We start from the raw sequence: 72,089 nt of genomic DNA on the forward strand, positions 1-72,089 counted from the left end.
AAGCAATAGAATTAAGAATGAGGCATGGAATGTATCATTGTTTTTGTTCATTTTACTAAGATTTTATCTCAAACTCAAAAATGTTTGGAACATTTTTATCTCCCAATCCAATAGACACTATAATCTGATAACTAAAAATAGAAAGTGAAATTAGCGAAAACTCATTTGTTCTGGTCTTTTTTTTCAGCATTTCATGTATTGGAAAATAATTATAAAAAGGAATATTAAGTCTGGTGCAAGCATCAATAATTGTTCTGGAACTAATTCTACCTAACATGATTTAATAGGTTTTACAGAATTCTATGAACAACCAATTTAAATTAGACACACCAAGATTTAAATCCATGAACTAACCATGTGGTTCGTTTAAAGCGTTGGTGTCAGCCCTCTCTCTCCGTCATGTGTCTGCTCTCACAGTGAGGAAACATAAACATCAGAACTATGACTCTCAGTCCACAAATTTACATGGGTGTGTAAGAAATATCCACTTACTGTCTTTAAATCTAGCTAAAACCACATCCGATCCCTCACCCCACTCAACCGGAGGCGGGGGGGGGGGGGGGGGGCGGGCAGCTGTGCTCACCAGGTTCCTTGGCTGCCAACTTCTTTACTTGGGAAATCTCTCCTGCGCCCCTCCCCGCTTCACTTAAAAAGCATTCCCCCACTATCCTCTTCTGTCAAGGTAATCACTTCAGTGATGTCAGACTTTCTAGAAAACAAAGCCAGAAATTATAGTAAAGGTGACTTCAGTTTTTGCTCCTAAAATTAATTTCTCCCTAAGGGCTGGACTTAAAGGCTTCCTTTTAACAAACAGAATATAGCAAAAGTATCAGGGTGTAAATTTTATGATTAAGTTACAAAAGATTGCAGCTTATTGCTGGCACTCCCTGGCCCTCTTGCTTGCTCGCTCTGATAGAAACTGGCTGCCATGTTCTGAGCTGCAATATGGACAGGCCTAGGTGAAAAGAAACTGAGAGTGACCTCCAGCCAACAGCCAGTGAGGAACTAAGGCCCTCAGCCCAGCAGCCCTTCAGGAACTGAATCAGGCCAACAAGCACATGAGGGGGCTGAGAGAGGCTCCTTCCCCACTCAAGCCTTGAGGTGTGACTATAGCCATGGCCAGTGTGGACTGCAGTCTCTGAGACTCTGCAGCACAGGACCCAGACTCGTGAGCCATACATGCACGAAACTTCAGGTGGATGCTGAGGAGGGAATAGTATGATCTGGCTTGGTTTTTAAGATCACTCTCCTGCTGGGTAGAGATGTGTTTGAGGGGCAGGAGTGGCCATGGGGGGAGCTGTTGGGAGGCTCTGGTGGGAATCCAGCAGAAACAGGTGGCTCCAACCGGGATGGAGGCAGGAAGGGAGAGATAGTTATGAGGTTCAGGGCAGAAGGGAAAAAAAAGGTAATACTAAATATTTGAATCATTTTTACAGAAACTGTGAGATATGAATGCTATTGTTTCAAACCACCAAGACTTGGATTAATTTGGTTATATAGAGGTAACTAATATAAGCCACTGCGCATTTGTGGTGCCCTTGTCCAAGTATGAAGTTGAGAGCCAGTGAGGGGGTCTTACCCTGTTTGCACACTGTGCCTATCAGATGTCACTTTCATTATATGTATTAAAAATATTTGTTAGTGAATGAAGAGTAAATGGAAACATAACAGAGACAGATACACCATAGACAAAGACCTTGAGTAAGGATATTTGGAGTATTTTTATAAATTCAGTCAAAAACTGAATAACTAGTAGTGTTTTAATAAGGTCTTTGAGGTAAATGATGATAGATGAAAATTTACACCAGGGTATAAGCAATATGTCAAATTAATTTAAAATGATGTGATTAAATAATCATTTATTATTAATCATCAGTAAATAATATTGACAGTAAACTTGAGACTGAAAATTATGCAAATCATAACAAAATTTCCCCTTTACTTACTTTTTTTTAAAGATCCATTTATTTATTTGAGGGGGGGAGGGGCAGCCGGAGAGAATCTTCAAGCAGACTTCTCACTGGGCACGGAGCCTGAAGCATGAGATCATGACCTGAGCTGAAACCAAGAGTTCGACACCCAACCAACTGAGCCACCCAGGTGCCCCACCTCTTTACTCTCTATTATTGCTCATAATCTGGATCTTATAGAAAAAAATAAAATTACATTCCAACTGTGAATGGTGGGCGCCTGGGTGGCTCAGTCGGTTAAGGATCTGCTGTCAGCTCAGGTGATGATCCCAGGGTCCTGGGATCGAGCCCTGCATCGCATCGGGCTCCCTGCTCACCAGGGAGTCCGCTTCTCCCTCTCCCTCAACTTGTGCACATGCGCTGTCTCTCGAATTAATTAATTAATTAATTAATAATTTTTTTAAAACAAGTACAGATGGTAATATTTGTTCTTTTCGCGTCCCGGGAAGGGTATAGCTGCACTTGAAGCAAACATACCACAGCACTGACGAATAGAAGTTTCCTCAAGTGACAAACAAGCATGGGAAGGAATATGGTTTTTAGGCCAAATCAGACCTGCCCTGTAGAAATGTGACCCTGAATCAACCGCATCGCTCTCATGTTTTTGACCCCATTGTTCTACAATGTTTGCGCTGCTAATACAGCTAACGGTCCGAGGAGTAGTGGCCAGATTAAGCATATAAAAGTACAGGATGACCAACTGCATTTTAAACTTCAGATAAACAATGAACAATTTGTCATATAAGTACGTCCCTCCCCCCCCCCCAAATTATGATGATTTACTTGGTGGGGAAGAGTGGAGTTCCCCAAGGGAGGGCAGACTACTCCATAAGGGGACTTGAAAGAGGCTGAAGAGAAAAACAGAATAAAGAAGTGCTCACAGGTGACACCCCGAATAACTAAGTGAAGAGGCTTTGGGGTTCTTTTCTGAGGCAAAGATGGCTCGATAGGTACATTAAATCATCAACGTTGTGCCTCTGACTTTGCTGTCCTCTGAGTTGTTTACTTCAACCCACATCCAAACGGCGGCAGCCTTCCCCTTGGAGACCTAATGAATGTATTTTGCTTACCACCAGGTTCCAGCAGAGGGCAGTCAAGTGTCACTGAGGGAAACGCAGGTGTTAGGCAGGCACCTAACAGGAAACTGAGTCCAACTCAGTTCAAAAGACTAATGAAGAGACTACCTCCCCACCCTTCCCGCGTGTGGACAAGGCTAAGGAGACCAGTGAGGGTTATTGCACCTGGAGACTGGCAAGAGGAGGAAGCCATCACCATTCCTAGACCCGAGAGCACAGAAGGAAACGGTACTCACCGAATCCTGTGACCGCGGGAGCCCAGCCTCCCTCCCAACGGTGTGGACAGCGGCCGCCCCGGCCAGAGGTGCAGCCCCGAGCCGGGAGGGAGCAGGAATACATGTCCCATCTCTCCCTCTGCCCATTCACTCTCCTTCTCGGGTTTCCCAGCGGCAGAAGCCAGGTCGGTTGGCAGGGGAGCGCACGTGATAGTCAGGAGCAGTCAGCCTCCCGAGGCACCGACCAGGGCAGATTGGTCCCAGAAAACAAAACAAAACAGAGCTAAACCAGCACAGAGGCACAGTTTGGACTAAGGGCAGTCTGCCTTTTGTTAAAGAAGTGCTTACACGCTCATCGGAGTTCAATAAATCTGGCCTGGGAAGTCAAGTCTCGTAGTATTTTTATTTCTTAAGTCCTTACCAGGTACGAATCAGTATGCCAGATCCTGGGGCGCGAGAGGGACTAGTACTAACAGTAGCTCACGTTCCTGCCTCCCTCATTATGTTACAGGCACTGAACGAAATGCTTCACAGGCAATATTTTATTACATCTTCATGTCAGCCCTCTCAGGCACTATTATTATTGACATTTTACAGATAAATAAGTAGGATGCATAGAAGTTAAGTCACTTGCCTGTATCATGAGCTGCTGAGATGTGAAATCGCTTTAATCTGACTGCCAACCTTGGTCCCTGACCTGAGGGAACATAGATAGTCCAGCAGCAAAAACACTGGTTATAGACGAATGGAAAAAAAAAAAAAAAAGGTTAGTGATAAATGTTATGTCTGCAGTAACTGTAGGGATTTATGAAACAACTAAGCCAGAACAGAGTGGGGGAGAGGGCCAGGAGCTTGTGAGGACGCCCTGACGAGTGGAGACCTCCTCTAAGCCATGGTGTCTGTCTTATAAGCGTTACATTATCTTCTGCTTTGTAGCACAGCTATTTTGCGCATAGCCCACGAGCCTGCCTTAGTGGTCCTCAGCTCCGGCTGCACATGCGGATCACCTTACCAAAATGTCCTTGGGGCGGCTGAGGGGCTCAGATGGCTTCTGACTCTTGGTTTTGGCTCAAGTCATGATCTCAGGGTCTGGGTCTCCGCTCAGAGTCTGCTTGTCCCTCTCCCTCCCCCTGTGCCCCTTCCCCCACTTACCCTCTCTTTCTCTCTGTCTCTAAAATAAATTAATTAATTTCATGAAGTCTTTAAAAAAAATGTCCTAGATGCCACACCAAACCATTTGTTCCTGCAAAGGAATTGTTTATTGACAGAGTTCCTGCAAACAGACTGCTGACATCAGTGTTTTGAAGTCCTCCCCAAGGGAATCTTCTATGCAGAGAGAAAAAAATGTATTGCTCTAAAATCTCACATTAGTAGGAGTGGTGTCTTATTTATTTTATAGCTTATAACTCTGCCTTACATATAGTTCAATATTTAATTGAACGCATTTGAATCAAATAGCTAGAGGGAATAATTAATGAATGGGAAGAAATATAACTTGGAAGGACTCAAATTTAAGAAGGGGAATAATTTCCTTTATTGATGCTCTTTTCTTTGAATCCATAAAGGGTAGAGGACCCTCGTACTTGTCCCAATGAATTATCAGCACACACTATTTTCTCAAGAAGCACATATTCATCCAAATGTCCAGAAATTAATTGAGCTATTTCCAACGATATCCAATAGTAGGTAAGTCAGGGGTTTAAAAAAAAAAATCACAGAGGGCAAGGCTCTGTGAGAGGTCATCACCAGGATGCGTGCATCCTGGCAGGGACACTGTGACCTGATAATGGTAGAAGACAGAGAGCAGTGGGGGTCTGGACTACCTGGAATGGGATACAGCCGGGGGGGCTGAAGAGACACAAACCACAGAGGAAGAAAACAGAGCAAGTCGGGTCATTCTCCTGTGCTCTGTGTACATTTCTTGGTTTCCCAGGTTGGATAAACTTGTAGTGTGGATCGGGGATGAGCTAAAGGATTTCAGGAATTTTAATGAAGTAGTGCATTTGCAAGCCTGTGATATCTATTTGCATGAGTTGCTTGGAACGGGAGAGAGAGGGGGTGGAGAACTGGTGCTTAGAGAAGCTTGTGCTCAGGTGCACAGGAGAGGAGAGCAGGAGGGAGACGGCACGAAGCCTGTGCACAGGTGTCAGAGCCCAGTGGAGAGAAGTCAAGGGCAAGAGCCAGCGAGACTTGGGCTATCCCTGCAGGTGGGAATAGTTCCTCAAGTTCCTGAAGCCTGGGTAACACCCTCACCCCATCTCCAATACTCTTGGATTTAGTGTAGGCAGAGTTAGACCCACTTTTTTAGCACAACCTATATGTGGCAGGTTAAACTTTTCAAAAACTAAAATAAGCAAATGAGAAAATTGGGCTGTGTGAAAAATAAAGCCAAAAATTATAATATGAAGGCAGAGTTAGTAATAATACTCAATAAAAGTGGAACACCCCTTTTGATGCTGAGCATCCTAGTAGCTAATGCATAGGAAGAAACAGGATCTATTGCATGAAGATGTACAGTGTTGATAGGAGAAATATTAACTAGTAACTCAGAAGTACAACAAATTCTTTCCAGAAGCCCCGTAACTGAATGTTCTCAGGAGACACCGAAAGAATCTTTTCTCTCCAATGAAATATATATATATATATATATATATATATATATAATATGTAATATATATAAAGCTAATTCCAATACTCTAATGGGAGAATTCATTCCTTCCTATTTCATGTAGCATACATAATAGAAATGTGATTTCTCCAAGTAAATTTCCCTTAAATCATCTGTCTTGCCATGGAAACAAAAGAAGAAAATAAACACAATGGATATGACTATACCCCTAATGAAATGAATGGACATTAAGGTGGCCTCAGAATTTTGTTTCAATTGACTGATTTTGTCAAAAGCTATTTGATACTGTAACACTGGGAAAATAAAGGATGTGTTAATATTCACTGCACAAAGACTAACACACTCAAGATTTGCTGGTTTCAGTCTGATAAAGATCATCAGGAAATAAATCTGCCTTCATCAGAGCCAACATACTTAATAACTAATTTGTCAAAATTTGCTGATGTGGCAACTCTTTTCGAGAAATGGGATTTCCAACAATAAGCCACGGATAGCAACAAGATTACTGCAGCAAAAAAATGGCCCTTGTTTTGCCTTGTTTTAAAATAGTTTGGAGTGACATCAGCAAAATGGTAAGATAGGAGTTTCCAGTGTCCCTGCCCATAAAGACAGTATCTTAAATCACTGGACAAAAAATGGACCTGTTAAAAATGTCACAACTGGTTAGCCATTTGGAAAAAGAGGTGAGGAGGGAGGGTGAGATACAGAGACTATAGAATACACTCCGGGGGTGTATATGAGGGTATGGGTTGAAGTATTTCTCCTTTTTTGTATTCAAGGGCTGGGTCCAAGTCCCATGTGGCAAGCTAATAGCAAGATTTACCTGTCTCTCTCCTGATATAACCAGGACACAGGGGTCCAAGATTTGGGGTTGACTGGGAATGATTGCCTTAAGTACAAGGCATAGCCAGTGTCTATGGAATTTTTCATGTTCCAGTTCCCTCTCTGGGAGCAGGTGTCTAGGAAATAAATACTAGAAAAACTAACAAAGACCATTACGTTATCATTTAATATTTATTTCACTATATACCTATATATGGCCATTTATATTGCACTATGTATCTCTATATGGCCATTGCGCCTACAAGCAGCTGGAGAAGATTACTTTTTGAACAACTAGTTACAAGCCCCGCCGGTCTCATGTTGCTGTGTCTAGCGGTTCAAAGGTGTAGGGGATAGTCAGCATTTCTCCGGCTCTGCACCTTCCAAACTTCCGCTCCTGTTTGGGATAACCCACCACTGGCCTCGAGGGAACACAGGGTCCTCCCTCCCATTATAGTAAACAAAATGGCGCGATTCTTGTCTTTTCCCAGGAGCCAGGATGCGGTCATATTACCCGGGCTTAGTTAATCAAACAGTCCCACCCAGGACTCGGACTCTTTAGTGACTGACATATACACAGGGACACGGAGGCATGATTCAGGGCCGCAGGGGCAGCTATCTCTGCCCAAAGCTTCCTGTTTCTGCCCTCCATCACGGCATTAGTGTTTGTCCATATTCCAAGCTGCGTCTTCGAGAATCCCACTAACGACGTGAACTCCTCCGATAAATTCCCTTTTTACTCGAGAGAACTGGCGTCAGTTCTGTTACTTCCAGTTTGGAGGTTTCTAACAGATACAATGGTCTTAGTTTTTTCGTATCTGTCTTCAGACCTCAGTATTTTCTTAGGAGTTCAGGCTTCATTCATCCAATAGGATTTCTCACTCAGAGATAGTGAAAGTACAGCCTTAAAATTATTAATGTTGATTATCTTTTCAAGACATACCAAAATGAATAAGGTAATTGAAACATCTACACAGGTCTTTGTGACAAGCTAGCAAGTGTTTTTGCGTCCTTATTATCCCTCAGGATAATTAGAATTCTACTTGATACTTAATCTGTATAAGATAAAGGTGATAAGGTACTTCTGTTGATTAACAAAACAATATAATAGATTAAATTTATTATCAAGTAATCCGTACTTCATACCAGTTGTCTGAAGTATTATAAACATATTATCTTATTTAATCCTCACAGTAATCTTATGAGGCAGGTACCATTAGAATTCCTATTCTCCAGGGATATGGAGACACTGGGAAAAGATAAAATGGGCGGGGGGGCGGTGAGGAGGGCAGTCAACAGTTCTGTTATTCCCAGGGCTCGCTTTAACCAGTCCGTTTAGTAAGTCAGTTCTGTAAGACTTTCTGACTTCTCAGGTGCAATCAGGTCTAGACAATTCAGTCACTGCAAGACTTTCCGTGTCCTTTATCTGCTTCTTAAGTGCTCTCAAAACGGCACCACACGGAGATGGTGCCACTGGTCTGGCAGGTGTAGACTGAAGCCATCTGCAGAACTTCAAAAATGAATCTGTAGCTTAACTTGCTACAGATACAACGATTATTTAGAAGTAATAGTGGTGTGCTACCTTAATGTATCATTTTTTAAAGAAACACCTTCCTCTAGGAAATCATTTGTGATTGCTTAAGGCAATCTCCATTTTGTAGCGCAGCTGAAAACCACATGGAGAATCTTGATATAGAGGTGCAGACTAAAAATAATTTTTAAAGAAGTCACTGTGGCTTCGGTTTCATGGTCAAACTGGTAGCCATAGCTGGCTTTTAAGGCTCTTCTGTCCTTGTCTTCAACCCAATTACAGTTCACCTCTTCAGTGTGGGGGGCTAAAGGCCTATCACATCGGTGGAGTGGATTGTCTGAAACACAAGGCATCCTCCTGCTTCCTCAGGATCATCCAACTGCCTCAATTTCCTCTGATCTTTCACTAGTTGTTCACTCTCAAATTGTCTCCCGCCTCCTTCTCCTCCTGGCCCCAACTTTCCCTCTGGAGCTTATCCCATGAGGTGTGGTGCAGTTGTTTACCGCCGCATAATGAAGCACCCCGAAATTTATTGGTGGAAAACAGGAACTGTTTGATTATTTCTCACCATTCTGTGGAGCAGGAGTTCAGACAGGGACGAGCAGAGATGACTTGTCTCTGCTCCATATCCTGTCTCCTGGAGCTACAGTGTCCAGGTGGTTTCCTGACTTGCATGTCTCACACCTCCTCCTGGAAGGCATTAATGGTGAGGGCTTGAATGACTCTCTTGCGGTCATGTTTAGTGCCTTGTTCTTTTGGTTGGCTGGGCTCCCCAATTCTTCTCCATGTAATCTCAAGACCTTTCTTCTCCAAACAGTGTCTCCATATGGTCTCTCGATGTGGTTTCTCCAGCAGAGCAGCCAGACTTCTTACATGGCACCTCAGGGCTCCCAAGAGTAGGAAAGCAACGGCTACCGGGGGTTCTGACTTACTTTTGGTTAACATAGGTCACTGGGTTGGCTCAGATTCAAGGGAAGGAGATTACACAAGGACTCCTTTGGGAGTCACCAGAGAAGACACACCAAAGAGTAACAGTGGTGCGATGGGATCATTTCAGCTGCCTTTGTGTCCGACCATGATGTGCATGTACCTCTGAACGTTTGAAAAAAGCTTCTTACCCGTATTTAATTGTCTCTGCACAGATGCAAAAATAATTACTTTATATACCATTTGTCTCATGCCATTATTGTTTCTTGGGTGAGGTCAGATTTGTCATAACTTTGGTCAGAGGTCAATGCAGAATTTAGGACAATGAGTTGTGGCTTTATCTTCAAAATAAAAGAATAAATTTCTAAGGAAAGCAATAGTTAAATCCTATGGGTCGACTTTATTAAACCAATGTTCTTAAAGTATAATTTATGTAATATAATTTAAGCTGTAATTAACATAAACAAAATACATAGATCCTGAGTTTTGATAATTTCATCCACATATGTAAACACTACCCAAAACAAGACATAAATCATTTCTGTCACCACAGAATGTGCTCTCATGCCCCTTTCCAGTGAGTTCCCTCTCACCTCCAAAAGTAGCAATTTTTTTTTTCAGATTTTATTTATTTATTTGACAGAGAGAGACACAGCGAGAGAGGGAACACAAGCAGGGGGAGTGGGAGAGGGAGAAGCAGGCTCTCCGCGGAGCAGGGGAGCCCGATGTGGGGCTCGATCCCGGGACCCTGGGATCATGACCTGAGCGGAAGGCAGACGCTTAAGGACTGAGCCACCCAGGTGCCCCTGTTCTCAGTTTTATTACCAGAAGTTAGTTTTGCTGGTTCTTGAATTTCATGTAAATGGCATTGATTTTGCAACCTTTTGTGATTAGGTTTGTTTACTTACCGGTTTTGAAATGCATCTGTTTAGTTGGTGTAGTAGTAATTAGTTCCTTTATTATTTGTTCCTTTCTTAATGAGTAATTTTCCCTTTATGGATAAAAGCTAAAAGCATAGAGTATCTACCAAAAAACTTGGAAAAATACCTTTTGTGACCTTAGATTATAAAATATTTTTAGACACTACAGAAAAGCACTAATGATAAAATTTAAAAATTTATAACTTGGATTTAACCAAAACAACCATAAAATTAAAAATGTATAACTTGGATTTAACCAAATTAAACATTTTTGCTCATCAAAAGATATCATTAAGAAAAAGAACAGGCATGCCACAGACTGGGGATAAAAATAATTTTAACACACAGGGCCCGTATCAGAATATACAAAGAGCTATAAAAATGGGAAAACGCCTTAAAGATACTTGACAGAAGAAAGCATACAAATGACTGATAGCTACATAAAAAGGTGTCTGACATATTTAGTCATAAGAGAAATGCAAAAATAAAACTACAATGAGACATCATTTCATCATATCCATTAGAATGCTAAAAAGACTGGCAACACCGAATGTTGGTGATAATATAAAGTAACTAAAAACACTTCTCCTCATTACTGTCGGGATTATACCATCACTTTGCAGAACTCTGGCAATTTATTGTAAATTAAATACACATTTACTCTTTGACTCAGCAAGTATGTGTATGTGTGTAAGAGAAAGGGAGCGGAGGGGGAGAGTTACAAGAATGTGTATAGCATCCTTATTTATAGTAGTCAAAAACTGGAAACAACCAACGTGTCCATGAGTAAGAAGACATATGATTTAGCAAGTCTTGAGCATGGAAACTGAAAAGCCAGAAGTTTGGGGAATGAAGAATCGATCAAAATTAAGTGAATTTGGGGGCAAAGAAATAGCTATTACAGGGGCTCCCGGGTGGCTCAGTCGGTTAAGCATCTGCCTTCAGCTCAGGTCATGATCTCAGGGTCCTGGGATTGAGCACTGCATTGGGCTCCCTGCTTAGCGGGGAGTCTGATTCTCTCTCTCCTTCTCCCCACTCATTCTCTCTTTCTCTTTCCCAGATAAATAAATAAAAATCTTTTAAAAAGGAAATAGTTATTACAAATTTGAATCTGAGATGCTGAAGAGAGGATGACTGGGTGGATTTAAGATGAACTAGGGGAGACAGCCATCAGAAAGCGTGTGGGGGCAAAGGGTATAAGTGAAGACTGCGTGAGACGGGTAAGGTGTCCAGAAAACCTCAAGTGAAGATGTTCAACATGTGGTAGAATTAGGCACCAGGGACTCAGTAGAGACTGTGGGTAAAAATACAGACTGAGTCATTTATTTAAAGTGGTAGTGGAAGCCATGAGAACGGGTGAGATTGTCCAAAGAACACACATAGACACGAGAAGGGCTTGAAGACTGGTTCGCTAGCCCCAGAGTGCTGTCTCTCCATATCGTCCCTCCCAGGCCTCTTCCCACAGCTGCCTCAGTGATCTGGGGTGCAATTCTGACCATTTCACTCCCTACCCTACCACCTGCGAAAGGTGAGGTTCAAGCTTTGAAACTCAGCATTCAAGACTGAGGCCCTCTGGAGCCTCCCTATTATTACTTTCTGCCTCACACTTTATATTCTAGGATCAACTGTTGGCTCCCATGCTCGCTTCTTTTTGTTCTTCCTGAGATGTTGCACGTGCCCCAGCTGCCTTCACTGTCAATAGCAGCTCAGACACCACCTCTTGGAATTCCTTCCTGTCCTTGCAACCACTGCACTGGAGTAGGTAGTCTTACTCCAAAATGGGACAGTGACCATGCTTTTGCTCATCACACTGCAGCCTGATGACCCGTCTAGGTATCCAGTTCCCACAATCTCAGCATATCTTGACCTGTGTCTGGGGCAAAAGTGCTCCTCCCTGTCAAGACTAATCTCACACTGTATGTGTTAAGGTGGGGCCTTTTGTCCTTCGTCCTCACGTCCCGTTATCGAGCAGAGTGCCTGGCATAGAAGAGATGGCCACAGTGGTTTGCAGATTTTTTAATTAAACAACAAAAACAGGTTGAGGAAGTAATACTATGTCTTTCTAGGATTCATTTTTTTAGGAAAACAAATGAAAAGTTTTCAATTAATAATCGCGCCACAGATAAACCTCATTGGCTACGACACTGCCACTGCACAAAACTTAAAACAACTGAATCATAAACCCCAAGTAAGTGGGAGAGTAGAGAATTACAGAAACTAGAAATGTTAAAAAAAAAAAAAAGGTGCAACTGTAAGAACTGTAAAATACAACAGTAAGTTATGAGATTTGACATTAGTTAACTTTCAGGATGATTGTTTTAACAGAGCAGGTTGGCAAAAGTTAGATTTAAAAAATAAGTAGAGAGGTGCCCGGCTGGCTCAGTCAGTAGAGCATGTGACTCTTGATCTCAGGGTCATGCATTCAAGCCCCACGTTGGGCGGGGAGCCTACTTAAAACAAACAAACAAAAAATTTTAAAGTAGATATTCATTCATTCATTCAACAAATATTTATTGAGCACTTGGGATGTGAATAAAAATCTAACAAAAATTCCTGCCCCGATTGAGCTTACACTCTACAGGGAGGCAGGCTACAAAAAATAAACGTAAGTAAATCACATAGTTAGATGCTGATAAGTGGAATGGGAGCGGGGTAAAGGGATGAGGAATTCCAAGGAAATAAGGAGATGGGCAGTTACAGGCTCTCAAGAGGGTGAGCAGTGGAGGGAAGAGAGAGGCCATAACTTGAGGGACTGGAAAAGCTGAGCGCATTTGTAACTCAGGGCAAGAGGGCGAGAGGGTGAGAATCCCCCGTATTTAGCAGAGACTGGAAATGGGAAGGAAAAAGTGAAAGTCCTGAAGGGAGGAAGAGACGGTATCAGAGGTACGGCATGGGCATTAGTGGTGATGAGGAGAAGAAATGTCTTTTCCTCACACGGGGTGAAGACAGAGATTCTGAGGCGCAAAAAATGACGTTGACCCCTAGACTGGCGAAGCCCTCCCCATGCCAGGCCTAACTATGAAATTTTATGTCCATCTTTTTGGACAACATGCTAGATCAAAAAAATATGGAGAATTCTTGGATGTAATCACCAGTTCAGAAATGAAGTAGTAGTACTAGTTCATGTTTGCTATTTCTTCTCTTACAGTGACAAAAACTCACATGCCAAAGCACACGTACTCCTTTAGTTAACTTCGCTTTCCCTTTCCTGGGCCCACAAGAGTAGGCAGCAGGGAAGCGAGGATTTTCTTTTAAATTAATTAAAAGCACCACCAATTGATATAGTGTGAGCACTGTGGCTGGCCTTACCCATCTGATAAGCTGAGGACCTCAGAGTACAGTTGATAGGGTCTGATTTTGCAAGTAATTTGATATTCTGCATATTTATGTATCGATGAGTTTCTGCTTCCAAGGAACTCATAAATTAATATTTAATGAAATCATTTGCCGGGAGATGTTTTGTGCATTCCTGTTAATCTCCTGAATGCTTTATATTTAGTGCTGCATCTCAAACTCCAAAGTCAGTCACAGTCTTGTCAGGACTATTTTTCACATACACATACATATCCCACGTAAGCAGGTTTCTTTCTCTGTAATTATCCCTCAGAAAAGACGTCTTTCTCCAGGCCAAGCAAAATCTCTTCATGAGAAGCACTCTAATTAAATATTTGAATCACAGGTAATATTTAGGAAAATCACATTGATTGAAGCCACTTCAATATTACTTTCAGAATACTAAAAAAGGGCTACCAGATACATTATTTAAAAATTTAAAAAAAAGAAATTTAACAATGTTTAGTCATTATTCTTGGAAATATGACCTCAAAAACAAGCATAGGATATATTACAAGCATTTTTCAGAACAATGTAAAGGGTTATAATGTGGAAATCAACTACCTGCAGGATGAAGGAAAGAAATTGCTAACTTGATGTTTATACAATGGGTAATTTGAAGCATGGGATTTCTTATAACATTTACCATTTTCAAAAAACACTTTCTTTCAAATAAGCTTAGACAACAAGCCGACATGCTTTGGAAAACTGGGGTCTCAAAACATCGAGGGAAAATGTGAAAATAATGACTAGAATTCATGAGTAGAAAAAAGTTAATATATATATTTCACATAATTAAAATATGCACATAAAAGTGAACGTTTATTTCATCCCCCCAACTACCATCTGTAGATTCAAATCAAAACAAACTCGAATTGTTTAAAATTGCGCTATAGCATCTTTTGGACAACATCACCACCCCTAGCTTGGCCTCTTTCCACTTGATACCACTAGTATTCCCCCACTTGTGACAAACAAAAAATGTCTCCAGATGTTGTCAAATGTCCACTGGGGGGTGTAATCACTCCGGTTGAGAACCCCAGCCCTAGACAAATGCTGTCAACATCTCCAGTTAACTTCCATGTTTTTCTTGATGTCCCATTTCCTAATTATCTGAAATCTAATTAAAATATTGGTTCTTCTCTGATGAAAACAGTTGATTACTATTACTATTTACTTCTCCATTACATTTTGTAAGAGTAAGAAATTTAAGGCAGTTATGCATAAGTTACTGAGGAATAACACTACAAAATACACAATTAAAAAAAAAAAAAAGGAAGGGTTCATCGATCCAAATCCGTAAGATGTAGGCAGTTGAAGTCAATCTTCATCAGAATGGAAATATTACTCAATGCAAGTATAACTATGCTGTTAATGACTAACCTACATTCAGATCTTTTCATTTAGCGCAGGCTTTCCTTCTTTGAGCCAAACAACGTATTTTTTCCTTGTCCTCATTAAAACAACTTAAATTATTACTATGACTGATGGAAAAGTATAAACATGGTCAATAGCAGATAGCCCAAACAGTCTGATCTGGGAGTATATCTAATTTTTATTTTTTTGCATTCATCTGGATGTATGAATCCAGATGCTAAAATTTATTTTTAGGTTCTCAATCTCTATAAGACGGAGGGAAAAAAGAGGAGTATAAACAAGAACTTGGACCAAGGTTAAATACTCATTAACAGTAACTGAATGTGGACTTTAATTTCTTCCAAATATTTTTTCATGTGCTCCTGTGATTAGTTCCAGACACAACTAAATACAAAACAGAAGGCAAGACTCTCAATTTATAGTTTGTGACTTAAAAAGAATCTCTTTATTAAGCCTGTTACAGAATTTTTTTTTCAAATAGAAGTACAAAAAAAATTCTAGGATTGTCACCAAAAATGTAACCAATGAGTGATGGTACTAGAGATTATTTTACTTTTGCTTCTCTGAAATTTCTATTTTTCTACAATTAATGTGTATTTTTCCTAAACCATAAGAAAATTCTTTTTGTACTTTTCCCACCAAATCACGGTTTATGGCCTATCACATAGGATTCTTGGACAAATACTGACATTAATCTTTTTTCCTGGGTTTTTTTAAGATTTTATTTATTTGACAGAGACAGAGATAGCGTGAGAAGGAACACAAGCAGGGGGAGTGGGAGAGGGAGAAGCAGGCTTCCCGCTGAGCAGGGAGCCCAATGCGGGGCTCGATCCCAGGACCCAGGGATCATGACATGAGCTGAAGGCAGACGCTTAACGACTGAGCCACTCAGGCACCCTCCTGGGTTTTATTTCAAACTATACTGAACTCTTCCTAATTTTTGTTAAATGCATTTCCTATTAACCAAAGTTAAAATGTACCCTTTGAAAATCCTGATTTCAGATAAAAATTATGCATAGAAAACTGTCTTCTAATTAGATACATAGAAAGCTAATATTCTATGCAACATAAGACAAATCAGGGTTCTTACCTTTCTATTTTCTAGCTTAACAAGGACTGTTAAATTTCTTAAAAGAGTACACATTGATGTTTTTAATTTGGCATTACATATTCAATAAAAATCAATTTAGATTTTAATTACTGTGGAATTCTGACAACTCTAGCAATGGCAAAGCTGAATTTTATCTTGCTGTTATCTAGCAAGAAGCAAATACCATTAAGATTGCAAATGTTTAACCTGGTAAAAATGAGAATATATTTCAATCAAGAACATACCATCCAAAAAAAAAAAAAAATAGTATTGCTATCCAGTCATGAATTTCTCAGTATATTTCTGCAGGCCCTAAATGTTTAGAATAGATGTAGCATTCACATAATACTATAGTCCATGAAAAGAGTATATTCTTTTATTGTTTTTGTTCATACATGTTGTTTCAACTTTCAATAATAAAATTCAATAAATTTGATTCCTTAATCATAAAAACTTGCTTTACACATTATTTACATGTTGCCAAAGTCTACAGCCATACAAAATAGCACAAGGATTTGACTCTATGCGTGGTACCATCACACGGGAGGAGAGAGCTAATCAAGTAACATACATTCAAAGATTAAATTGTAGATGCGCACAGTGTATTTGGCACTGCTCATTAACATTATAACACCTTCCTCTTAGAGACAGGTATTCTTAAGCCTTAGCCCCGATATACCAGAATGTTGTTATTCACATCAAAAGCAGCTTTTGAACTTTGTTATAACAGTAATCAGTTTTAAGAAACAAAATACAACCAGAATTGGGAATGGAATTCAAACGCTACAAGTTTTTGCTGTGCTCCAAGCTGCCATCCTTAACGTCGGTTTAATTTGATTTTTCCACTGTGGGGAATGTCAAGAAGAAACAATGTAAAGACAAAAACCTTGAGTACACATAAAGACAAACAACAGTTTTCTTTAACGTTATCAGTTCTTCTTGGGAGTGCAAAGGGAGCCCTGATGATGCACTGTGATGATTTTGGCAGGAATTACAGAATGACCAATGCCATTCAAGTTGTGGAGATTGATACTAGCAGTTAAACTCATGAGGAGAAGGATCTGGAATGCCTGTATCTGAATTCAGAATCTTTAGCAACTTGTTTTAAGGATCTCTTCCTAGGACTATAATAGACTCAGGTCACAGGTTACAGACATACTTCGATGTATAATAATACTAAATACTACACTGCTATGAATGGAAGGAGAGAAATACAAAGACTCAACCATTAAACTTCTAGCAGCTCTGGCTATATCCCAGTAGGTAATCTGTTTGACTAACTTCATTTTAAAAAGTATTAAATCCCTTCACTTCAGTCAGGCCCATTAAATTTAATTCATTAAAGCCATACATATTCCAGAATGTTTATAAAAGACACATATCATGTTTACAAAAGACATAAATTCAGTCTCAAACTAAGACAAAAAAGCCTCAATAGAACATGGATCACAGTACAGGGGAACAGAAATCAGAAGTTGTCTAGTAAAGTTCAGAGATATGCTACAGTTTCACACAAAACTTTCAGCAATAAATTAAGACTTAAAAAAAAAAAGTCTTATAATGTACAAAGGACTATGAAGTGCAAAGTAATGTCACTGGACCAAAATTTAGTTTAATCATTTTATTTCAAGTGTAATTTTTAAAATCATAAATGGGGTTTTGTAATCCAAAGTGGAAACATTTTATTCTTCATAGCTTCAGAATATGACAAGCAACTTCAGACCTTGCTTTCCAAACCCAGTCTTCTTTGCTATTTTTCAGACTTCTGAGACCTAGTATTTAAGCTACTCCAGTTTTAGACAACTATTGTACACTTAAGATTTTTCTGAAAACGGTCCATCAAATATAAAGAATGGTTTCTGTCCAAGGATCAGCAGTGAGGGAAGAAATATTAAACACATATCAAAAAAATCACTTATTCATTTAAAAAATAACAGAACCAGAGCAATTCTCTGTCATGAAAGAGAACATGTAAAATTAATTTAAATTACTTTTGTAGACTTTGGTAATATTTTATTACCTACACCGGCCTCCATCTTACTTAAAGATCTTTTAGGCAAAGTCACCATCAGGATTTACTGAGTAAAATGAGTAAATATCCTGGGTACTAACATGGCCCAAAATGTGCTATTCCAAAGAGGAACAGGTTACTACTTTTGAAGAAAAGAGCTGCCTTGGTAACTTCCCTCAAATGCTTATTTTAAATAAAAATAGTTAATGGAAATATTTTTTAAACCAACTTTTGGTACACACTGCTCACCAAATAAAAAAGGAAATCACTTTCTTTCCTATTTTAGGAAATCTTCCAACTTTACTTTTAAGATTATAACTTTTTCACCTTTTCTTGACTGTCTAATACAGCATTTAAATTTTTTAAATTCTGCCTTTGAATGTAGTGAGTTCTTTTTCAGATGATCTTCACAACCCAGAACAGACACCAGAGCAACACTCGCAAGTCACATTGTTCAACTACAATGAGATGAAGATGGACGGATATCCAAAAATAGGTATGCCCTCCGCTCCAAAGCTGACCAAGCTTTTAACATGTGACCAACACAGAGCTCCATTCCTCTGGAGATCCCTCAAACTCAAAACGGTTCCATTTAATAAGTCAATATATTATTCTTAAAAATTAAGTTTGGTCACTAGGAAAGACAACAAAAATTATTCCCCTCCCCCCAAAACAACCAAATAGCTCTAGTCACCCCCCTGCTCCCCACAAAAACAGGGAAGTAGTGGAGGCTGAAACCTTTAAATCTGAAATTTCAGCTCCTAAAACACTGCTGCTATTTGCTCAAACTGCAGGTCTACGTCTTTCCTTCTCCAATACTTCCCCCATTTATAAATTTATTTACACACATACACACACACACACACACACACACGTGTGCACGCGCACTCATACTCACACATACTCTTACTCTCAAGTAAGACACTTTTTTGTGTTTGTTGATAAATTATGAGGATTATGAACTAGGTGTGTACAGGGTTTCATAGGTGCTTTGTAAACATCAGAGTCACTTGGGTCCTTTTCTCCAAAAGCCTGAAATCAAATTACACAACCAGGGTTCACTACTTTCCCAGACGCTGTTCACAGGCTGCATATTGACGAAGGGCAGAGAAAAAGTCCTCATAACTGATGTTCAGGTGGGAAGGCAAAGAGCTGAAAAGAAAGCACAGGGGAAAAAAAAGCAATTAAATGATATACTGTAATTGATTTGGAGGGGGAACCAGAAGGATAATGACCCAAAGGAGGTTAAGAGAAGAAAGTAAATTATAAGCGTAGAGTATGTCAAACCTTTTCTACTAAATGACTGCTAAACTCACTGTGAAACAGTCCAAGTAAAAAATAATCTCTCCTTCTTTCCATAAGAAGAAAAGAGCAACTTGTAGTGAGATAGAGATTCAGAACCTATATTAAAGCCTAAGTCTAAATTAATGCAAAACTGGAGATCTATTTATAAGAATCTCACTCAAATTCACTTTAAGAACTCTAGGGGCACCAGGGTGGCTCAGGTCATGAGCCTGGGGTTCTGGGATCAAGCCCTGTGTTGAACCCTACATTGAGCCTGCTCAGCAGGGAGTCTGCTTCTCCCTCTGCCCCTCCCCCTGCTCATGCTCTCTCTCAAATAAATAAAATCTTTAAGAAAAAAAAAAACTCCTTTCTGTCACAGTAAAGCCAGTACTACTTGAACGGTTTATGAAAGCCAGGCTTAACACTCACAGAACAGCACAGCATCCTTCTATAACTGTATGCTAAAGCCAATGTGGTGAACAACCAATAAATGAATATTTATCTCTACCATTTCTAATTGCTCAAGGAGGCAATTACAGTGTGATGTGAAGACAAACTCTGTAAAGGCAGATGAATGTACAGCCAGAGGGTTCCCCTTTAAGTATTTGAAATCCTTAATATAATTTTCAATAATTAACATAAACAATTCTCTAACTTACAGAGCTTTATTGTGAGGCTTTGGAAATTCCAAACTGTACCGGAGCCAAACACCTGGTGAGCGTACAAGCCACGTTCTGAGTTCCAGTCACGCGCACCACAAAAGAAAAAAGACTGAGCAAGCCTACCATGGATGACCTCCTGGCCTGACCCTGTGGTGCTCAGAGCTATGCTTTCTTTATCCTTCCTTTTCCTCTCCCTAGCTTCACTGAAATACAACGGACTTATAATCTTTTCCCTTCCTTTCACTGCCCAAAATTCTGAAAGAAGTCTCCTTTCCCTCCCGTTTCCTTATCTCTTAATAATCTCTGCCCTCAATCTTTTATCTTATTCCCTCTACTGCAGTGATAAGCTCACAAGTATCCTCAAAGAACAAAGTTAACGACCCTCTTCTCGCTGAAGCTTGCTTCAGATGTCCTCCGCAAACAACCCACCTTCCTAAGTCTTTCTCATTTTACCCTCTTTATCAACGGCTTCATCTATCTTTCCTCAAGAAGCTCTTAGCGCCACGACCCCTCAGTGCCTCCAAAGTGGTCTTGCCCTTCCCTTTCTGCTCTTATGATTAAGACATCACAGTGCTTCCAGTCTGGTGGGCGGGCGAGAAACAGAGAGCAGACCTCAATACAATGTGATAGGGCTAGGACAGACAGACGTACAAACATCCACGGGAAAGTTTGTTACGTGTTAGGTATCTGATGTCGGTTATCAGGATTAAATCCTCAACTTCTTATTAAAATACCCATTTTACAAATACAGAGAAGCTTAAATAACTATCCAAAGTCACCTTACTGAACTGCATAGCCAAGACTCAAAAGGAGATCCATCTGTTCTACAACACACGCTTCCCTCCAAACCACGCTCGACCTCACAAGAGATCACTGCTACCTTTCTTGGAGCCCAACCCAAAAGGCACCTAAAATCAAACTCAGAAAACCCCTGGAGAGAAAGAAACAAGAGAAACACACACCCAACATAAGGAAACCCAAAGTCTGGAGATGTGGATTCCACTTTATTACAAGCAATAGTAAGAGCAATGTCTCTTCCCCCTTCTCCTCACCTATAAAATGAGGAGGTGGGACCATATGATCTACAGCTCTTTCTGATTCTGCCAAGCTATGTGTTCTTTTCTGCCTTTTGATTTGACAAACCTTTTCCCTGTCCTGCCCCTGAACTTGAAGCACATGGTCTTAAAAGACCATGGGAGACTATGGACTCTGGGAAACAAACTGAAAGTTTCAGAGGGGAGAGGAGTGGGGGGGATGGGTTAGCCAGGTGATGGGTGTTAAAGAGGGCACATATTGCATGGAGCACTGGGTATTGTACGCAAACAATAAATCATGGAGCACTACATCAAAAACTAATGATGTACTGTATGGTGACATGACATGACATAACATACATACGTACATACATAAATAAATACCAAAGATCCCTTGGTACTGTGCTCTTCTATATACACTTGAGAAAGTTCCCCTATTCTCACAAGTTCAACTACTATTACTTCTTAGGTACTGTCAATCTCCAAATACCCATTTTTTTGCCTTGACTTCACATCCATGGACCAATTCTACATCTTCATCTGCTCTCCTAAGTGTTTCCACTAAATAAGACTATGGCCTCAAAATCATCTTATCTTTGAATTCAACATTTTCTCTTCAAAAATCAATGTTCCCTTGACTTTCTAGTCTGCTCAGCGGGGAGCCTGCTTCTCTCTGCCACTCCCCCTGCTTGTGCACTCATGCTCTCTCTCTCTCAAGTAAATAAATAAAATCTTTAAATCAAATCAAATCAGGGGTCAGCAAATACAGCCCATGAGCCTGCCACCTGTCTCTGTGAATACCGTTTTACTGCAACGGTCACACACGTTTGTTTATGTGCTGTCTGTGGCCACTTGGCTACACCACCAATGTTGAGTAGCTGCAACAGTGAGGAGCTGTGAGACTGTATGGCTCACATATTTACCTGAAATATTTACCACCTAGTCCTTTATACAAAAAGTTTGGCCAACTCTGTTCTAAATAAGCAATTTCATTCTCATCACTGTATGATCCCCTAAATCACAGCTATGGCCTCTTCACTTGTCTCTCTACCTAATCCTTTCCCAAATCCAATCTAGTCTAGTACACAGGTGCCAAACAAATCTTCTCAAATCACCACTTCCACGCTATCCAAAGGCTAGTGGTTGCCTACTTCCTGTTGAAACTGTTATACATATTCTTTGTGCTGGTATTTAAAGCCTTCCCAGCATCGATACATCCAAATTATCTGTTTTCACCTTACAGAGGTGACCCTTGACCAACATAGGTTTGAACTGCATGGGTCCACTTATACACAGATATTTTCTGATAAATGTAGCATAGTACTACAAATGTATTTTCTCTGTCCTATATTTTTTCTTTTTTTTAAAGATTTTATTTATTTATTTGACAGAGAGAGACACAGCGAGAGAGGGAACACAAGCAGGGGGAGTGGGAGAGGGAGAAGCAGGCTTCCTGCCGAGCAGGGAGTCCGATGTGGGGCTTGATCCCAGGACCCGAGGATCATGACCTGAGCCGAAGGCAGACGCTTAATGACTGAGCCACCCAGGTGCCCCTTCCTTATACTTTTCTTAGTAACATTTTCTTTTCTCTAGCTAACTTTATTGTAAGAATACAGTATACAATACATACAACACACAAAGTTATATTAATTGACTGTTATTCAGTCAGGCTTCCAATCAAAAGTAGGCTATTAGTAGTTATGTTTTTGGGGAGTCAAGTTATATATAGACTTTTGACTGCACACGGGGGTCCCCCCATAACACCCACATTGTTCAAGGGTCAATTATTCTACCATCTGATGCTATAATGCTAAGTCTCTGCTCTGGTATGGCCAGTTCCCGCACTATTTCTTGAAAACGAGATGTTCATTCCCCACCTCCCACCTTTTCTTTCTTTCCCTGTCTATCGTTCCCTACACTTCTCACCTTTTTCTCTAATTATAAAAATTCTATCCATCTTACATGCCCCGGAGCAAGTCATATCTTTTTTGTAAAACCAACAACTCTGGCCCACAGAGGTATCTCTCACTCCTGGTCTCCTATGACAATCTGTATCAATACCAAATACTTGCACAACCACACTCTCTTGTGTCTGAGTCATTTACATATGTCTTTATCTTACCATTGATACTGTCAAGTACCTGAGGGAGAGGACAAGTACTCTTAAGTCTTTGGGAATTCTCACCATACCTACTATAGTGCTGCTTGAGAAACACTTGCTGAACTGAACCAAAATCAGGACACTTTCATTACTTACATAATCTCAGTCAATCTGATGTGCCAGGGAAGAAAGCCTAATGTGCTGTCCACAGGACCAAACTTCAGTACTAAATCAGGATCAGGAAAACCAGTTGACCCTTAAAAAGAAATACACAGGAATTTAACATACATTGCTTACAAATAAAATGACCAAGGGCAAAATCTGTTAATCAAATTGGCTTTTTATGCTCTGAGTATGTTTCCTTCAGAAGGTTTCCAACCCCCACCCCACTGCCTAACATATACTTTAATACCTATGTTATTTCCATATGTCAAAGTTTTGTCTAAAGACCATTTAACTGAAGTGATTACATGATAAGAAGGGGTAACCCTACTCCCATTCTAAACCCTACAGGTAGTCCCCAAATCCCAACCACCTTTCAACATAAGAGTTCTCCTGGCATTCTGGGAACCACTGCTTTGGGGGCACAAATGCTTATAGAATCACCTAAGTTCATAGAATCATTAACCTCAGAGATGAAAAGGAACTATAAAAGTAACTACTATTCTCCCCTTCCCCAATACCCCTCATTTTATAGCTAAGGACCCAGCAAGATCAACTCCTAGCTATCAGTAGAAAAGTTTTCTCCAGAGCCCCTACCTAGGGAGGGAAAACACCATACACCTGCCTCACTAAAGGCATGGCCATTTGGTCTCATTACTGGTTTCCATACAAGACCTGGTTTGAGAAAAAGAGGGGATAAGGGTAGTGCAGCTACCTAAAAAATAAAGTAAAATAAAAGTTAAAATAGTCAGCGGTAGAACAGAAAAGATGCTATAATCCAAGAGACCCAGGCTCTAACAGTTTCTAATAACTGCAGGTTTGCCACTAACTTTTGGTCACACAACCTCCCTAGGGATTAGTTGTTTCATTTGTTAAATAGGAGACTAGATTAGACAGGCCCAGCCAGCAGTAATAAAGAATTATTTCCATAACAAAGTCTCTTTAAAGCCCATATTGGTAAAGTAAGTGGACTAAGAAGAATATATATTCCTCGGCCTGGTAAAAAGCAGATTCTCTTTAGTTAAAAAAAAAAATTAAATCAAAAATGGCAAGAAGGAACTGCCTGCTAATGGTGGTGTGAAGGTGATGAATCCTCCCCCCAAAAAACCACATATTAAACGGGACAAAACCAAACATATAAAGGGAGTGGATACTGGCCAGAAGCAGACAATTATTCTTTTAATAACAAGAGAAATAATGAAACACCAGCCAGAGCTTCAGGTAAGAGCAGCGGTAAGGGGACTTTGTCTCTCCTGCCCGGGAATGGTCCTAACGCCCCATGGCTCCCCTCCCCCCAATCAAATGGAGAGAACCAGAGTTTTACCAGCATGGTGCTGAGAGCAAAACTAGCAGATTTGCTGCTTGTAGCCAAAAGATATGGACTCAGTTTGGAACTGGAGACTGTGGGCCAGAGAGAGGGGGCAATGATGAAAAGCTAGGGTTTTGCCAGCTAAAAGTGGCAAACTCAAAAGTGAACAAATGAGGAAAACCCACACAGCCTGTTAGTCTGATGCTGTAGCCCCAGGGAGAGCAAGCAATATAATGGTCAGGAATTTACCAGGAAGATCCTGGGAACAAGGGCTCATACAAACTCTCTGCACAGCCCCGGCTGACCAGGGAACTGCACACATGCAAAGAAGGAAAGCGGGCAGGGGAAGAGGGCAGCAAGAAAGCCCAGTGAAAAGGAACAGCCAAGAAGACTTGAGAACCGGCGGCAACTCCGAATGCACTCTCACGTCACACAGAGATCAGGGAAGCCTTACAAACTTAAGGTTTGAGCACAACCCGTGCGAATATCATTGTCTGACACATAAATCTAGACAGACACAGGCAGTCAGACTAAAAAATAAAATTAAAAATAGAAAATTTGAGCAGAGATAGCAGCTGTTACCTTTATACACAGACAACATGATCTTGTATTTAAAAAATCTTAAGACTCTGCAAAATGAACTACCAGAACTAGTAAATGAATTTTAGCAAGGTGGCAAGATACTAAATCATTAAAAAAACAACTATATTTCCATATATTATCAACAAGCAATCCAAAAACAAAATTGAGAAAACAATCTCATTCATAGCAACCAAAAGAATAAAATACTTGGGAATAAATTTAACTAAAGAAGCAGAAACCCAAATTCTGAAATTACAAAACATTGTTAAAAGAAAAATTAGGACCCAAATAAGTGGAGAGATATGCCATGTTCATGGAATGGAACACTCAATATTAAGGTGGCAAGTCTACCTTAACTGAGCGAGATTCAACCCAATCCCTATCAAAACAGGGCGTTTGGGGGTTTGTTTGAGAAACCGACAAGCTGATTCTAAAATTTACATGAACATGAAAGGGCCCTGAGTGTAGCCAAAGTTGTTTAACTTTGAAAAAGAAAATCAAAGTTGAAAGACTTACCCTACATGATTTTGAAATTTACCATAGTAGGCACTACAGTAATCAAGACAGTGTGGCATTTGAAGGACAGACAATACAGACCAATGGAATAGAATAAGAAGTACAGAAATAAACAAGGATTTATGGTAAACTGAGTTTCAAAAGAAGAGTCACAGAAATTCAAGAGAGAAAAAAATGGTGGTAGAACAGCTGGTTTTGTTTACCTCACACCATTCACAAAAATTAAGTCGAAATAGATTACAGATTTAAACATAACAGCCAAAGTGATAAAAATCTAGAAGAAAAGAACTGTGACTCTGGGTTAGGTAAAGATTTCTTAAATATGACACCAAATGTGTGATCCAAAAAGGAAAAAAAAATGATAAATTGGATTTCTTAAAGATTAAATACTTTAAAAGAAACTATTAAGAAAAAAAGTAAGCCATGGATTGTGAGAAAATATTCATTCATAAGTCATACCTTATTACTGAAAAAAGATATGTACCAAAATCTATAAAGACCTCTTAAAACTCAATAACAAGACACACTACCCATTAAAAATAGAATGTTTTTTTTTTTAAAGATTTTATTTATTTGACAGAGAGAGAGAGAGAACAAGTAGGCAGAGAGGCAGGCAGAGAGGCAGACAGAGGGAGAGGGAGAAGCAGGCTCCCTGCTGAGCAGGGAGCCCGATGCGGGACTCGATCCCAGAACCCTGGGATCATGACCTGAGCCGAAGGCAGCTGCTTAACCGGCTGAGCCACCCAGGCGCCCAAAAATAGAATGTTTTGAACAGATTCTTCACCAAAGAAGATACAGATGACAAATTAGCACGTGAAAAAAGCTCAATGTCATTAGTCATTAGGAAAATGTTAATTAAAACCACAATGAGATACTATTACACACCCACTAGAACAGCTAAAATTAAACACACACACACACACACACACACACACAAACTGACAATATTAAGCCTTTGCAAGGATGTGAAGAATCTAGACTCCTCTACGTTGCTAGTGGAATGCAAAAATAGTATAGCCTCTTTGGAAAATAAGCTGGCAGTTTCTTTAAAAGTTAAACATTCACTCACCACACAATCCAGCAATTCCACTATTAGTTATGTACCAAAGACAGGACAACATGCCTGCACAAAGACTTGTATGTGAATGGTCACCGCAGCATTATTCAAACAAACCTAATGTACATCAACTGATGAATGGATCAACAAAATGTACATCCATAAAACTGAATACTATTCACCAACAAAATGTAATGAACTACTAATATATGGAACGTGGATGAACCTTAATAATATGCCAAGGAAACAAAGCAAGACATTAAAGACTATATATAATTCCGTTTATACATAATTTCTAGAAAAGACAAAAGTATAGTCAAATGGCAGATATGTAGTTGCCTTGTGTAGGAGTAGGAATGGTGATTAACTGCAGTCACAAGAGAACTTTTGGGGGTGACAGTATTCAGAGGTTTGCTTCTGTTGGATTAGTAACTTAACTTACAGACCGTGTACATTTTCACTTACCGTGGGTTTACTACCCCTGAAGACAACACCTGGGCTCAACACTTCAGCACGTCTCCATAGGCTACCTGAAGGACCAGCTCTGGTCCCTGCATCACTTTCAGGACACCGTCATAAATTACTCTCTGGTTGAAGCCTTACAGAATCCAGTAAACAGTCAACACTCCAGTAACCTACAATGAGCCCCTACAATGGTCTACTGTAAGTCTATTCATTCAGCCTGAATACTGACTACAACAGGGAATAAGAGAGGACAGGAGAGTAGGGGAAGAAGTGAGTACTCAGTGAAGGTCAGGAGTTAGTTGAGACCATGTGGCCAGAGAACGACTGTGCTCTGGGACGGACATGTGTCAAAGTGGAAGAAACAAGAATGGAGACCCAACTAAATGACTGAGTTAGACAGAAAATGCATGATTAATGGGTAAGGTAAATGAAAACTCTATGTGAATAAACAAAAAAGGTACGTCTGAAATTGCATGGCTATAGAAGCTACCAATGGACATGAAATTGTTAGAAGCACTGTCTTTCTTCAAATGGATCAAGGATAATGCCAGTAAGCAGAAGGACCATAAAGTTAAGGCAAAAAGTTCCTAGGGGGCTCTAGAGAGAATAAGCAAATTGAAGGCTTTTTTATAAATAGTTAAAGGAAAAAAAAGTGTAATGCTATACTTGGTACAACATGACAAACAAAGTGAGTATATTTGATACCACATAATAGAAAGAATACCAAAAATAGAGCAATGAATGGTAAGATTATATTCTTGGGAATGCCTCTTAAATAGCTGTTAAATTCAAACTTAACAGATAGGTCAAACTAAAAAGACACAGAGGAGTGTGATATTATAATATAATAAAGAATATATGTTTGGTCTCTGTCCAGGTTCCTGGCACAGAGCTCCTAAAATCATTGCAATTTCCTGAATGATAGGAGTATTTTCTGTTATTCATAATAAGCCCCCTTACACCATACCTGAGTTTCTGTTAATGACGACTCTTGGTGGGCCTCTAGACCTATAGATTGCTTTAGGATGGGAGCTAGTTGCCAGAGAAACCAGTCATGCGATTAGAAGGCTGAAACTTTCAGCCCTCCCTTCCAAACTCCAGGTAGGGAGGGAAAGAGAAGCAGGAGATGGAGTTCAAACCCTAATAAGCACTGATTTAATCAATCATGCTAGCATAAAGTAACCTCCATAAAAACCCCTAAAACACAGGGTTCTAAAAGCTTCCAGGCTGGTGAACACAATGAGGTACTGAGAGGGTGAGTCGCCCAGAGAAGGCACGAATGATGACTGCACCGCCCCCCCACCCCCGCCAAGACCTTGCCCTAGACTCTATTACACTGGATTGCTCCTGCTTTGTGGCCTTTAAAATCAACTGGTAAACAGAAGTGAAGTTTCCTCCTGAGCTCTTTGAGCCATTCTAGCAAACTAGCAAACCTTAGGAAAGAGTCATAGGAACCCCCCATTTATGGGCAGTTGATCAGGTGGCCTGCACAGGTGGCCAGTCCAGGTGGAGAACTGCAACTGGTATCTTAAGTGGGGACAGTCTTGTGTGACTGACCCTTTAAACCCGGAGAATCAAACACGGACTCCAGGTGGCTAGCATCAGAAGTGAATTGAATTGCGGGGGCGGAGCAAGATGGTGGAGGAGTAGGAGACCTGGATTTCCTCTGATCTCAGGAATTCAGCTGAATAGGGATCAAACCATTCTGAACCCCTACGAACTCAACAGGAGATCGAAGATAAGAAGAGTAACAACACTCTGAACAGAAAAGCGACCACTTTCTGGAAGGTAGGACGTGCGGGGAAGCGAATCCGAGGCGATAGTCGGGAGGACAGACGGCGGGGGAGGGGGCCTCCGGCAGCCGCTTCTGGCAAGTGATAGAGCCGCGGAGCACGAAATCGGAACTTTTAGAAGGCGGCTCCGCTGAGGGACGTCGCTCCAGTGGCTAAGCGGGGGGGGGGGGGTGGAACCCTCGCGGGACAGTGGGGTCTCAGGACCCTCAGGGTCACAGAAAGATCGGGGGGGTGCCTGACTGCAGCAGAGCTCCCAGGTATTGGAGCGGGGAAGCCGGCTGCAGAGACAGAGCCGAGGCGCGGGCTCTCGGCTCAGGGTGGCCATAAGCTGTGATCCGCGGTCCAGTCGGGCCACTGCTCCTCCAGCAGGGACCCAACAAGCGGCAGATCCGGGGAGACTCCCCTTCCTCCCCCGGGGAGTAGCGGCGTGGGAGCGCACCGCAGGGATCTGCTGGGTTTGGAGACTCCACACCGAGTCGAGTGCCAGAGATAGAAACGCTTGGTCACAGGCCGGGTGAGCATGGAGTGCGGCCGGAGACCAGGGAGACGGGAGTGACTGCTTTTCTCTGGGGGCGCACTGAGGAGCGGGGCCCCAAGTTCTCAGCTCCTCCGGGCAGAGATTGGGAGGCCACCATTTTCACTCTCCTCCTCCAAAGCTGGACGGAAAGCTTGCAGGGAACAAAAAGCTCCTGAGAGCAAACCCGAGCAGCTTGCTTAGCCCGGACCCGCAAAGGCGGGGCAATTCCACCTCCGGCAAAGACATTTGGGAACCACGGCAACAGGCCCCTCCCCCAAAAGATCAGCACGAACAGCCAGCAAGCCAAGACCAGGTTTACCGATCAAGGAGAACGGGAGAACTCCAGCACTAGGGGAATACTGCACATAGGATTCATGGCTTTTTTTTTACCATGATTCATTAGTTTTTCAAAGTTAAATTTTTAACCGTTTTTTTAATTTTTCTTTTTCCCTTTTTCAACCAACATCTTATCAATCCCTTTGAAAAAAAATATTTTTCATTTTTAGAGTCATATTCTATCCCTTCATAGTAGATACCCTTATTTTTGGCATATATATATATATAAGTTGTTCTCTCTTTAAAATTTTGAGATAGTTTCTTCTAACAGATCAAAATATACCCTAAATCACTAGTGTATGGCTTTGTTCTAGTCTCCTGCCTGATCACATTCTCTCCCTTTTTTTAATCTTCTTTCTTTTTTCAAACAACTTCTTATCAATTCCTTTTATAAAATGTTTTATAATTTTCACCTTTACAGTCATCTTCCATCCCTTCATTGTATCAACCCTTATTTTGTACATATATGTCGTTCTTTCTTTAAAATTTTAGGAGGCACTTTCTTCTAACAGACCAAAATACACCCAAAATCTAGTGTGTGGCACAGATCTATGCACTAGCCTGATCATATTTGATCATATTGTTTTTTGTTTTGTTTTGTTCTGTTTTTCGTTTTTCTCTTTTTCTTTTTTTTCCTCTTTTTTTCTTTCTTTCCCTTTCTTTTCCCTTGGTTTCAAGTCTTTTCTGGTTTGTTTAGAGTATATTTGCTGGGGACGTTGTTAACCTGTTAGCATTTTGTTCTCTCATTCATCTGTTCTCCTCTGGACAAAATGACAAGACGAAAAAAATCACCTCAGCAAAAAGAACAAGAGGTAGTGCCCTCTGCCAGGGACCTACTCAATACGGACATTAGTACGATGTCGGACCTAGAGTTCAGAATCATGATTTTAAAGATACTAGCTGGGCTTGAAAAAAGCATGGAAGTTATTAGAGAAACCCTTCCTGGAGAAATAAAAGAACTAAAATCTACCAGATTGAAATAAAAAAGGCTATTAATGAAGTGCAATCAAAAATAGGGGCACTGCTAGGATAAATGAGGCAGAAGAGAGAATCAGCAATATGGAAGACCAAATGATGGAAAATAAAGAAGCTGAGAAAAAGAGAGGTAAACAACTACTGGATCACGAGGGCAGAATTCGAGAGATAAGCGATACGATAAGACAAAACAACATTAGAATAATTGGGATCCCAGAAGAAGAAGAAAGAGAAAGAGGGGCAGAAGGTATACTGGAGCAAATTATAGCAGAGAACGTCCCTAATGTGGGGAAGGAAACAGGCATCAAAATCCAGGAGGCACAGAGAACCCTTCTCAAAATCAATAAAAATAGGTCGACACCCCCACATCTAATAGTAAAACTTACGAGTCTCAGAGACAAAGAGAAAATCTTGAAAGCAGCTCAGGAGAAGAGATACGTAACCTACAATGGTAGAAACATTGGATTGGCAACAGACCTATCCACAGAGACCTGGCAGGCCAGAAAGGACTGGCATGATATCTTCAGAGCACTAAACGAGAAAAATACGCAGCCAAGAATACTATGTCCAGCTAGGCTGTCATTGAAAATTGAAGGAGAGATAAAAATCTTCCAGGACAAACAAAAACTAAAGGAATTTGCAAACACGAAACCAGCCCTACAAGAAATATTGAAAGGGGTCCTCTAAGCAAAGAGAGAGCCTAAAAGCAGCACAGACCAGAAAGGAACACAGAAAATATACAGTAACAGTCACCTTACAGGCAATACAATGGCACTAAATTCATATCTTTCAATAGTTACCCTGAATGTAAATGGACTAAATGCCCCAATCAAAAGACACAGGCTATCAGAATGGATTAAAAAACAAGACCCATCGATATGCTGTCTGCAAGAGACTCATTTTAGACCCAAAAACACCCCCAGATTGAAAGCGAGGGGGTGGAAAACCATTTACCATGCTAATGGACACCAAAAGAAAGCTGGGGTGGCAATCCTTGTATCAGACAAATTAGATTTTAAAACAAAGACTGTAATAAGAGATGAGGAAGGACACTATATCCTACTTAAAGGGTCTATCCAACAAGAAGATCTAACAACTGTAAATATCTATGCCCCTAACATGGGAGCAGCCAATTATATAAGGCAATTAATAACAAAAGCAAAGAAACACATTGACAACAATACAATAATAGTGGGGGACTTTAACACCCCCCTGACTGAAATGGACAGATCATCTAAGCAAAAGATCAACAAGGAAATAAAGACTTTAAACGACACACTGGACCAAATGGACTTCACAGATATATTCAGAACATTCCATCCCAAAGCAACGGAATACACATTCTTCTCCAGTGCCCATGGAACATTCTCCAGAATAGATCACATCCTAGGTCACAAATCAGGTCTCAACCGGTACCAAAAGACTGGGATTATTCCCTGCATATTTTCAGACCACAGTGCTTTGAAACTAGAACTCAATCACAAGAGGAAAGTCGGAAAGAACTCAAATACATGGAGGCTAAAGAGCATCCTACTAAAAAATGAATGGGTCAACCAGGAAATTAAAGAATTAAAAAAATTCATGGAAACCAATGAAAATGAAAACACAACTGTTCAAAATCTTTGGGATACAGCAAAGGCAACCCTGAGAGGAAAGTATATAGCAATACAAGCCTTTCTCAAGAAACAAGAAAGGTCTCAAATACACAACCTAAGCCTACACCTAAAGGAGCTAGAGAAAAAACAGCAAATAAAGCCTAAACCCAGCAGGAGAAGAGAAATAATAAAGGTCAGAGCAGAAATCAATGAAATAGAAACCAAAAGAACAGTAGAACAGATCAACGAAACTAGGAGCTGGTTCTTTGAAAGAATTAACAAGATTGATAAACCCCTGGCCAGACTTATCCAAAAGAAAAGAGAAATGACCCAAATCGACAAAATCATGAATGAAAGAGGAGAGATCACAACCAACACCAAAGACATACAAACAATTATAAGAACATATTATGAGCAACTACGTGCCAGCAAATTAGATAACCTGGAAGAAATGGATGCATTCCTAGAGATGTATCAACCACCAAAATTGAACCAGGAAGAAATAGAAAACCTAAACAGACCTAAGACCACTAAGGAAACTGAAGCAGTCATCAAAAATCTCCCAAAAAACAAGAGCCCAGGGCCAGATGGCTTCCCAGGGGAATTCTACCAAACATTTAAAGAAGAATTAATACCTATTCTCCTGAAACTGTTCCAAAAAATAGAAATGGAAGGAAAACTTCCAAACTCGTTTTATGAGGCCACCATTACCTTGATCCCAAAACCAGACAAAGACCCCATCAAAAAGGAGAATTACAGACCAATATCCTTGACGAACATGGATGCAAAAATTCTCACCAAAATACTAGCCAATAGGATCCAACAGTACATTAAAAGGATTATTCACTATGACCAAGTGGGATTTATCCCTGGGCTGTAAGGTTGGTTCAACATCCGCAAATCAATCAACGTGATACAACATATTAACAAAAGAAAGAACAAGAATCATATGATCCTCTCAATAGATGCTGAAAAAGCATTTGACAAAGTACAGCATCCTTTCTTGATTAAAACTCTTCGGAGTATAGGGATAGAGGGTACATACCTCAATATCATAAAAGCCATCCATGAAAAACCTACAGCGAATATCATTCTCAATGGGGAAAGGCTGAGAGCTTTCCCCCTAAGGTCAGGAACGCGGCAGGGATGTCCACTATCACCACTGCTATTCAACATAATATTAGAAGTCCTAGCCACAGCAATCAGACAACAAAAAGAAATCAAAGGCATCCAAATTGGCAAAGAAGAAGTCAAACTCTATTTGCAAATGATATGATACTTTATGTAGAAAACCAAAAAGACTCCACCCCAAAACTGCTAGAACTCATACAGGAATTCAGTAAAGTGACAGGATATGAAATCAGTGCACAGAAATCAGTGGCATTCCTATACACCAACAACAAGACAGAAGAGAGAGAAATTAAGGAGTCAATCCCATTTACAATTGCACCCAAAACCATAAGATACCTAGGAATAAACCTAACCAAAGAGGCAAAGGATCGGTACTCGGAAAACTATAAAATACTCATGAAAGAAATTGAGGAAGACACAAAGAAATGGAAAAACGTTCCATGCTCATGGATTGGAAGAACAAACACGGTGAAGATGTCAATGCTACCTAGAGCAATCTACACATTCAACGCAATCCCCATCAAAATACCATCCACTTTTTTCAAAGAAATGGAACAAATAATCCTAAAATTTGTATGGAGCCAGAAGAGATCCCAAATAGCCAGAGGAATGTTGAAAAAGAAAAGCAAAGCTGGCGGCATCACAATTCCGAACTTCCAGCTCTATTACAAAGCTGTCATCCTCAACACAGTATGGTACTGGCACAAAAACAGACACATAGATCGATGGAACAGAATAGAGAGCCCAGAAATGGACCCTCAACTCTATGGTCAACTAATCTCTGACAAAGCAGGAAAGAATGTCCAATGGAAAAAAAGACAGTCTCTTCAACAAATGGGTGTTGGGAAAATTGGACAGCCAGATGCAGAAGAATGAAAGTGGACCATTTCTTTACACCACACACAAAAATAGACTCCAAATGGTTGAAAGACCTAAACGTGAGACAGGAGTCCATCAAAATCCTCAAGGAGAACACAGGCAGCAACCTCTTCGACCTCAGCCGCAGCAACTTCTTCCTAGAAACATCACCAAAGGCAAGAGAAGCAAGGGCAAAAATGAACTATTGGAATTTCATCAAGATAAAAAGCTTTTGCACAGCAAAAGAAACAGTCCACAAAACCAAAAGACAACCGACAGAATGGGAGAAGGTATTTGCAAATGACATATCAGATAAAGGGCTAGTATCCAAAATCTATAACGAACTTAACAAACTCAACACCCAAAGAACAAATAATCCAATCAAGAAATGGGCAGAAGACATGAACAGACATTTTTCCAAAGACCCAAATGGCCAACAGACACATGAAAAAGTGCTCAGCATCGCTCGGCATCAGGAAAATCCAAATCAAAACCTCAATGAGATATCACCTCACACCAGTCAGAATGGCTAAAATTACCAAGTCAGGAAATGACAGATGTTGGCGGGGATGTGGAGAAAGGGGAACCCTCCTACACTGTTGGTCGGAATGCAAGCTGGTGCAACCACTCTGGAAAACAGTATGGAGGTTCCTCAAACAGTTGAAAATAGAGCTACCATACAATCCAGCAATTGCACTACTGGGTATTTACCACAAAGACACAAATGTAGGGATCTGAAGGGGTACGTGCACCCCAATGTTTATAGCAGCAACGTCCACAATAGCCAAACTGTGGAAAGAGCCAAGATGTCCATCGACAGATGAATGGATAAAGAAGATGTGGTCTATATACACAATGGAATATTATGCAGCCATCAAAAGGCATGAGATCTTGCCATTTGCAACGACATGGATGAACTGGAGGGTGTAATGCTGAGCGAAATAAGTCAATCAGAGAAAGACATGTATCGTATGACCTCACTGATATGAGGAATTCTTAATCTCAGGAAACAAACTGAGGGTTGCTGGAGTGGTGGGGGGGGTGGGAGGGATGGGGTGGCTGGGTGATAGACACTGGGGAGGGTATGTGCTATGGCGAGTGCTGTGAGTTGTGCAAGACTGTTGAATCACAGTTCTGTACCTCTGAAACAAATAATGCAATATATGTTAAAAAAAAAAAAAGAAGATAGCAGGAGGGGAAGAATGAAGGGGGGTAAATCGGAGGGGCAGATGAACCATGAGAGACGATGGACTCTGAAAAACAAACTGAGGGTTCTAGAGGGGAGGGGGGTGGGGGGATGGGTTAGCCTGGTGATGGGTATTAAAGAGGGCACGTTCTGCGTGGAGCACTGGTGTTATGCACAAACAATGAATCATGGAACACTACATCCAAAACTAATGATGTAATGTATGGTGATTAACATAACAATAAAATTTCTTTAAAAATTAAGTGAATTGAATTGCTGGACACCCATATGGTGTCTGGATAACTGCAGAACTCACCTTTGGTATAGGAAAATATCCCAGAAGGCGGCTGACAGCAATATATTCAAGAATATTCATCACTGCCCCCCAAATATCCTCTCCTTTACCAGTAAGTTCATACCCTCTCCTTTACCAGTAAGTTCTCATGCGAGTTGACTACAAATTTCATTATCTCAAAACCATTTTCACATGTGGGTCTTTAAGATTTCAGAAACATTACAAGTGTAACAACAAAATCAGGCTTTATCATGCAAACGGAACCTAGATCCTAGGTTCTCCTTAATACAGTACCCTTGTGGGACAAAAGTAAAAACATAAATATATATATATAAAACTTACTAAGTAAACTGTCGAACATGTCTAAATCCAAATCTGTGGATCTCTTTTGCTGCTGAGCTACTAATTGGCAAAAGTCCTGAGCAGCTCTCACAATATCTGCTTTTCCATCTTCTGGGGAGAGCACCTTCACTGCCGATTGGCAATTTAAAACTGGAGGAAAAAATAAACAAGTTATTACGTAAAACATCCTGTTCCAGACATATTTCAAAATCCATTTCAAGAAATATTAAGTTCAGACTAAAATAAAAGTATAGTTCTTATAGTAAACAAGAATCATTTAAGTCCCTCAAATTCAATATCAAAACATACCTATCTACACTCCTCTAAAAGGACTCACACATCACAGTTGTGTATATATATTTATATACTGCCTTCCTCTTAGAGAGCTCAGAGACCTCGTATCTCTGAATGAAACCTCTAGAAAATAGGAATTAGAGGCTAGTTTACAATTTTCACTCATCTAAAATGTCATCTACAATCATAGTACAGTTAGCAATAACGAGAGAAGATCAAAATGAAGAGTGTAGGAAAAAAAATGTGTTTCAACGGAATAGGTATTGTCCACCTTATCAGATTCTGCTTCTATGGGACCTATCTTATAATTGATAGGATTCTAGGTAACTGACAGCAATGCCAAATTCTTATCTATCGACATGCAAATTCTTTCTTGTCTGGTACAGGTTCAATTATCTTCTCTGTAACCCCATAGAAAAACTAGTTTTGCCTCCATTTACATATTCATTTCAATATTCCTGATCTGTGTGTCCATTCTCTGGACTCTCTTTTGAACTGGTTACAAAATCTGCCTGGTTCCTGGTTGTTTATGAGTTAAATAAAATCTTTAATATGTGTTTATTTTTTAATATCTATGAAATTCATAATTTTATCTTTTTCCAAAAATTATCTTTGAACAAGAAGAAAGAAAAGTCTAAATCTGATGATTAAAGAGGGTGACAGTAAAGACCTAGAGGGCAAAATGAATGAAAGAGTGACAGAATTTGCCCTGAAACACAAAACACATCTGCATAAGTTAGATAATGAATTTTACACTCATGCTTACCTTGATCATCTTTGTCATTACTATTTGCAAACTCTGGTGAGTATTTCGAACAATCTAAGCCCAAAAGTTCCTGCTGTTGTTTTAAAATTTCATCCATCAATCTGGAATTATTTCTTTTGAAAATACCTTAAAAAGAAAAAAAGCAAGTAAATCCCGACTAGGTGAATTTATCCTCTTCAACAATTAATGGATGTTTGTTGTGAAAACAACACTGCTCCCAGAACTGAACAAATTCCAAATGAGGTAGGGGCTGATTCAATCTTAAACTAGAATATAAAAGAAAAACAACAAAACTTTGTTAACACAACAGTCTGGAATCAAGCTAATGTAAAAAAAAAAAAAAAAGGACAGAGTGACTACTTGAGTCAGTATGAATATGATAAAATTAGACCAAGAAAGACATTTTAAGACATCATTTACTTGAAACCTTTATTTACAGATTAAGAAACTGAGACCCAAAGTCCTGAAGAGACTTACCCAAGAATTTAAAAACTGCAGCAGCGATCTAGAGCCCTTATCTTCCTGACTCCCAGTCCAATGAACTTTCCTTGCAGATTCACTTCGTGCATTCAATACTATTACCTTAATTTGATTAGTTTTTTTTTTAAAGATTTTTATTTATTTATTTGAGAGAGAGCGCCTGAGTGCATGTAGGGGGAGGGGCAGAGGGAGAGGGAGAGTCTCAAGCAGACTCTGGGCCTAGCATGGAACCCAATGGGGGCTTGATCCCACAACCCCGAGATCACAACCTGAGCTGAAACGAAGAGTTGGACACCCAACCAACTGCACCACCCAGGTGCCCCTTGATATTTTTTTTTTTTTTTTTAAGATTTTATTTATTTGGGACACCTGGGTGGCTCAGTCGGTTAAGCGTCTGCTTTCAGCTCAGGTCATGATCCCAGGGTCCTGGGATCAAGTCCCACATCGGGCTCCCTGCTCAGCAGGAAGTCTGCTTCTCCCTCTCCCACTACCCCTGCTTGTGTTCCCTCTCTCGCTGTCTCTCTCGCTCTCTCTGTCAAATAAATAAATCTAAAATCTTTAAAAAAAAAAAAAAAAAAAAAAAAAAAGATTTTATTTATTTGACAGAGAGAGAGAGAGAGGGCACAGCAGGGGGAGCGGCAGAGGCAGAGGGAGAAGCAGGCTCCCCGCCGAGCAGGGAGCCCGATGTGGGGCTCGATCCCAGGTCCCTGAGATCATGACCTGAGCCGAAGGCAGCTGCTTAACCAACTGAGCCACCCAGGAGCCCCTTGATTCTTTTTAATAAGAGGAACTACTATGAATTATGTAAAAAGTAGACAGAATATACAAAAGTAACAAAACCAAAATTTAGTAAATTCAAACAAAGCATGGAAAATATGCTACATAAAACTGTGTCTGATCCTTTAACCCTGCACAGAAGAGTTAAAATTTTCAATTGCTATTAGGTCACTGAGAAAGATGAAGAAACTATGTTTAATATAAAACTAATAAAGAGAGCTTTAAAAATAAGTGACAAGTTTTTAGCTGTTTTCAGAGGGGCAGCTTTCTAGTGGCAGCTTTTTTACTTCTATCAAGTGTTCCTCCTCTATACTCTGTCAGATTTGACTTTAAAGCACTTCAAGGATTAAATGGGAGAGAGAACACAGTAAGATAAATACAAAATAACACAGAATCTGCTGTATATACATGTCAACTTGGTGGTATTATGTGTAACAGCAGTTCAAAGATAAAAAAAAGCAGTCTCCTTTACTTTGTAGGGAAAGGCTTTGTAAAATAAGCAAGACCTGAGCTGAGCTGACTTGAGAAACTTAAAAGAAAATGGAGAAGATACTGTTTTTAAGAAAAAACACTGAATACCCAAAAGACAGACAAATGTTGCTGGTGCAAAGGATTTGAGAAAAGGGGATACACCTAATTTTCATTTCATGTTGTCTACCAAACAGGTAACCAACAATTTCTAAGCAATGTGGGAATGGTGGAAATTTATAACTTTGGGAAAATTAACCTTACAACACTATAGAGAAAGTCAGGCAGGAGAGTACTGTAATAGTCCACTCATAACTTGATGAAGCAATGGAAGGAGTTCATTATAAAAGAACTGAGAGAAATGAAGAGCATGACTTAATTAGAGGTGAACACAGAAAATTCCATGGCTTTAATCCTAGCTAACAGAAAATGACTTTTTTTTAAAGTGGGGAAATTCTAGAAGAGACCTGGTTTGAAGGAAAATAAGCTTAGTTTTAGACAGCTGATGACAGAATATTTAGGCAGGGGGTACTGAAAAAGTGATTAAGACACATGCGGGAATGACATTCAAAAGAGGTCGTATAAATACCACATGGGTAGAGATCTTAACTATTTTGCTTACCAAGGACCAGCACAGTGCCTGGCATAGAACAGACACTCAACACATAAATGTCTGCTGAAAGAAGACAACAGGTCAGACACTGGCTGCGGGACTTCAAAAGACCTCTTTAGGGTAAATGACATTTCAGCTGGCCAATGAAGAAGTAGGAGAATTCTACAGGGGCGGGGCTGGGAAGGTAACATAACACAAGATGGAGGATGGAGACATAAACATACATTTGGGAGTCATCCTCCTCGAGGTGAAAGCCAAACATACACACAAGAAATGAGAAATAAGATCTCCAAAGGTAAGGAAGCATACATGGGGGAGAGTAGGGGGCTAAGGTTGTGGCTCCTTTATGAAAGCCCACAATCATAAGATTAAAAGCCAGGAAATATAAAAGCGAACATTGTATAGTACCCATATCCAGAGTGAAATTAAACAAAAAAATAGTCCCAAATACAAACAATTTTTAAAGAAAGGTGATTAATATCAGAAGCTATTTGAAAAACAATGTTTAGTATAGTAACACTTGTGCAATAATACAGATATGTAGGATATAAACATCTTCAAGTCAATCATAAAATTCACATGTATGACAAAAGCATATACTACAATACAACTATATAATACAGACTTGGTAATGTTACAAGATTTCCAATTACTTATACAAATAAAAGATAATTTAGACCGCACTTTGGTCTATGGAAGGCATATGAATTTTAAAAATAATGCAAAATCTCCACAACACTACTGCCAGGACATATGGAACTTATTAAAATGTTAAATCAATTTTTCATATGAGCTAAGGTTATTCATTTCAATAGTAACCTACCAGTAGGAGCCCTTGCTTTTGTCTATTTACACTGCACTGATCCCTTCCTTTGATACTCTAAAGACCTATGCTTCAGTTCTCACCAATGCACTCATCTTTGCCTTAGCTTCCAGATTCAAGTGGTTACACGTTACAGGAACTCTTGCTCTCTCCAAATCAATGGGTGATATTCTTTATCACCAAAACGGTTACCGCCTCTTCTCAATCTATATCCTTTCCTTTTCAATCTTTCTGAAGTGTTACCATTAATGACGACCCTGCTTCCTTTTCAAAATTCTATCCTTACCCCAGCTTGTCTGGATGCCCTTTCTTGGTTCCACTCCCAACATGCTCCTTGAATGGCCCCTTCTCGCTCTGCACTGAACCCTTCCCCTCTTCCCACCTGTAACTGCAGCTTACTCCTAGAGTTCCTATCTCTGCCCTCTCTTTCTGTCCACGTGCTCCTTTCTCTAAGTCTAGTCACCCACAGGATTTTACGACCACTTGGGGCGGGCCAGGACAAGGGTAAGATGAGTGAGACAAAACTTAACGGGGCACCAAAAAAACCCGTAATTAAGATAAATAATAATTTAATGCAATATCTTTAACAACTTAATGCAAAAACATCCAAGATGAACAAAACATTAAAATTTTAAGTAAAAACAGGACCAGCATTTGATGAACAATTCTAATTCATTCAAATATCTAATTCTACCTAGAAGTTCTGTAAGCATCTGAAAATGAACCAACCTAAAACTTAGCAGCTTATCTTTTAAAGCTAGTTCTCAAACACTTACATCAAGTTTGTTTGTTTGTTTTTTTAATGGAGCAGTACTATACGTGTAAAACTTACATGCACTTAGTGACAAGGCCTGGAAAAGAATAGGTAACATGAGAACAGTGAATGTAAAAGGATGATGGGACAGTAGGTGATCTGAAATCATAACTGCTATTAAACTATCTATATAATTAAAAGAAAAAAAAAGGCATAGCCTTTCTGTTGTTCTATTTTTAATAAAGACATCACTATCTGCCCAGTCACCCAGGCATCTTCTCTACTCTCCAGTATTTTCACTACCACCTCCAATGCCCTATTAATATGCTAAACCCATATACTCGCCTACAGCAATATTTCCCATATCCATTTCCATTTGTTCCTTGTCCCCAACTGGTTTCAAGCGATACTCTTCTTTAAAATATTACAATCACCTTCCAATGGGTTTTCTTGCCCCTTCTAGCATGTATTACTAGACTGGCAACCAGATTAATCTTTGGGTTCATCTTCAATCCTGACATATTCCAATTTTAATATCTCCAATGGCCCCCCAAATGCTTAATGTATTAAGAACATACTGCTCAGATCAGCATTAAGATTGTGCCTAGGGACGCCTGGGTGGCTCAGTCGGTTAAGTGTGTGCCTTCAGCTCAGGTCATGGCCCCAGGGTCCTGGGATTGAGTCCTGCATCATGCTCCTTGCTCAGAGGGGAGCCTGCTTCTCCCTCTGCCTGTCACTTGCCCTGCTTGTGTGCTTGATCTCTCTCTGACAAATAAATAAAATCTCAAAAAAAAAAAAAAAAGATTGCAGCCAATTGTTTCCACATTTGGTGGGTGGAAATAATTTATATTTATGGAAAAAAATGAATCTATTTCACTGTAGTACTCTATTCCCAGCAAATCAGAATTGCCTTATGTTCCCCCCCCCAAAACATATGATGTGAGTCCAACCTCCATCCTTTATATTACCTTCCCAGCCCCATGCCTAATAAAACTCTTCAGAGGCCAGCCAAAATGTCACTTACCCTCAAGAAGCCCTTCCAAAATCCCCCCAGCCAGATATGCCCCATTCCTCCTCAGACTCACCCTCACTCCCTCCAAACTCCATAATAAACAATATTCTACTTATTATAATTATAGCTTAATCCCCCTACTGAACTGTAGTCTTACTTATGAACTTGTGTCTTACTCATCTCTTTTTCCCTAAGCCACCTTCCACATAGCAGTTCAATGTTTATTTAATAAACTGAATTATCAGTGCACAAAGTGCCACCTAACAACAAAACCTAAATGGACATGTCACTGAATGGAATTTTTAAGAAGTTTCCAGGAAGCTCTCACAATAAAAGCAGGCACTTCCTTAATGCACACAGGCAGAAATTCTGTTAAAACGGAAGAATACAGAGGCACAGTTACAAGGTATTTTTTATAAAGATGTTCATAAGGTTATTTTAAACACAACCTTTATCTTGGCTGATTTGGATGGAGAAATTAAATATACAAGTATAGCTTGTGAGAAGTGCTAAATACACAAAGCACAGTATCAGCAAAATGATTCCTGATACCTCATAGCTTGCCCCGTCCAGAAATCTTGATTATACACCATACCTATCCTACTTACCTATAAGCGATACTATCCACTTAAAATTTTCTTCAGGATTCAAAGTGTACTCACACATATTTCACAATATACACAAGAAATGCAACAAGATGTAAGGTCGCCTTTGACTAAGAAAGGCAATTCCTCTACTAATATCATAGTATGATATTACCAAGTATTTATACTTATGGAGTTTTTTTTTTCATATCATAATTCATCTTGTTTGCCTTCACAGAATCTCAACAAAAGCCAAAATGTTGTAATAAAAGAAACTATCACAAAAGTCATTTTATGTAAAAGGAAGCTGGGACCACATTCATTCAGAAATAACTGACCTAAGGGAAAAACAATTGCAAATACATTTTTGAGAAAATCATACTTTACAGAATCATACAGTAATAAGCTGAAATAATTATTTTATCCCATCTTTTTACAGATGAGGAAATAGACCCAAAAAGGTCAAGCTACTGTCCTTGGTCAAGAGTTTTTAAGACTTTGGCCTGAAATCCAGGTCTCTTGGATTCTACTTACTCAGTTCAGTAACTATTTCTAACATTGATAAATACACAATGCTAAACCCACTTTACTAACAGACCCATTACATTTTGAATTCCCCGCCCCCAAAGTTGAACTCTATTAAATATATACAACTACCCTTTTTACAAATAAGCAGCATCTTTTGAAAAACTAGGACTAGAGCTCTTTTTTAAAAGACTTTTAAGAAGGTTTCATAGGGCTGTTATTTAAATTCTTTAAGAATGATTTAGGAATCTAAAATAAGTTTTTGCAATAATAATTTAAAGAATTCTGTATTATGTTTTGTTGCTCTACTAGTTCATGTACTCTTAATTTCCTAAGTATGAACCAAATGTAAATATAGAGGAAAGATATATGAAAGAACTATTTTTAAAAACACACACATGCACATGCACACACACCCAGGAACAGCTATAATTTCCATAAAAAAATAAAAGATTATGCCAGGAAAACTGGACTTCAGAAAGGTTACTATGTGTTTGGTATTTCTTGATAAACATTAGCTGTGCACTTTGGGGGCCAAATGTAAACTTTTTGTAGTCTTAAGAAAGAACTATTTTAAATTCTAGTATTCAAATCTACATACAATGCTCAATGTTTAATCAACAAGCTAAGGTAACGTCCCCTAACCATTCATCCTAAACCCAATGTCCCCAACCTCCTATCATAACACTTCCAGTTTTTAGTATTTCCTAGACTTTGTTCTCCTGAATGTGTAATCCTGGCTTAAATGATCATGCAATTTTGTATCGTTTTTTTCACTTTTGTAACATGTATCCTTCCTTAGCGCTAATCTCCTGATTATTATAACAATTGCATTATTTAACAAAAAAGTCTTTGCTGATTTTGTTCAGCTCTCAAAATACAAAAATCAATACTTTCAGAACTGAGATTATTACTACTATAGCTATTGCATATTCTCTCAGCATTTAGGTTTTCATCATATTCAAGGAAAAGAAAAATGCCAGTATAACTGGTGAACATAGAAAGTGGAATGAAGAGCATTATATGAGGTCAGACAGAGATGGAGGCAAAAGGGTAATACAAAGGGGTCTGTGGGCCTTAGTAATGAGAAATGAGAAAACATTCCAAGTACTATAGGAAGCTGTTGGAAGGTTTTATTCAGAGTTCGAATGACGTTAACAAAAAAGATCACCTTACTGGTGAGTAAAGAATGGATTATACAGGGGCCAGAATACAAATGAAGACCAATCAGGTGGTTAGAGCAACAATCCAGGTGAAAGATAATAACTCAAACTGGGGGCGCCTGGGTGGCTCAGTTGGTTGAGAGACTGTCTTCAGCTCAGGTCATGATCCTGGAGTCCTGGGATCGAGTCCCGCATCGGGCTCCTTGCTCAGCAGGGAGTCTGCTTCTCCCTCTGACCCTCCCCCCTCTCATGTGCTTTCTCTCTCTCAAATAAATAAAATCGAAAGAAAAGAAAAGAAAAGAAAAGAGAAGGAAGGAAGGAAGAAAGAAAAAGAAAAAGAATGAAAGAACGAACTCAAACTGGGGTGGCTGCAATGGACAACCAAAACAAGGGTCGAATTTGAAACATATTCTAGAGGAAAGGGCCAAGGATGCCTGTTGACACATTACAGGTGGAATATGATGTAAGAGACTCAAAGAGGACATCTAAGTTTTTATTCGAGCAACTGGTTGGAAGGTACTAGTATTTTTTAAGGTAAGAAAAAGAGAGAGACAGAGGTCTGGGGTGGGGGGAAATTCAAGAGTACTGTTTTGGACATGTTAAGTATCTGAGATGTCGAATAAAAGTGAACCCTGTTAGGCAGTGAGTTGGATATAGAAGTCTGGAATTATGGGAGAGATCAGGACTGGAGATACAAATCTGGGTACGAGCATTTAAAGGATATCTAAAGTGATCAGATTGGAGAAAGGGATCTGGGACAGGGGTCAGCAAACTGCTGCTATGGGAATGCAGCCACACCCACTCATTTATGACTGCTCTTTGGTCTCAATGGCAGAATTGAGTAGTTGTAACAAGGACTTCTAACCCACTAGGCCTAAAATAGTTACTAGCTGGCCCTTTAAGAAAAAGTTTGATGACCCTTGAGATAGAATGAACAAGAGAATGACAAGGGCATATATATATATATATAAGCGGCACAAAACTCTAGGACACTCCAATATTTAGAAATGGAACAAATGAAGAGAAGCCAGAAGGCTCAGAAGGAACAGAGAGCAAGACAGGAAGAAATCCAAGCATACACGATGTCACGGAAGCCAGGAGAGAAGTATTTCAAAGAGAGTGGAATTAAGTATGCTCTATCCACCTATTAGATTATATACTGTATTCAGGACCCTTACTGTAGTCTTTTTGAGATCTCTATTAATTAAAATGACATTTTAGAATTATAGGTTCAATATTTAGTCTACCCTTTCAAGCATGCATACATTAACTGGGTAATACAACCATGACATACATACTTTTTTCAAATTAAGGGAACCAAGTAAGAAGGAGTTTAATTAGACAAGTATTCAATCAGCAAATCTTACCGGCATTCCTTAAACACTGCTTCTTTTAAAATTTATGTGAAATGAATAATGAATTCCATAAAATGAGACTTCTAAAGCACATATTTAATATATCTTCTTTCAAATCTGAAATTAGAATTTTTACCATGGTTATCCCCTCCTTTCTACAGAAACAGACTTCAAGAAACACCTAACAACAAGTATTTTTAAGGACAAGGAATGGGGCATGTGGGGGCTCAGTTGGTTAAGCGTCTGCCTTCAGCTCAGGTCAGGATCCCAGGGTCCTGGGATCGAGTCCCGCATGGGGCTGCCTGCTCAGCTCCCTCTGCTGCTCCCCCTGCTTGTGCTCTGTCAAATAAATAAAATCTTAAAAAAAAAAAAAGATAAGGGAAGAGAGAAAAGTGGAATAAACACTAAAACAATCTCTCCTAATTATAAAACATCTAACCAGCTATAGAATGTAATACTTCTTTATAAATGCCCATCCTTCAAAATGGCTTACCTTTTATCCTTTTAAACTAGACACTTCAGTAAGTTACCTAGTGGTTACCCCCTCATTTAATTTCTCTAACAATCCAATTACACTATCAGAGGCAATCTTCAGAGAAGATAACATATACTAATGAAGCAATTATTTACAATTTAAAAAAACTACCATTAAAATTTTACATGACTAAAACAGTCGTAACAAAATAAATCTTACAGGCCACTAAACAATTTTATCTTAAGGGAGAGCCCCAGGATACTTCACAGAACACCAATTACACTGAGCCGAGTGTGCTGTGGCAAGGGAAGACATAGGAGTGAGGGTGGCACTGCATAATGCAACAAGCGGTTGCAGGAGAGAGGTGTGAAATGAACAAACCCCATGGGCTTTCGTAGCCTCTGGGTGCACATTTTAAAAATGAGAAGAGTGTCTTCACAGACTCTGCTTACCTGACAAAGAAATAGTTCAACACAGAGCAGGAGTTCCACAAAATTAAATCTAGTTGATTAAAAAAGTATGTCCTATGATTCACAGGATTAGCCTTTGTAATAGTGGTATGAAGAAAATTCTACTTGCCTTCAAATATGTTATAAATCATTTCCATTACCTGTAGATAAGTACCACTTTAATCAAGGCTTTAAGATGACCCAGCATAATTAGGAATAGTACTAAAAGTGACATTATAGTCACATTCTCTTACCAGTGGAAGTCAGTGTAGCAAAACGGTTAAGTAGAAAACCTTTGCAATAGTATCTAGTTCAAATTCTAGATCTGCTCCTTACTAGATATGGGTGCTTGGCTTTCAGTGTCTTGATGTGCAAAACTGCTAAGGATTTAATGCACTTCTTTGCCTAGTATCTGGAACATAGTAAGAATTCAACAAAGGCTAACTATTCCTATTAAGTAAAGGTTTATTTTCATACACAGGTCCAGTACTATAGTTAAACAGAAGGGTACTCAAGAAAATGTTGACTTTTGAAATGTCAAAAGTCAACAAAAGCAGAACAAAGCTTTTCAAAGTCAGCAAAACTGGGGATGGAACAGTCAAGAAGGCTACCTAGAGGTTACAGAGCGGACGTTATAAGGATTGATGATAGCCTTTTGCCAGATAGCTAACTCTGTGGCACAAAATCAAGAGGACATTCCAGGATGCTAAGGTACATGTGGAATTCTGTACAAGACATGAAGTACACAAAGGTGAAGATTAGGAACAGATCCTCCCTTACAGGAGTTTCCACATGAAGGAAGACAAGCACCCGTTTGTATTGCTCACTGTATCAAGATGCAATCACAATACAACTGGACTTTAACATTTCTTCCAACTCTGTATTTCAATATGAGGAAAACAATAAGTACTTAGTAAAACCATACTTCCCAACAGCATCTGTGTCACTGTGCCAAATACATAACTCAGGCAAACTATGTTCATTTCCTTCATTTCCCTCCATTATTTTAAGGTTCCTGGGTATTCATGTTGGGAAACAAATAACATGTATAACACCAAACTACACACTGTAGGAGAAGCAAAAAATGAAAAGGATAGCATCTGTGGAGCTTACAACCTAGTAAGATGATTGAGGCCCATATACATGACTACTACTTTAGAAAAGAGAAATACCTTTACAGATGTACAAAGTTCTGAGGCGATCCCAGGATAGAGCAAGATAAGAATGGAAGAGACAAGACAGACTACCTAAGAGGTGATAGTGAGTGAGGATGGACTTACAAGGATCAATGACAGCCTTCTGACTAGTAGACAGCCATTTGTCAGGAAAAGGAGAAGAGACATTCCGATGGGAGGGAACATCAAGTAACCTAAACATGGATACAGCAAAAGGTATATAAAATAGTGAGAAGTAGGTTGAGGAGGCTGGGAGTACACTGGGCAGGCATTTTTAATGTCAGTGTGAGAAATCTGTACCCAAAAAGTAACACTGCAGGATTTCCTAAGCTCGGTCAAAGAAGCCTTGTAAGCCTTGGACTTTGGCTAGGTCTTCGGGAACACCCTTGGAGGGAAGTCAGCTACCATCTGACTACCCTGAGGTCACTATTAAATAAGGAAGTCCAAGCCAGCCATAGAGAAAGACTATGTGAAGACATGACCAACCTGCCTTCATCCACTCCAGCCATCACAAACCAGGCGTCAGACTTATGCTCATCGGGGAGTCAGCTTCTCCCTCTCCCTTTGCTCCTCCCCCTGCAAATGCACGCGCACGCTCTCTCTCTTTCTCTCTCTCATTCACTCTCTGCCCCAAATAAATAAAATCTAAAAACCAAACCAAACCTCCATTCTGTTTTCTGTCAATACGTGGTTAGCTTGACTTCTTCCTTTTCATTAACAACCATTTTTCTTGTAGCAAATGTGACACAAGATATTTCTGAACCACATCAGCAATTCCCTAACAGGAATTGCTGGAACAAGGAAGTGTGGCAATATTACAATCTGTGTTAGCAGGCACAGTCACCAAGTTAAACTGTTTAGCTATACATCTGCCTTCCCTTCTGGAATGTAAAGGTATTTGCTTGAAAAGAATCACCTGTACATAAGGGATTCACTTATAAGTCAATTCACCACATTGTTTAACGGCTTCAACTAATTTCCATTTCTGCTTCACTTCTTTCTTTCCACAGGCAATATTTCTGTTGCACTGGTTTAAGCAAAGATGGTGTCCCTTCCTAACATTCTCATGATTTTTTTTTTTAAGATTTTATTTATTTCACAGAGAGAGCGAGAGAGGGAACACAAGCAGGGGGAGAGGGAGAGGGAGAGGGAGAAGCAGGCTTCTCACCGAGCAGGGAGCCCCGATGTGGGGCTCGATCCCAGGACCCTGGGATCATGACCTGAGCCGAAGGCAGACACTTAATGACTGAGCCACCCAGGCACCCCACAGTCTCATGATTTCTATTGGTCTGCAGACTTCTTTGGGAAGTTCGAGAAAATGTCAGTCCCTATAAACTTTACCCTACAGGTTAAATAGCATTTGATGATGACAGGCTCCTGAGTCACCATATTCCTTGCTGACTGCAAGGAAGGTGACAGGTCAAAGATTAATACCCTCTAAGAGTTATTGTCTGACCTTGACCTACTCTTTCTGACAAATCCCCAGTTAACACCCACCTATTTGACAAAGATTTTTAAGGGAAAAAATCAAACCATAGCTTCTGTGGAGCATACCAGTAATTTACATTACTGAACAGAGAATAAAACATTAGTTTCCTTTCCTTCATACCAGTACATTTAAATCATTGTTACCACATCTTTGTCTCTAAGAAAATTCCACTGCTTTCAAGATCTGACTGAACCCAAGCCTGACATTTAGAGCCTTTCTCAACCTTACCGCCGACTTATAATTCCTTATAATTCGATGTCCAGCTGAAAGCACACTCCCTCTGCCTGAACATCTCAGGTTCCTCCATTCGGGATTTCCTTCCCCCATTCTCATAGTGGTTACTTACTCTCAACACTTCTTGTTACTAACCACGTCACTTAGGTATGTGTCTACTCCCCATAAGCCTCAGAGTCCATGGAGTTAAATGCAAAATTACAAGGAATGTGCTTAGCACAGTGCTTAAGGTTTGTAGCCACCCAATAAGCGCTGAATTCTTGTACTTAACAAAATTCCCCACGGTGCAATTCATTCCCTCAATCAGCACTTAAAGGAGGGAATTACTCTATCAAGTACTGCGTTAGCCACTAAGGATCAACGACTGCACACTATCCCAGACCTCTGAAGACTAGGTGACTAGTTTCATTTTTGCCTATCCAGTCTCTCACATACTTTTCGTAGGCCCAGTTCAAATGCTAATTGGCCCCGACCCCTCAGCTTCTGCCTAAATCCTTCACAGCCTGACAAGGACTTAAGAGCAGTTCCTTGAACCGCTCTTAAGAAACACCGTGGTGTAACAAAAGGGCAAATATGTGAAAAAGCACAGATGCTGGGGATCCTCAGGTCCCTTTTCTGTGAAACAAGGGTATACAAATACCATCTGCCTTACTGAGGCATTATAAAGAATAAGACATATTTTTTAGATGCAGACACAGCAAGGACTTAGTAGGTGTTCACTAAATCTTATCTCCCTTCCTTGAAAGCGCTGGCACTGCAATCTGCACTTAAGGGCCTCGGGACCCGGCAATTGGAAGAGCCGGGAACGCCGCGGTGAGCCGCACGCCCGGGATACATCTGCCGGATGTGCGGTCCCCGCGGCCGAAGACGCCCCGGTACCCCTACCCGTGCCGGACCTCACCTTGGTGGTCGTAGACGCTAATGTAGGAGATGCCCACAGCCATACACCACACCACGAGACTCGCGATGTCCGAGAAGCTGGGCTCCTGCTCCTCTTCGGTGACCACCAAGCCCATATGCACTGGCAGCTTCTCCAGGGAACGGCCGTCCGCGCGCCAGCGCAGCCGGGGGTGGGCGGCGGCCCGGCCCGGCCTCCCGCGTGGGTGCCGGTAGTGACGGCGGTTCCCGCCGACAGCCGGGGCCTTGCGGAGCGTGAAGCCGAGCGGCGCTAGGACCGCGGCGGAGGCGGCGCGACAGCAGCGCCGCCAGATCCAGTTCCAGGTGCCGAACCGAACGCGGAGCCAGGAGGTGAGCGTGCGATGCAGACAGAGCAGAGCGTGCAGCACCCGCCACACCAACTCGTACAGCCCCGTCATACTCTCGTGGCGCCCGGGCGCCCTCTCCTCCCTCCCTCCCACACCCGCGGCGCGACGGCTTTTTATCCAGCCCTGCGGCCGGCGCGGGCCATCATCGCTCCATATTCCCCCGCCCCCCACGCCCGAACCCCTTTCTACTGCCAACACCTCACCTCGCCCCCGCCGCCATCTTCCTCCTGCCTCGGCAGCCCCGCCCCCACTAGTACATGGACAGTTCTGATTGGTCGGTGCGGAACTCTGACGCGGCCTCTGGGTCCGAGGATGTGGCCTAACCCGGCGCGGCAAGGGAGGACGAGCATCTCCGAACTAAGCGGGCCGGAGAACGAGCGCGCCCCCTTCTAGTGTGGAGGGCGAGGTGCAGTCGCCAGCAACCCTTGCCCGCAGGACCTCAGAAAGGTACACGTCTTGGAGGTTGGAATGGGCGATTTCAGGGACTCCGCGTCCCTCGGGGCCCTAGGCGTCTTATACTGTGTCCTTTCATGGCCCCGCCAGAAACGGTTTCTAAGGAGTAGAAGTGGCCCAGATGGATTGGAAATTACAAATGCCAGAAAGAACCTAGGAATAGAAGGTAGCCCGCAGCAAGTGTTGATGCTGAGGATCAAGGAGGGTCCCAAAAAGAAGTGTGCAGAGACAGGAGCGTGCCCCTTAGAGAGCTTCTTTGGTCAAGGCTTGTACCTGAGGTCAATTCCTCCCAAAGTGTGAATGAGGATCTCTAGTAATGTTCTAGAGACACAATTATGCTTGTGTCATTCCCCTCTAAATGGAATCCTTACTGCCTGTCCATTGCTTAATACATAAAAGGGGGTTCCGAGGCCTGGCAATCCGGTCAGTTTATTCTTCTCTTCATTCAGCAAGAGATCACTAACTACCAGTATGTCGGACCCGAGTAACCATCATTTGGTGGAAATTGCCCATGTAGCCACATCATCCCCTTCACACATCCTAATGTTCCAGCCAGTCTGGGCTACAAAGTGTTCCTCCCGGCCAGTTCTGGATTTCACTGCAGCAGTCCTGCCCCATTTCTGCCCATTTTGTTCTCTTCCCTTCTCAATTTCTATTTCCCAAGTAAGTATTCCCCAAGCCCCAACCCATTTCCCAAGCATCATCTCACTTGCCGGATCCTCAAGGAAAATTCCCTTGATCCCCTAGCCAGAAGTTATTTCTTCCTCCTTGTAAATCGCACCACTCCTTGTAAATTTCACAGCTCTATTTATAGCACTTTCCATTTTCATATACAGTTTACCCTTGAAAAATGTAGGGGTTTAGGGGTGCCAAAACTCCCATCCCCCAGTCAAAAATCCTAGTATAACTTCTGACTCCCCAAAAACTTAACTACTAACATCCTACTGTTGACCAGAAGTCTTACCAGTAACAAAAACACCTGATTAACACATATTTTGTATTTTATATGTATTATAATTTGTATTCTCCAAAAAGTAAAGTAAGCTAGAAAAAGAAAATGTTATTAAGAAAACCATAAGGAAGAGAAGTACATTTACAGCACTGTACTGTATCAAAAAAAAAAAATCTATGTAAGAGTGGAACTGCACAGTTCAAACACTGGGGTTGTTCAAGGATTAAATGTACATGCAGGTTGGGGCACCTGGGTGGCTCAGTCCGTTAAGCATCTGCCTTCAGCTCAGTTCACGATCCTTGGATGGAGCCCCATGTCAGGCTCCCTGCTCAGCGGGGAGTCTGCTCCTCCTTCTCCCTCTGCCCCTCCCCCCTGCTCATGCTCTCTCTCTAATAAATAAATAAAATCCTAAAAAAATGTACAGGTGGGTGTATATATATTTATAATATTATTGCATGTTATATATAATATGTATAAAACAATTACATTTGTGTAATGCCTACCTACTCTTTGTTCTCTCTAGCCCCCTTTCCCCCTGGAAAACTTCTGTTAACACCTTGGCTACATACCTTCATGTTTCAATCCTTGTCACTTTTTGGACCAGTCTCATTTTCTAAGACTCACTTTACTTTATTTTAAAACTGGAATCTCACGTCCATCTCAAAGTTCTCCTCCCTTTGGCAGTTCAGCCGGAGGAACCGAAGGCTAAGCGGCAGGCACACCCTTCACACACTTCTACCTCTCTCCGTGTCCTCTGCACTTGCTTCTCTGGTGATGGACAAAGAAGAGGGAGATGGGAAAGGCAGTGACCAGGAAAGGCTGCAGTCTTCTTTCTCCCTAGCCATTGCTGTTTATGTGATTCCAGGATGCTCTGTTAAGGAAGCTCCCAGGCACAAGCGTCCTTCTGAAATGCGGCTATGTATTCTGAAGGACATCCCCTTACACACACACACACACACACACACACACACACACACACACACACACTGCTACATTTCTCTGATGTACTCTATGCCCCGGTGTTTGCCACTTCTGACAAGATTAAAGCCATCAATCTCATCTCCCCATGGCCAATTCCCAGGTCTGCAGGCACATATGGGCTACAAACGTTTGTACTTCCTTGAGTTGCAAACTTAAGCAAAGGGGTTCTGGCCCCATCTCTCTCTGACAGTACCCACCACTGCCCCCAACATGCAGATCCTGGCTCCTCTCCTCAACTGTTGGGTTTTTTCCTCCAAGAGTAACCAGAGGTAGGTTAACAGGACTCCTGGCTTAAAAATGTCCAGCCTCCTGGGCGCCTAGGTGGCTCAGTCAGTTAAGCATCTGACTCTTGATTTCAGCTCAGGTCATGATCTCAGGGTCATAGGATCAAGCCCCACATCGAGCCCTGCATCGAGCCCCGCATCGAGCCCCGTACTCTCTCTCAAAAAAAATAAATAAATAAATATTCAACCTCTACAAGGGGGTAGGGAAGGGGCCCCTACTTTTCTGCTTTGGCTTCTTTCAGTGGGCTAGGGATGGGAGTGTCTGGTGGTTGCTCTCAAATTCTGGCTACTTCTCTGTGCTTAGAAGGAGGTAGGTTTCCTGCACTCCAATGTTTATAGCAGCAATGTCCACAATAACCAAACTATAGAAAGAGCCCATGCCCATCGACAGATGAATGGATAAAGAAGATGTGATATATATAATATACAATGGAATATTACTCAGCCATCAAAAATGAAATAAGAGACTCAACTACAGGAAACAAACTGAGGCTTGCTGGAGGAGAGGTGGGTGGGGGATGGGGTAACTGGGTGATAAACCTTAAGGAGGGTATGTAATGTAATGAGCACTGGGTGTTATTATGTAACTGATGAATCCCTGAACTCTACCTCTGAAACTAATAATGCACTATATGTTAATTAATTGAATTTAAATAAAATAAAATTTTTTAAAAAGAAGGTAGGTTTGATGCCTTTTGTTTTCTGCTAGAATTCTGGGATAACAGGAAAACATAATAATATCCTGTTATGTATATCCATTCAATCCAAAGTTTATGCACTTCTCTCTTTTCTAAAGGATTTCTTATTTTGTCATTTTCAAAAAAATGTAGCAAATGTGACACTTCTAGGAATGTTAGGGGTTCATATAAATATAATATAAATTTTGGACTTCTTAAGCATAATTCCCAACACCCAAGTTCTACCAGGGGCAGAAAAATGCAGAAAGAATTCCACAGCCTCAGAAAGTAAGTCTCCAGCATTATGGGAACATACATACTGTGTGATTCCAGGTGTATGACGTTCTTGATATGTCATATATCAACATCCCTGCTATATCTCAGTCTGGTTCTGATGCTTGCTCTCTCTCTTCAAAGTGGTTTTGTTTTGTTCTTTGTTTTTGCCTTTTAGGATGCATTGTAATTTTTACTTGAGGCTTGGACATGATGTACTGGGGGAAGAACTGCTGTGAAGAGTCCTTTAGCAATGTGGTGGTGAGATGCAGAGAATGGGAAGGCTTCTGTAATCCTATGGTCAGGTCTCAGTCTTTCAGTGAGCCTGTGCCTCTGATCTGTGAACTCACAAGTGTTTTCAGTTCCCTAACCCACCCCTCTCTGGCCAGGATGGCTAGACAGGGCTGGGGTCGGGTATTTCTCTTCCCCTGGACCAGATAAAACCCCAGTAATTTAGACTGTGGTGAAATAGTTTCTCTTGAGAGCACACCTTGTTAAGAATAGAATGCTCTGGTCTATTTCAAAGGTTCCTTTCCGCCTTCTGCTGCCAGAAGCATAGGGTGATTTTTGTCTGTAACATTCACTTGAGGAACCTGGTTGATCTCCTGAAGGTAAAACGCACATAAGTGTGGGAGACTTCCCGTGCCTGTCCTCCCCAACTCACCCAGCGTTTTTAATTCTCAGACTTGTCCACTCTGAGCCTCCAGCAATTTATCAATTACAGTTCAGGTTCTTCTGCCATAGCACTGGTTCCTGCTGACGTCTCTGCTCAGGGCTTTCTGCTCCAGTAAACTGTGATTCTCTGCGTTTACCCATCTCTCTGATTTGGGGAACAGCAGTCTGCCTTGTGACCTCACTTCTCTTACAGATCAAAAAAGAGTTGTTGATTTTTGAATTTGTTCAGCTTTTTTATTTGCTGTTACAACAGATAGACAACTTCCAAGCTCCTTATGTGATGGACCATAAACCATTCGTCTACTGCCAGTTTTTTTTTTTAAGTTTTATTAGAACACAGCCACCCCCATTTATTTATGAATTTTCTATGGCAGAGTTGAGTAGTTGCCACAGAGATTGCAAGACCCATGGAGTCACAAATATGTACTCTCAGGTCATTTACATTAGAAGTTAGCCAATCCAGGTGCGCCTGGGTGGCTCAGTCGGTTAAGCGGCTGCCTTCGGCTCAGGTCATGATCCCAGGGTGCTGGGATGGAGCCCCTCATCGGGCTCCCTGCTCAGCAGAGAGCCTGCTTCTCCTTTTCCCTCTGCCTGCCACTCTGCCTACTTGTACTATGTCTCTGTCAAATAAATAAATTTAAAAAAAAAAGTTAGCCAATCTGGCTTAGATTACAAAATTACTTAAGCAAAAGGAACCTTATTCTGATTGGTTTCTAGAGGCTATAAAGTACTTACATAAGTCAAATCTTCCTAAATTCCCAGGAAAAACAAAAACAAAAAATTATGTACTAGCTTCTTAAAGGAAAAAAAAGCCCCTTTCTCACAAAAACTGCTAGGTCCAAAATCCAAAAAAAGCATCCAAAATCTTTGTAAGAGATCAATCACACTTGTCTGATAGTTTGGGTTTTTGGAAAAGTCTGTAAAATTATTCCCTAGACTTGTCTTCTCATAAAGAGACTAGTTAATCTGAACTTCCTGAGTTCTTGCACTGTGTTATTGATCAGATACATTTACTCCTACATAATGTTTAAAATTAGGAAAAATGTAAAATTATATGTTCAACAATTTAGCACTATATAAATTCTGATGAGCTTTGTATGTCAACATTAATTATGATCTGTAGTATGTCATTTTAAGGAGAATTTCCAAGATCCTTAGTTGACTTTAACAGTTGGAAATAATATTTGATCAGGTTAATTGAGTAATTGGTTTGAGTTACATGGAAAACTTCTAAGGAGCACAGAATATTGAAACATATGTCACCAGGTTATATATCTATCCAGAGAGTAGATATATATCTTATGTGTATAATATATATATATATGCACATATACACATATTGTACACACACGTATATACACTAAAGTGTATCTTAGTGTATATACATAAATGTGCATAACTTGTACTTCATATATAAAAGATTGACCAGGAGTGCCTGGGTGGCTCAGTCGGTTAAGCGTCTGCCTTCAGCTCAGGTCATGATCTCAGGGTCTTGGGATCAAGCCCAGGTAGGAATCCCTGCTCAGCAGTGAGTCTGCTTCTCCCTCTGCCCCTCCTGCCGGTCGTGCTCTCTCTCTCTCTTTCAAATAAATAAATAAAATCTTTAAAAAAAAGAAAGATTGACCAATTTGATTATCTAAAGGTTAAATTTTTTTATAAGACAAAAGACATCATAAACCAAGTCAAAAGAAAAATGATCTTGGAGAAAATGTAATCTATCTGACAAAATAGAGGTGATACCCCTACTACTTGAAGAAATCTTACAAATTGTTTTTAGAAAAGACAAAGACCTGAATTTTTTAAAATGGGCAAAGTGGATGAATAGGTCATTAACAGAAGAGGAAACAGAAAGGCTAACAAACATATAAAAACGTGCTCGACCTTACAAGCAGTAAAGTGAAAATCAAAACAATGAGATATTGTTTTTTCACTCAGCGGACTGGCAAAAAGTAAAGACCGAGGGTAAATGCTGTTGACCATGTAGAAACAGGTACCTACAAACATTGCTGCTGACTTGATACATTTGGAGGAGGTAATTTTTGTAAAATGATCTGGTAGAATAGGTGATAATTAACAATACAGGGTGCCTGGGTAGCTCAGATGGTTAGGCATCTGCCTTCATCTCAGGTCATGATCCCAGCATCCTGGGATCGAGCACCGCATCAGGCTCCTGGCTCAGCGGGGAGCCTGCTTCTCCCTCTCCCTCTGCCTCTCCCTCTGTTCATGCTCTCTCTCTCTCTCTCTGTATCTCTCAGTCTCAAATAAATAAAATCCTTAAAAAAATTTTAAAAATTTAACAATACACATAGCCTGTAACACAGGGATCCCATTTTGAAATTTCATTACATTTCCAAGTGAACAATTATCATGAGCTACTTTTCATATAATAATGGACATTTATCGTCTATCAGACAGTATTATTTTCAGTGGCATTTGTAAAATCTTAAAAAAAAAAAGTGGTTGGTAAATTAATCCTAAAGCAGAAATGAGTACTGTAAGCCTGAATAACGATGATCCAACACTGGGTAACAGCTTGTGGGGGGTTTGTGTTGTGGGGAGAGAATAAGTGGGAAGGAACAACTATATATTAGGTATTTTTCTGAAACCAAGATAGATTGGGATAAGAACACTCTAGAGGCAATTGTCAGTGACTGTTTTAAAAGCTGAATAGTGGCTAGTAAGTAAAATCCTCTGTATTAGATTCCTAAAAACAGTGTTTTGTGAAAGCCTATAGAGAATATTAGAACAATATTCTACAGAAAGGATACAGAAATCCATCATACTAGCTCTTCCCTGTCAAAAACAGATACCATCTAGGATAAAGGCAATCCTAGACTGCAGAGACAGTGCTAGTAATGTTACTAAATCAAACCGCTAAGATAATCCATTATTATTACTGGGATGATACCAGTTCCACAAAGTTCATTCTTACAAAACTGTGTTTTAGGACACTTTTACCATTTCCCAAGGTTTCCGACTCATAAGCTAGCAAGAATCCAATTTTTAACATTCACTACACCATAATATGATGGAAAACCATTGAATTTCTGGTTGACTTGTAACGATAGTTTTTCATTTATGCGCACATTTGTTTAAGCAAATTTGGCTAAGAGCAAAATATCTAATTGACTAAATGATGAGTGATGTAACTGAGCCATGACCTCTGGCACAGTAGAGCTTTAAAAGGATAATGATTATTCTGTTTTTCAGGGCCGGTGAAATCCATATAGCGTGTATTTAAAAGGCATGAAAGCATTAAATGTCAACCAACTGACCCCCCCACACACACACATATGGTTTTTTACGTTGAGGAGACGAGAATTTTTGGTTACAGCCTCAATACCAGCGCATTATTTGATGAGGGGACATGAACAACTAGAGAAAAAAAAAAGGCTTTTTTTTTTTTAAAGGACCTCTTTAGAGAGAGGAGAATTCTCTGAGCACTGGCCTTAGAGACACCTTTTTCATCTAAAACCAGGACGTCCATGAACCATGAAGTCAGGGAGGAGATTCAGAAATGTGACAAAGTAGAGAATTTGAGAAGACTTGTAAGCCCCTTTGCAAAGGCATTAGCAGAAAGCCTACACATCTAAAGAAGGCAAGTCCAGAGTAGCTGCTATTGCATATATTGCATAACAGAAAGTTATAAAGTCTGTGAGGAAAAACTCTTTAGAGTTTATACGTTCTGAGCATTTCCACGTAGAAACTAAGAATGCTCCTGAATGAGACTATCAGCTCTGATAAAAGTAGTACTTCCGTGTGTGACCCTTTGTGTGTGCCAAAAAGGAGCATCTGTGCCTTCTATTTAGATCATTCACTGCAGTTACTCATTCATTTTGGTTATTCTCACTCCCCTCCCCAAGGCTGAGTGCAAGACTAGTCTTTTATCTAAGACCAATCAGTCTCTTACAGGGGGCAATTTAAAGGCTTCAACCAGGATTTGTATTACCAAGGGAGCAGCCATGGGGAGGGTTATGACCAGGTAGTCGTTCAGTTCTGACTTTTGGCAGGTCTAAGCAGGCATGCTTTGAAATGAGAGAGGGAAAGCAGCAAGAGAATAAAAATGCTTTCAGAAGGGACACATGCTATCCACTGTGTAATCCCAGGAGGCGTCATTTACATATGCCACTCTGTGATTGGCATCTGGGGTATAGAACAGTGAATGTCTCCATTTGGAGAGAGAGGAAGATTTGCAAATTATGGGGCAATTAAGAAAATGTTTTTCTTCCATATGGGTTTAATGCAAAAGAATTAATGCAAGGAGCTAGTACTACAGTCCCCACTTTACAGATGAGGAAATACTGGCACTAAAAGGTAACATAGGAAAAACTAGCCTCGGGAAGTTTATCTCCTCTTTTCCTTATTTACCACCAAGTAATCCCTTTTTGCAGGCATTAAATGAACCCTTGTGCCCAAGATGACGGCCCCTTCTCCAACTCCAATGACACTCAACCTACACCTGCCTTCTAGGATCACGAAGCATGACCTCATAGTCTATACTTCACGCTTACCTTCTAAGTTTCACCTGCCCTATAGCTCAGTGTTGCCCTCTAGCTGCCTTCTCAGATTAGTAGCTAAATACCTGGTTTTTTAAAAATCTCTGCCTAAGTGTAGATGTGTGAACACCGGGCCTTAAAGTTTCTTTATCCTTTTCTACCTTGTCCTCCCCAGCCTTTACCTTTTTCTTATTTCTTTTTCTCTTTTTTTTGGTAAGTTTATCATTAAACTTAACCAAGAGCCCAAAACTAAGATAGATAATATAAGTATGTATGTAGATACATACACACATACACACACACATACCGTTATGGACTAAATTGTGTTCCCCAAATTTCTCACGTTAAGCCCTAACCCCCAATGTGATTGTATTTGGAGATAAGAGTTTTAGGGAGGTAATTAACATTAAATGAGGTCATAAGGGTGGGGCCCTAATCCAATAGGACCAGTATCCTCATAAGAAGAAGAGACACCATAGATCTCTCTCACTTCTTCTGCTTTCTAGCCTCTAGAACTGTGAGAAAATACCAGCCTGTGGTATTTTGTTATGGCTGCCAAAGCAGATGAATTCACATATTTTATGGAACATTTTATTATTCTGGACATTGTTTGTGAGTAGTGTCCTAAGTGAATCTTACAGCGAATGCTGTAGTAGGAGTACTGGACAGAAGTTAAAAAATCCAGATGCAGTCAAGTACTACTTCTGCCACTTTCTATGTGTATGAACCCGACTGTGACTTCACCCCTCTGAGACAGCGTTCTCACATCTGTAAAAGGATTCTTCCTCAAGGCCCTCATAGCTTGGGAATCCTGACTATTAATACCCAGAAAATGGCAGTGGGTATAAATTATTACATAGCACCAATCATTGGTTTTTCTTAGAATGGTAGGTCTGACACATTACGAGTTGAAACCCACACAATAACAAGAAAAGTCATGTACGAGTTCCCTTATTTCTGTACTTCCATGCTTTATATAGTTGAGATACCTGTCAGTGTGCCAAGGAGTGCTAGCAGCCACAGTAAAAATCGGGCTCTTTTCCAAGGGATGTCCATTTCATAAAGATTTTGGGAGAAGAAAATGTGGATATAAAACAAGTAGTACAAATTCTGCATAAAATTTGAAAACATGACCCTGGAGAGAAAGTTCAAGCTTCTGGTGGGCATATTAACTCATCTGCTCAATTTCTATTATTTACTTTCTTTGCCTTTAGGAGCATTTTGATGGAAAACTTTCTAAAATAAATACTGCAGCAGATAAGTCTTACTGATTAGAAAAGGAGCCAATTTAGATGGGGTTTCAGATTTATATGCTAGTAGATGATATTTATAAGTAGATTGATAGAAAAAAAATCATTCTACAGTCACATCTCTATCCCCAGGCAGGCAACTCTCAAAAGCATGCAGTTCATCAAAAGGAAGGGAGTGTGGGGATTGTGGTCCACTCAAAGAACCCCAAATGGAACTCAGAATACAACTCTTTTCAGGAAGTACGTTGTAGGGACATCCACAGTATATAAGGTGCCAGTTTACACTTCCTTTTTGGTTTCCCCTTGGTCTTGGTCAGACTGTCAAACAAGACCTACTGTCCCTTAGCCAAGGGTGAACGTATGACCCGACTTAGGCCAACTGGCCTCTGCTTCTGAGGACATGAATGTGGAGAAGATAACACTGATAACAGCAGGGGCTCTTTATTCTGCACAGAGAACCTTGAAGAAGCTGAGGGCCTCTCCATTATATCCTTCTGCCTAGGGCCCTGGAGCAGTTCTGATCCCTGTTCTTTCCAGATTCTTCAGCTTTTCCTTTGATTCTGTGAGCTATTCCCAATCTTTCCAATACTTTCTTTCTTACTTAAGCTGGAATCTGTTTCTATTGCTTAGTCAAAAGCCTGTAGTGTAGGCTTGCAGTCACCAGCTTCATACGCAAGAGTCATCACCTTATGTGATAAAATGAACTACTCTATTTGCAGGAAGTTAACCAGATAGCAATTTTATTGGCATCTTTATTTGTGTAGATTTCAGTATAAAACACAAATTACTTTTTAAGTGGAAGGAATCTCGTATCTTTTTACCACCGTCCCTTTCCCCTTTCCTCCCCCACCTCAACTTATCTTAACTCTCATTTCATTCTTAAAAAAAAAAAAAAAACTTACAAAAAAGAGTCTTGCATATCTAAATTTATTGAATATTTCTGCTTAAGAGATTGAACACTATAAAACTTTTTCTGGAGCACAGAGCATTTTTAAAGCAGTGAAACTACTCTGTGTGATACTATAATGATAGATACATGTCATCAAACGTTTGTCCAAATCCCCAGAATGTACAGCACCAAGAGTGAACCCTAGTGTAAACCATGGACTTTAGGTGATGATGATGTGTCAATGCAGGTTCTTCAATTGTAATAAATGTCCCACTCTGAAGGGGGATGTAGCAATCGAGGAGGTCATGCATGTGTGGAAGTAGGAGGTAATGGGAAATCTCTATATCTTGCTCTCAATTTTGCTATGAACCTAAAACTGCTCTAAAATGAAGTCTATTAAAAAAAAAAACCTTTTCTAAACTGTAAACAAAGCTCATACTTAATCTATTTCATAATCATAATAATCATCATCCATGTTGATTCTGGAGTGTTCTTCCGGTTTTGATTTCTTTTTGGTCTCTTTGTTTTTCTCGGTCAGATGTAAGTGATGCTCACATTGTCTCATGATCTTCTTGGAGGACATCCAGCTCTCCCCTTGTCGTTCAGCTGGTGCAGCACATTGTCCTCCCCTCACATCCGTGCCCTTGGCCTTCAGGATCTCCCTCGCTCTTACGAGACTGCAGGTGCAATTCCACGGATTTCCATCCAGATACAGGTGTCTGAGGCGAGGCAACCCCTCCAAGACTTTGAGGTCTAAAGCAGAAATCTTGTTGTTCCTAAGGTTTAGAACCTGAAGCTGCTTTAGATCCTTGAGTTCCATCTCAGCAATATTCTGGATGGCATTGCCTTTTAGGTCCAGCCTGGCTAAGGTCCCTGGAAGCCTGCAAAAGCATGGAAACAGGATGGGAGAGGAAGCCATGACCACCATTCCATATCTACCAACGCAACTCAGAATGAGCAACACCAGCCTTTTCTGTACCATCGTGTCCTGGTAGAAGCTAGAAAACAAGCTCCGTTTTGAAAAATTAAGTCTTATGTATGGGTCTTTAACCTTTCTCAGAGGTCTTGTCTTCTAACCCTCTGAGTCTTCTGGTTCCTAGCCATAAGACTCTCTCATTTCTTGTCTTGTCAAACAGGATCATGTAAACAAATCAATAAGAAAAAAGTTGCCATTTTTACTTGGAAAAGGCCATGAGTCCATAATTTATAGGAGAAGTAAGAGTATGGAATAAAAACATGAAAAAGTGTGGTTCTTGGGGCGCCTGGGTAGCTCAGTCGTTAACCGTCTGCCTTCGGCTCAGATCATGATCCCATGGTCCTGGGATCGAGCCCCGCATCAGGTTCCCCGCTCAGCGGGAAGCCTGCTTCTCCCTCTCCCACTCCCCCTGCTTGTGGTCCTGCTCTCGCTTTCTCTCTCTCTGTCAAATAAATAAATAAAATCTTTTAAAAAAATGCAGAAGCTATAAAAGATCAGTGAATCAACTACATTAAAAACAATAATTAAAAAAGGAATGGTGTATGGCAAAAGACATATGCAAAGTCAAAGGATAAATGATAAACTGGGGAAAATATCTGCACCTTATAACCCAAAGAACTAATCTCCCTAATACGTAAATGACTCTTAAAAGGTAAGAAGAAAAGGTTTTAAAATGAGACTGAAAAATGGGCAAAAGGCATGAATGGAAGTCCACATAAACAGGAAAGCAAAGCCCTTAAGTCTTCAACCATACTCAGAATAGAGAAATGAAAAATAAAACCACACAGAGATGCCATTTCTCACCTACCAGATTGGTAAAAAACAAAAACAAAAACAAAAACAACTTAATCCTTAGCATTAAGGATTACATTCTGTGGGTAAAGCTGTGAAGAAACAGACATTCTCACACATCACTTGGTGGGACACTAAAATTGCCTAGCCCCTATGGAGGAGAATTTAGCAAAGTCTAATGAAATAACTTGTGCATTTACCCTTCCACCCAGCCATCTCACTTCTAGGAATATACTCTGAAGATATGACTCAACAAATGTAAAACAGCATACGTGCATTTATTATGGTCTTATTTATAATAGAAAAGATTGGAAGCAACCTAGTACAACAGTAAAAAACTACTATGCAGTCTTAAAAAAGAAAGGGGTTTGTCTCTAAGAATGATCATAAAATGATTTCCAGAAAGTATTGTTAAGGGGAAAAAAGCAAGAAGTGGAATAATATGTATAGTATGTCAGTTTTTGTGTAAGAGGGAAATGAGAATACATGTGCATATATTTGCTTATGCTGGGTAAAAAGAAGAATGATAACCCAGAGGTGAATAAAAATGGTTACTTATAGGAAGTGTGTGCATATGGTTTTAACTTTTGAATCATGTTAATGGTTTACATGTTCACAAAACAAATAAAGTAAAACAGAATCAAGCCCTAAAATTGAACACAAACAGAAACAAACATGTCTAATTAATTAATCAAATGGTAATGTTGGTATATAACCAAATAAAGGAAAGAAAAAGTACTCTGACTGAATATCCTTAATGGATATGTCTAAGCCTTAGAGACTAAGGACAAAAGAATCTGCAAGGAAATTTCTCTCACCACGTTTATTACTCATACTGCTGTTAGAAATAATATTTGAAATCTTTTTAATGAATACTCTAAGACAAAACAAATAAGTAAATATATTCATATATTAAGAACCAAGATTTCATTGTAAAAGAAAAGATACAAATATAAAATAAGAAAAACCCTCTAATGTTAAATATGAACTGGAGATAATGTGAATTCATCACTTAAAAAAATATTTTTTCTAGTTGTGCATACTGGAAGAATCTAGAAGTAATATTACACCCTAATGGCAATGCTTCTCCAATAGCCTAAGCTCACTGAGCACCAGATCTTAATTTCAGAATTCCAGTTTCCACTTAAAGCAGCAAGGCTTCTTAGAGAAATGACTGATTCCATGGGTGGGGCAAGGTAAGCTAGAACATCTGAGTCAGAATGCAATAGCATGTTCAAAGATTAATGGGACATCCACCAGGACGGCTGTTATCAAAAATCCAGAAAATAATAAGTGTTGATGAGGATGTGGAGAAATTAGAAGCTTCGTGTGCTGTTGGTGAGAATGTAAAATGGTCCAGGCGCTATGGAAACCGGTATGAGGTGCTTCCTCAAAAAATTAAAAATAGAATTACCACATGATTCAGCAATTCCATTTCTGGGTATATACACAGAAGAACTGAAAGCATGATTGGTCTCAAAGAGGTATTTACATATTAAATAATATTATACATTATTTACATGTTGTACACCCATATTGAATTCACAATAGCTAAAATGTGGAAGCAATCCGAGTGTCCACTGATGGATGAATGGGTAAGCAAGGTGCAGTAGGTACACACAATGGAATACTTAGCCTTAAAAAGGAAGGAAATTCTGGTACGTGCTACAACATGGATAAACCTTGAGGACCTTATGCTAAGTGAAAAAAGCCTGTCACAAAAAAGACAACTACTATAATTCCACTTACATGACACATCTAGAATAGTCAAATTCATAGAAACAGAAAGTATAATGGTGGTTGTCAGGGGCTGGGGGAGGAGGAAATGGGAAGTTGTTTAATGAGTATGGAGTTTCAGTTTTGCAAAATGAAAAGTCCCAGAGAGCAATTGCACAACGCTATGAAGGTACTTAACAATACTGCATTGTACAGTTAAAAATGGTTAAGTAAATCTTATGTGTATTTTACCGCAATTTTTAAAAAAGAGAACTAATGGAACCATGTCTCATGAACACAGGGACCAGCTTGGAGAGGCTCTCACTAGACGAATCTGGAACAATTTGGGAATCAAAAGAGACTAGCAACTTCAAATGATCGTAACACACCGAATAAATTAAGATCCCTAGGGTCCATTGTAATACTTGGAAAAAGTGGAAAAGGGAAAGAAAAATCCTCTATAATGTTAAATAGAAAACATAAAAAACAAAATTGAATGATCACAAGTACATAAAAAAATTATGTCTAGACATGGGCTCTAGTTGAGCAATTATGGATGATTTTTCATTTTTCAGCACACTAAGTTTTCAGCCTTGAATGGGTATTGCTTTATAATCAGGAAAAACTTTTTTTAACCGTGGATACCAATTTGGAAAATGTCATGCTAATGCCTATTGATAAAAAGTAAAAAAGAATCACAATTGTGAACCTGAAAATTTTTCTGCTACTCAACAGCTCCATATTAAGTGCCATTCTGTTTGTGAAGTATAAGAAGGGGGAAAGTTTTATAGGGGAAAAAAAGGCCCTTGAAATACCATTCAGATGCTATTTTCATAGAGTGTGAATGCACTGAATGTACATTCATGCCTTTTAGTAGTCAGTAAAATTTATTGTTGTGGTCCCAGTCATCTGATGATTATATACTTTATATTTGTATCCTAAGCTATACAGTGCACATACATATATAAGTATTTGTGCTTTTGAGTATTTTATAGTCTTAGTTATTTAAAGTGACTTCTCCTTAGTTGCAATAAAATTTACCTTAAAATGTAGATTAATTTACCAGGGCAAATCACTTCATACATTTTAACAACTTGATAGTTAAATTGTCGCCAAGACAATGTAATTTTGTGCACATACCAACTGATATAAGGTACATCCTTAAAACTTACACAGAAAAATCTTATGTATAGCATTTGTTTTTGTTGTTGTTGTTTTTTGTTGTTTTGTTCTGCAAGGAAAGATGGACTATTTACAGATGGTACGGCAGGAAGCAAGAGTCTATTACCCTTGCAAGTACAAGGGAGAACAACTGAGGAAAGATATGATAAAGTGAACCAGAGAGTCAAGTCTACTAATTAAGACTTGAGTTCTTACTTCGGCCATTCTATTTTCTAGTACGTGACTTCAGGTACGTTATTTAGCTTAAAGCTTCTGATTTTCCACTTTATAGTTGAAAGTGCCCAGGACACAGAAATCACATGATAAATGTTAGCCAATGAAAATGAGAAAGCCAAGTTTCCTTTTAAGCAAATACGATGATCGGTTCTAGGCTGCGGAGCCAAAATTTGTAGGTACAAATTTCTTCCTTTTTTTTTTTCTTTTGTGTTTCGATGGGCGTTATAACCAAAATGACATTGTAAGGGAAATCACCAATATCCCGGTTTTGTGAACTTAAGGCAGTCATTTATGGCTTTGATATAATTTGTCTTTATAAGTCTGATTTATAGAGAAAGGTATCCCTGATTTTAAGACAAACCTGCTTCTAAAAATGCTATTTGTTCTTTGGGTCTGCGGCTTTATTTAGAGTAAAAAGGGGTACACCCCATGTTACCAGTAGATGGCACCTGAGTATAAGTAAGATAAAATGCTATGCCTGCGTTAGGTTGTAGAAAGCTATTCTGGATTTGAATTATCCAAATTGTGGATAAAGAAAAGATGATGTAACTTACAGTTGTTCACTGAACTGCAGATTGGTGAAATAAGAATGAAACAGCAAACGTGAGACCCCGGTCTTGGGTGCTCTAAGCTTTTAAGTAGTCTAGTGTATTGTTTATAGCAGAGTACATCTCAGGGGCAGGTGATCATGTGGTGGCTAAAATTCCCTGGCTCTGCAGTTAGACTACTGTGTTTAATTCTGACACCCCCACTTACTGATGATCTGATTTTAAGAAGTTTCTTGATACCTCCTTGATACCTTAATGTTCTAATCCATAAAATAATAGTTTAAAAATGTGCCTACATTCATAGGATTGTTGGAAGAAGTAATGAGGAATAACACATGAATATAAATTCACTGCTGGGTGAAGTCAGTACTTAATTAAGTCAGTACTTAATACTAGGTATTATTTTCTATCTCTGTTAGTACATTGAGGCAAATGTAGCAGATATTTAAATATAGGTGTACCTAAAACCATCTACTATTATTTCCTTGGTGAAATGTAGAACGGAGAATGGTAGGAAAAAGAGGGGATTTGTGATTTGTGGTAGGATACACAGCAACTAGCAACAAGTTAGGTTAGGTTAGCAATTGGCAAGGGATAGGTTGCCTGTGTTTATAGTTTATTAATAGGAAACTGAGTTTTAAAGTACAATTTTGTGTATGAATAAGACCCATGCAAATAAAAGTGTACTGTTTTGAGCTCATAAATTAAAGTCTTAACAATTAAAAATAAAAAACAGTATTGCGTTTTAATGCTTTATGGGAGGAAAATCACAGAAAAACTTTTCTGGACCATTCCCAGTTTCCAATTCAGAGAAAAGCTGGGAAGTAGGAGGGGGATTTGATGAGGAATTTAAAAATCACTTTCTACAAAGAACGCATTGCTCTCATGGCTGGCCAAGTTTGACAGAACAGACAGTTGTGCTGCTTAATTTAAGCCTCATAGGAAAAGCCCACTCACATCTCATGTCCCTTGCTCGTTGTTCTTGCCCATTACTTCTCCACCTTGGCTGCACATTAAATTCATCTGGGGAGCTTTTTACAAATACTGATGCCTGAGCACAAATTCTGGAGCGTCCGTTTTAACTGCTTTGAAGAGAGGTCTGGGCATAAGTATGCTTTTTTGAAATTTCTCCAGATAATTGTAATGTGGAGTCAGATTTGAGAATTATGGCTAGCTCAGGCTTGCAATCCTATTATACACTCCATTTGGCAAAAGCATTGTGCTTTCTGTAGTCACTTATTAAAGCACACAAATGCCCTGGCAGGAGTAAATAATTAAGCTACTTTTCACTCATTAAACTTAGCAGGATTACTCAACCAAATGCTTTCTAAAAGCCACCTGAATAGAGAAGTCCACTGCGTTCCCAATTTTGCCAAGGTTCTCGCAGCCCATTGAGAATCCTTGATGATAACAGTCACTCCCCAACCTGTTTTATGAGTTTTTATTCTATACACGATTTTTTTTCTTGGAGTAGGGGTATACAGTGATAGAAAATAAGACTTGAAACATAGTAGAGAAATTACTGAAATAACAAGTATTAGAGTCTTGAAACACTGAAGGCATGTTTTTTGCCTCAAGGCCTTTGTATTGGCTGTTCTGTCTAGAACACTCCCCACACCGCCAAACAGCTTCACAGCTAAATCTCTCACCTCCTTCCAGTTCTTGCTCAAAGCTTACATTTTCATGAGAGTTACCGTGTTTACCCTATCTAAAATTGCAACCAGCCACCCCGACTCTCCTGAACCTGGTAATCCTGCCCTTTTTTGTTGTTGCTAACTATAACACCTAACACCATCTTGATGTTAAATACTTACACATTCTGTTTATTATTACCATTTCCCTGTTGGAATTTAAGCTGTATAGAACAAGAAGTTTTATTTTTTATTGCACTGATGTATCCCAAGTGCCTGGTAAAGTACATTAATTGTATGTACATGCTTATGCATTAAAAAATTGATTAATTTCAAATAACCCTCAATATATCTTTTAAAATACTGATTTCCATTATAAAAATCACTTTCTGGTGTTTTGCATTGGGTATACCATACTGTATAATAAAATATCTTTTTTTTAACTAGAAAAAATGAACATTTGTATATATCAAAGATAATTTTTCCCTTTCTCATTGATAACAAAATGAAAATAAGTAAATCGAGTGCCATAGGATTCTACAGAAGCCAGAAGTTGATATGTTAATTATGAGCAATTTGATAATGATAACCAACAGAGCAAAGTGCCATCTTTGTCCCATAAAGCACCAAAAGGAAAATGAATCCACTGATAGGCATATATAATTAACATTTTCTAAGAGAATAAAAGGGCTTTATTCTTCTACCATTTTTTAATTTATCTACTTCATACATGTAGAACATGGAATAAGGTTTACCTAAAAAAGGATCAGTTAATGTTAACATGTACATTAGTTATCAATTATGACTGGATGAGGAAACAGGACAGTGGGTTGGGCACAGAGGGAGGGATATTTGGAAAGAGAAATTAAATGTCAGAGTATGAGGGTGTGTGTTTGTGTCCGTGTGCGTGTGCACGTGTTTATGAGAGAGACAGCCAAAAACACCAGGTGAGACCAACCCAGATGGACTCACATACCCACAGGCAGACACACAGAGAAATAAGCAGAGCTGTGTTTAAGTCCTTTAAAGATTGCAGTGCTGAGAAGCATACGAAGCCTCCAAATACATAATTCAAAATAAATACAAGATCAGATTATACACTTGTGATTTTTGTCATAACTACTATTTCAATGCTTTTAAAAATATAAACATCTTACTACATTTCCCCTTCATTTCTTTTTCGTATCCTTGTTTTGCTAGTGGCTAAGCATGTACCTAAGTCTGCCTGTTGCTGGGTCCCAGGCTACATGCTTAAAAACCAAAACACACTTTTACAAGAAAGATCCCCATATTATGTGTGTTAGCATACTTCACCAAAGCGGCATTGCCTATTTTCAAGCATAGATCTCACCTGTTGGTGTCTTATCTGACAGGCAAGATAAATTAAGTTAGTGCAGGATTTAGTTAGAGGACTGGAGCTTCCAAAACCCTGTCTACAATCTCTACACTTGAGTCCTAGGACAGCCTTGATCAGATCATTTATGTTTGCTCTATTTTTTCTTGCTTGTCTAATGGGCTTCATTGCCCTGATCTTCAGAAAACATTTAAAGTAGTCACCATAAATAATAACTCCCCCTCACCTTAGAGGTATAGACAACAGCAGGTTCTGCTCCAAGGCCAGGTTGGAGAGCTGGGAACACATCTGCAGGGCTCCGGCTTCGAACAAGCTAACAATGTTGTTGTCCAGGAACAAGTGTTTCAAGTCTCGGAGGTCGTGGAAATCTTGTGCTGTAACTCTCTGAATCAGGTTATTGCTAATGTCGAGTTTTTGTAGCCTTGCTGGGAGTCTGAGGGGCAACATTTGAACCTGGTTTTGGGACAACTCAAGAGTAGTTAAATTGGCAAGTATCTGCGCCCCATCGATGGAGGAGAGTGAGTTTTCTGACAGATAAAGATGGGAGAGATGCTCCAAGTGTTTCAGATCTCGAAAACTTACCACTTTGAGCTGGTTTCTCTCCATTTTTAAAGAGAGCAGAGATTTGGGCAGATTAATAGGAATTTTAGTCAGAAAGTTACCACTGAAGCTGAGAAATTGCAAAGACTGGAGAGAAGTGAAGAAACTAGCGGGTATAAGATGGAGTCTGTTATTCTCCATGCTCAGGCGTTTCAAGTGGGGAAGGGCCAGCGGTCCAGCTACGGATTCAATATTGTTGTCATCTAACATCAAACTCTGTAAACTGACAAGAGAGGAGAGTGTGCTGGGAGACAGAGAAGAGATCAGATTGTTTTTAAGTTCAAGGATTTTTAATTTCTTCAGTCCTTCAAAATCGGATCCGTGTAGGACATATATTGAATTGTCATTTAGTTTTAACACTTCAAGACTGGCTGGGAGAATCCTGGGCATTTGTCTTAACTTATTTTTCCAGAGTTCCAAGGTCTTCAAGGTACTCAGAGTTTTGAAAGTGTCATTTTCTACTGACTCTGTTCCACTGGCCAGCAGAATAAAATCTTCTAAAGCCAACATTCGGGTGAAGCTAGACATCTATAGAAAAGGCAGGGATGGGTCACAAAGAGAGAAAAGCAGTAAATTAAGATTATTGTGGGAAAAAAATACACATTATCATTCAATACTAATGATACTTCAGATTTCTCTTCAGGATATACTTAAAATTATCTCTTGGAAAAGGATGGAAAGTCAGGTCTTGACTTTTTTTTTTTTTTTTTTTTGAGAGACAGAGAGAGACAGAGCAAGCATGAGTGTGGGGGGAGGCAGTGGGAGAAGGAGAGGAAGAAGCAGATTCTCCACTGAGCAGGAAGCCCGACACAGGGCTCAATTTCAGAACCCTGAGACCATGACCTACCTAAGCCGAAGGCAGACACTTAACTGACTGAGCCACCCAGGTGCCCCCATGACTATTGTTTTTTTAACATTTTATTTTTAAGTAATCTCCACACCCAACATAGGGCTCAAATTCACAACCCTGAGATCAAGAGTTGCATGCTCCACTGACTGAGCCAGCCTGATGATTGCTAACAGTGTAAGATATCAAAAATACGTTAAGCTCTTTCACACACTATTGGTGGACATAATATTAGCTAACTTTTGATGCATATTCTCTGACCCAGCAAGTTTATTTCTAGCCAGAAGTACTTACAATTTGCACAATGATTTATACAATAAGATGTTCTTTGTTGGCATCATCTTATAATAGTCCAGAATGGGAACAATCTGGAAATCTTTCACCAAACTATTAGCAGTTGTTAACTCTACAATGTAAAATTACAAGAGATTTTCATTATCTTCCTTTTGCATTGTTTAGATTTTTTTAAGTTATAAATTACATTTAAAAAATTTT

At 39.9% G+C, this 72,089-nt stretch overlaps 2 protein-coding genes and 1 pseudogene across 2 annotated transcripts in view; all 3 read right to left on the bottom strand.

The window, feature by feature from the left end:
- Positions 1-12,085: 12,085 nt before the first annotated feature.
- Positions 12,086-12,252, bottom strand: LOC113928088 (annotated as a pseudogene).
- A 3,992-nt stretch (positions 12,253-16,244) lies between these two features.
- On the bottom strand, positions 16,245-50,981 carry NUS1 (NUS1 dehydrodolichyl diphosphate synthase subunit). Its single transcript, XM_027602999.2, has 5 exons — positions 50,439-50,981; positions 37,162-37,287; positions 36,102-36,251; positions 23,139-23,238; positions 16,245-19,053 (listed from the first exon to the last, which is right to left on the bottom strand). The coding sequence occupies exons 1-5, from the start codon at positions 50,851-50,853 to the stop codon at positions 18,963-18,965; spliced, it is 882 nt and encodes a 293-aa protein (XP_027458800.1). The 5' UTR covers positions 50,854-50,981; the 3' UTR covers positions 16,245-18,962.
- Positions 50,982-62,171: 11,190 nt separating this feature from the next.
- LOC113927619 (nephrocan-like) overlaps positions 62,172-72,089 on the bottom strand; it is a 17,986-nt gene continuing 8,068 nt past the window's right edge. The window contains exons 2-3 of the mRNA XM_027603588.1: positions 70,374-71,275; positions 62,172-62,613 (exon numbers count right to left, since the gene is read on the bottom strand). Coding sequence (XP_027459389.1) covers positions 62,172-62,613; positions 70,374-71,275 — 1,344 coding nt within the window. The remainder of the gene's footprint in view (positions 62,614-70,373; positions 71,276-72,089) is intronic.

The sequence above is a fragment of the Zalophus californianus genome, chromosome 7, assembly GCF_009762305.2.
Source record: "Zalophus californianus isolate mZalCal1 chromosome 7, mZalCal1.pri.v2, whole genome shotgun sequence".
In the NCBI taxonomy this organism is placed as follows: domain Eukaryota; kingdom Metazoa; phylum Chordata; class Mammalia; order Carnivora; family Otariidae; genus Zalophus; species Zalophus californianus.

Bases quoted from the DNA above. Each gene is read 5' to 3' on its own strand.
- NUS1 (XM_027602999.2), bottom strand. From the start codon at position 50,853: ATGACGGGGCTGTACGAGTTGGTGTGGCGGGTGCTGCACGCTCTGCTC. The intron at 36,252-37,161 runs GTAAGCATGAGT...TTTTTCCTCCAG, and splicing joins TAATGACAAAGATGATCAAG to TTTTAAATTGCCAATCGGCA. The intron at 23,239-36,101 runs GTAAGTTTTATA...TTTCTTTTTAAG, and splicing joins CATGTTCGACAGTTTACTTA to GGTCAACTGGTTTTCCTGAT.